Here is a 72,089-nt window from a genome sequence, read left to right as displayed (position 1 = left end):
AGCACCTCACCAAGTATGCTTTTGGGATCCTCTTCCCACAGATATAATAAGATGTTGGCGGGGAGCTAATGTGCAGATATAATACATATTTGGTTTGGGGAAAATGAGAAGGCATTTCCTTAGGTAACTAGTTTTTAACTTGATAAGCCCTAGAGAATGAACCTAAATAAGCAAGAAGATAGGTCTGCTACCACCTGAGTATTCCCTGAAAATCTGTGGAAAGAGAAAAACTCAAAACACTTCAGGAGCAACATACAGGCATAGAAGAATGTCCTTTCCCTTGATGTGAAACAATACTGGAACTAGGTGTAAGAGCTAGACAATCAAAATAACAATTGTTAGAAATGGTTTCATTTAGAACATGGGACACTAAGCACAATTTTTTAAAAAGTATCTTTAAAACTATTTAAAATAACAAGAAATAAATAAAAGAAAAAATAAAAGCCATCTGGCACACCAAAAGAAAGGAGTCAAAGATGGTGAGAAAACTAAATTACACACAAAGAATAAAGTGAGTCATGAAAATTAATAAAATAAATGTGTTTAATAGAAAAGTGAGATTTTTCTTCATCACAGGTGAAAAATTAATTACAAAAAGGAATATGAATACTATACAATTCTACAGTTCATGGGAAATTGAGGAAATCACATATAAAGAATACAAAATAGAGTAGGAAAGAGAATGTCAACAATGATCATGCATATTGCAAATAGGATATGTATTCTTGTAAAGGCTTTAAGAAATTAGGTTTGTATAAAGATCTAAGTGGAAAGCATTAAAATGGATAATGCCTCTCATCCTCCAAACTAATAAAACATTCCCTCTGAACATGCTGCTGCTTACCTGTGTTACAACTGGTCCCTCTGCATAACCAAGTGAATCCACTGAGATGGAGGATGTCTGGCTTAGGAAGAAGGGTGTGTCCCAGATCAAAGTGGGAAGGGCTAAGGATAGAGTGATGACAGTCTCCAGGGAAGGAGTTTAATGAGATGAATATAATACACCTACTAAGTCATGTTTATGACTTTATATTTTAAACTACAGTGGTATGGAATAAATACAACTGATTGGCAAGTATTCACTGAATGCCTACCTACCATGTTCAACCTGGTCAACTCGTTCAACTACAATGGTTGGGATTTCCAGAAACTTGTTTTCTAAGTGACTCTAGTGAGTCCTAAGGAGAGATTAAAAAAAGTTATCACCAAATGGTTCTAGAAGAGATTATTCTATCAATCGATTTGAATAAAATTATTATATACTTACTATTTAATAATGTTGTTCCCAATGGGCTCACCTATACAATACAAGCACAAGGATCAATGGCAAGAATCTGACTTAGTCCAGTCCCCTAGTTTCTAGAGAAGGCTTACTCTTATGGCAAAATTCAGAGAAGAATAGGTGTTGACAGAAAAGTAACTACAATACATATATATGCATGTGTGAATGTATATGTGTGTGTGTGTGTGTGTGTGTGTATGTGTGTGTATACATACATACATTTTTTTGTCTTATGAATCTTCATGTAAGTCTAGATGGAGATGGTCTAGTTGACTTCCAAGAAGATGAAACCAAGAGAACATTGTTTACGTAATAATAAGACTATGTGATGATCAACTGTGAGGAAGTTGGGTCTTTTAAAAAATGAGGTGATTCAAGGTAACTCGATAGACATGGGATGGAAAGTGCCATTCACATCTACAGAGAGAACTAAAAGACTGACTATAGATCAAAGCATAGTATTTTTCGTTGCTGTTATTTGTTTACTTGTTTTTTTCTCATTTTTTTTCTCTTTTGATTTGATTTTTCTTGTATAACATGACAAGCATGGAAATATGTTTAAAAGAATTACATGTTACCTATAGCAGATTGCTTGCTATCTGGGCAGGAGGAGAAGTAAGGGAGAGAGGGAAAAAAATTTGGAACACAAATGTTAAAAACTATCTTTACATGTATTTGGAAAAATAAAATGCTATTAAAAACTGAAAAAAAAATCAGTTTATAAAAAGGAAGCACAGGAAATGAGTAAACAAAAGAACCCTGAAGCAAAAAATATTGTAAGTCAAGTTAATCAAAGACCAAAACACCAGAAGTAAAGTAAATATAAAGAGAAATAAACTTGATATCTTGAAATGTATGATATATTTCAGGAACATACATTAGAATGAATCCTGCCAAGAAAAACATGATAAGAGATTAAAGAACCTGGAACAACTAAACTATTTCAAAAAGACTCAAGCTAAAATAACAAGATTTATTCAAAAGAACAAAAGGTCAAAAATATCAAAGGAGTTAATGAAAAAATATGAAGGAAGGAGCTTTAGGAATACCAGATATTAAACTGTATTATTTGTTGTTCAGTCAATTAGTTGTGTTTGACTTTTTGTGACCCCATTTAGGGTTTTCTTGGCAAAGATACAGAAGTGGTTTGCTGTTTTTTTCTTCAGCTCATTTTACAGATGAGGAGTCTGAGGCAAATAGGGCTAATGACTAGCCCAGGATCACATAATTAGGAAATGTCTTGAACTCAGGTCCTCCTGATGCCAGAGCCAGCACTTTATTCTCTGTGCTATGTAATTTTCCCTAAACAGCATTATGAGGCAGTAATTAGAAACTCTATCTAGTAAGATTGATTAAAAAGTAGAAAAGTGGATCACTGAAACAGAGTAGACATACAATACATAGTGATAAATGATTATAGTAACTTTGTGTTTGTCAAATGTAAACATTTAAGCTTTTGGGATAAGAATTCATTATTTGGTTAAAAAAATTTGTTGAGAAAAGTGGAAAGTAATCTGTCAGGAATTGGGTGTAGACTAACTTCTGATACAATTTATCAATTAATATGGATACATGGCCTAGATCTAAAAGGAGATATTATAAGCAAATTAGAAGTATATGGATCATATTATCTATCAGACTTATTAATAGGAGAAAAATTTATGAATAAGCAAGAGATAGAGAGTATTATAAATTGTAAAATGGACATGGATAATTTTGATTCCATCAAATTTAAAATGTTTTTTTTTTATAAATAAAAGGTTTTGTATAAATAAAATTGTCACAATTAGAAGGAAAGCAGAAAGTGCGTGGGGGGAGAATTTATAGTTTCTCAGATAAAGGTTTCATATCTTAAACATAAGAACTTTATAAAATTTATGTGAATATGACTTATTACCCAACTGATAAATAATCAAAGGTGAAAGGATAAGAACAGGCAGTTTTTAAAATGACATCAAAGCTATATGTAAGTATATGAAAAAAATGCTCTAAATCATTATTGATTAGAGAAATGCACATTAAAACAACTTTGAGATATCATTTTATACCTATCAGACTAATTAACATAATAGAAGGGGAAAATGACAAATGTAGGGGATGTGGAAAAATCAGGACACTAATTCACTATTAGTAGAACTATGAATTGATACAATCATTTTGGAGAGTAATCTGGAACTATGCTGAAAGAGTTATAAAATAGTTTATATCCTTTGACCCAGCAATATCATTACTAGATATGTTTCCCAAGATAATCGGTGGGGGGGTGGGGAGAGGAAAGAATATATATGTATATATGTATATACACACACACACACATACACATATATACATTTGTATGTATGTATATAAGGGTATATATGTGTGTATATCAAATTATGGTCTTCTCTATTGTGGGATGGGAAGGCAGAGAGGGAAATAGTTCAGAATTTAAAATTAACAAAAAATAAATTAAAATAAAGTTTAAAACTAAAACACCTACAAAAAAATTTCAATCTAATACTTAATGATACCAAAAAATATCAAGCAGAAATAATGAAAATCTTATCAATATGAAGAACATTACAGAAAATCTAAAAATGCCAATATATGAAATCATGGAAATTGGGCCAATTAAATTTGCAGATAAGACAGGTGAAATGGAAAAATAAACAGAAAATAACCTAGTTAGAAAGAGATTTGGAAATCACATAGCTACAAATGATTAATCTAGGGGTTGAGCCAAGAAGTCAGGGTCACAGAGATTCTAGAAAATTCAAAAAAGCAAAAAAAAGAATCTGATCATTATATTAAAGGAAATAATTAAGTGAGGAGTTAAAAAAGTACTTTTGAGTAACATTTGGCAAATAAAAACAGTCCATAGAATTCCCAAGGAAAAGTTTAATTTCAGTTCTCTCACAAACATTATTATTAAATTGCAAAACTACAATATCCATATTTATATATACATCTACACACACACACATATCACATCTATCTATATATGTATATATATATATATATGTGTGTGTGTGTGTGTGTGTGTGTGTGTATATATATGTATATATATACAGTATATAGTAGTATGGTGTATAGTGTATATATGTACAGTATAGTGTAGTAATGTATAGATATATTAATATATTAGGGTACATAACTTCCCTTTACTTATTGTACAGTTGAGCAAACTGCCTCTCTTGATATTCTATACACACAACATTACTGGTTTTGCACAGGCTATATACCCCAAGCTTTGAGAGATTTAGATGGATTCTTCTCTCTCTTCTGCTTCTCAGGATCCTTATATTACTTCAAAACCAAACTCAATGAGTTTCCCATAGAAGTCTCTTTCTAATATCTCCAACTGCTAGTGTCTTCTCCCAAACTATCTTGTATTACATCTATATGTATATATATGTATACATGCATAGGTATGTGTGTATATATATATATATTTTTTGCATGCGAACATAAATCTGTATGTATATGTCCACACAAATATATATATACATAGGTTTATATATTCACATATGCAAACATAGATCTCTCTCTCTTTCTCTCTCTCTCTCTCTAGATATACATACACATACCCCCCCCCCTCTCTCTCTCTCTCGCTCTCTCAGAGAGCGAGAGAGAGAGAGGGGTATGTGTATGTATGTGTGTGTGTTTTATACATGTATATTAGCAAGAGGATCAGTTGGCTCTTCTCTAGAACATGGGAAGAGAAGTCATGTATCATAGTAAGGCTAAGATTTTGTGAAAGACTTTAGGTGCCAAACAGGATTTTGTTTTTAATTTTACACATAATAGAAAGCCACTATAGTTTATTGAGCAGAGGAATGATATGGTCAAAGTTATGCTTTAGGAATATCACCCTAGCAACTGTATGAAGGATGGGTTGGGGGAAAAGCCTTGAGATAGGAAGAATAATCAAAAGTTAAATGCAGTAATCCAAGTAAAAAGTGAAATCCTTAATTTATGTAAACACGGGAGATGTTCTATAATAAAGGTGTATGGGCAGCAGGTTTGGGCAAGTTTACCAGATTAAAATGAAATTAGGAAACATTTATTAAAATAAATATACAAAAGAACGTGGATAATGATGTGGTTGATATAGCAAATGACGTAGTTTGTAGGTGATCAGATAAGCACCAAAATGTTGGGGTTTGGTCATTTGAAGAATTCATAATGGCCGTTCTCTTCAGCAAAAAATAGGTTTATTTAGAAGAAGAGATTATAGACAAAATGAAGAGATACAATAGAAATAGAGTTGGGAGAGCACATAGCAAGAAAAGGAGTTTTAATAATTTATAATGGAAAATACATGCTCCCTAGTGAAATTCACAATTAGCTAAAAGGAAGGAAATACCTCAAGAGGTTGGGGCATGCTTTTATCTGACAGGCTAAAATACTAAAAGGGATTTATCACCCTCAAGGAGTTAATTAGCTATAAGGAGGAGACAGACACCATAAGGCATAATAAGGGATGAGAGGAGAGAAACCATGTGGCTTGGGGGAGGAGTGAGGAGAAAAACACAAGGCAGAGTGTCATGGTAGACTGTCCCAAAGGTGTTTAGCAAAGACGGCATGGTCCATAGGCAGATTTATAGAGAAATTTAACCTCAGGGACATGACTGGGATTTCTTGGCTGGGCACAGCAAGATGGGGCTGCTCGTGACCTCTATAAAGGGTAGGCCTCAGAGGTTTGATCTTAATTTGAATTTCTGACTAGGGTCCTCACCAGAGGGTGGTACCATGGAGCTAAACTAATCTCTATCAGAGCCTTCTCCTTGCCTGCCCCAGGGAACAATTCCTTCAATGCTCCAGTTTCTCCCTGCCAATTATACCCAGCTACCAAGAACCTCATCTTTTCCTATAATTTGTTAAAGAAATCTTTTGAAAAAGTGAGTTTGGGGGTTCCTAAACAGAAAGATTCTAGCAGACCAACACTGAAATTTTAGAGGCCAAATCCTGGGACACTAGTTAAGAAACTAGGGATGTAATGCAGTGGCTTATGGGATGGAAATGTTACAGAGATGAACTGGAGCCAAAGTTTGGTGACATCCCAGGGATGCAAAGTTGGTTACCGGGGAACAATAGCATAAATTAGCACAGAGTCAGTTTGCACCTTATTGGGAGCCTACTCAGATACTGTGTAGTTTTTGCTTAGATTGATTTACCTCAAAAATCAGTTTCCCTTCAAACAAATGCAGCCTAAAGTCCTTTGGGGTATGAGGTAATGATCTCATCTTCTAAGCTATTTCTTGCTAGAAATAGTCATCCCAAAGGATCCCAATCTGGAGAGATGCTGAGCTTGAAAGGTAGGCCAAGAATTGATTGAAGATCTAGTGAATTGAATCAGCTTCCTGAAACTGATCAATACTGATGTTTAGTGATTATTATTTGAAGGTGAATTGACCAAAGCCTAGAAGGAAATAGAGCAGAGATTAGGGGCAGAAAATGACTGGTTGAGGAGGTCTCCAATTGGAGACATTTTTCTTATTAGGGTTTCCAGAAATGTTTAGAAAAAGGCTCATCTTACAGCCTGCAGTTTGGCCAAAAAGTTGAGAGAGAAGACTTAGAGATAGAGCCCTCCTCATTCTTGGGCAATATTCTCTACCATTCAGACTTCTGTAAATATCTTGCTTCTTTTGGAGTATTTCCAATAAATTAATATAAATCTTTTTATATAAAAAACATTTTCTTTTTCAGCATTAACAGCATCATGTGAAAAAGATTTTAAAGAGATGACCAAAAAGTAAACCAAGTTTAGCTCCAGGTGAATAGATGAAGGGGTACTAAAGCCAGCTAGAATTACTTCCTGAGATCCAATTATTAAATTTTTGGTATGAGCATTTACATCTCAGAAAACAGCAAACAAATCAGCGTTTGATTTGTTGTTTTGTTGATTGACTAGACTGAAGAAAGTGATGGAAAATATTAATAATAAGATTAAATTTAAAAATGTGTTCTGCGTGCTTTAAAAAAAATAGTGGTTTGTTACACTTTTACTAACACACTCCTGCAGACAAGATTTAGATATAAAAGGTCACAACAAAAAATTAGAGGACCAAGGAAGAAATTATCTGTCCAAATTAAGAGTAGAAAAAGAATTCATTTTTAAAGGAAAGAGAGAATTAGAGAAAATAAAATGGATATTTTTGATTACATAAAATTTAAAAGTTTTTGCATGAATGAAATCAAAGTAGTGAAAATTGAAGGGAAACCATAAACTAGAAGAAAACCTTTGTAGCAGGTTTTCCTGATAATGATTTTAATTCTAAGATATATAAAAAAGTAATTTGAATTTATAAGAATGAGGGCCATTTCCTAATTGAAAGAAGTTCAAAGGATATGAATAGGGAATGTTCAAGGAAGGAAATTCAAAGCTATCAATAATAACCTTATAAAATGTTTCATATCATCAATAAATAGAGAAATGAAAATTAAAGAAGCTCTGAATTTCTATTTCATGCTCACCAGTTTGGCAAAATTGATAAAAAGGGAAAATGACAAATATTACAGGTGTATAGACCCCTTTAAGACATTTTACTTCACTGTTAATGAAGCTGTGAATTACTCCATCCAGTCTGAAAAGCAATTTGGAACTCTGCTCCCTAAGTCAATAAACTATGCATACCCTTTGACTCAGAGACACCATTCGTAGCCCTATACTATCAAAGAGAAGATAATCTAGTTGCTTGGTTTTATAGTCAATGAAATTGAGCAGACAAAAATCAAGTGACTAGTCCAAGGAGGTGTTAAATTGCAAAGACAAAAATCAATGCCTTTTCTTTAAATCATTATGCTTTGATTTGTATCTTGATATATCTTAAGTGCTTGATGTATCTTAAGAGTGCTTGCTATATCTTAAAAGAGAGAGAGAGCATGTGAGAACTTTACCCATTTCTTTTTTGGGGGGTAGGGGGAATATGAGGCGAGGCAATAGGAGTTAAGTGACTAACACAGGGTCACATAGCTAATAACTGTTAAGTGTCTGAAGCCAAATTTGAACTCAGATCTTCCTGCCTCCAAGGCCAGTGCTTTAACTACTGTGCCACTTAGGTGCCCCTTCACTTCCTTTTGTTTCAGGGATAAAAGTATCTGTTGTATATGTCTGCCTAATAAGGTTGTATTTGTGCTTTTTGATTTAACCTTAAAGCTCACATCCAGTACTTCGTCTAATCCAGAATGTCCAAATCCTGCATCTGCATGTTTCAAAGAATTCTGTCATTAGCAAGAAGAATTATTGAAACAAATAAATTCAAGAGAAATAAAAGATACAAAGGCCTTCTCTGTTGGTGGCAGGAGCAACTATGCATCACTCTAAAGCAAAGCAGTCATTCAGCATCAATGAAGTAGCAGGGCAAACATCAGGGCCATGAAGTATCAGGGTTCTATTTCATGGTATGAGTTCTAGGAGAGAATACATATTGAACTTCCTCACCTTCCCATCAAGAGAGGAACATCCTGACAAGAATATAATTTGAAAGAAATATGAAGGGAGAAACAATAAAGTCTTTTAGAATTATATAACTTCAGTTCTGGAAGGATCCTTCAAGATCATCTAGCACTTTTATAAAACATCTATGATGGGCAAATCCAACATGGCAAAGAAAAGTCAGGCAGTTGCTTGAGCTCTCCTCAGTTCCCCTAGGAAAGAACATAAAACCAAGTTTCTGAACAGATTCTGGAGTGACAGAATTTACAAAGAGATGGAATGAAACCATTTTCCAGTTCTGCATAGCTTGGAAGAACTTCAAGAAAGGTCAATCTCACTTGAGTGAAAGGGGCATGTGACCCAACAGAACAGTGTTCAAGTAAGCCAGCTGAAGAGTCTTAGCCACAGCACAGATCAGTGACTGAGATGTCTTGATCCTGACTTTACAAGACTGAAGAAGCACAGATCAGTGGGGAAGCCTCCAGCCCCAGATCAGAAGGCAAGTGGCAGACAACAACAGTCAGGACCAGATATGATTACTACAGTGAGTGAGTTACAAACCCCAGAGAGGCCCCTGCACTCAAAGCCAAGAAGCTTGGGACAGCATCCCTAATGGCTCAGGAGCAGGCAAAGAGAGAGAGAGAGAGAGAAAGAGAGAGAGAGAGAGAGAGAGAGAGAGAGAGAGAGAGAGAGAATGAGAAACAAACAAACAAAAAAAAAAAAACATGGAAAGTTACCATGGTGACAGGGAAGCCCAAAATACCAATCCAGCAGAGGGGAGAATGCCTGAAGATTGGTATGTATGGCCCTAGCAATCAGTAGCCTCAGAAGGAAGTTACAAATGGCTCCTGAGCAGGGATGGGATTGGCCAGGGACCTCATGAGTTTGGCTGGTCTGATCATGGGAAGGGAGACAAGACCCCAAGACTGATAAAGCAAGCCAAAAGTAGATGTGACATCACAGGAAGAGGCAGTGGGGAAAGAAGCAGGAAGTAGACAGATTTACAGTCAGCATTAGGATGTATGTTACAGAAGGCAGCAAAGGAGGGAACCAGGAAATAAGGATTTGGCGTGTTTGATAGCCCCCAGGAAAGAATATGGGCCCCATTAGAATGTAAGAAATCTGGGGAATTGAAAGAGGCAGTTAACACTTACAGGGTTGAATCTTTATATGTTAAGTTGCTGCTGGCTCTCCTAACCTCCAGCAAGAGAACCTTTCCCTGATTTTGTGGCTCTCCCACTGGTGGCTGTTGAGAGGTTAATAGGTAAAGGAGAAGCAGTGGTCTTCTTATCCAGAAATTAGCTGAGAGAACACTAACACCCCTTGCCAGAAAGCCACGTCCTCCTTAAATAAGGATGCAAACCTTGAGGAGATGATAAAAAGATGTGAGATTGTTGACTGCAGTACCTTTCAAGCTTGAGCTTGCAGGCTCCTGTGTCCGGGTACTCTGTGGAACAAGAATCACTGCTTGATGATGTAGTGGCCGAAGATGTACAAAGGCCTGGGATTAGGCTTGCTGGCAGTCGGTAATCTCTGAGGGAGAGGTTACAAGTGAGGATTGCCAGGCCCCAAAAGGAAAGGTTCAACAGCCTCGTTGTAGGAACGCATAATGGGTCAGGGTATAAGTTTGCCCATGATCATGCCCAGTGACACAGCTATGTAAGTTAGAGAGCCAGATGGATGTGAATAAAGTCTTTAAGTGTCAGAGAACATTCAAAAGATCCTTTGAAAGGATGAGGAAGGATATTGGCAAGGTCCAACCTTACTACTTTGAAGAGAGCCGGGATATTTATGTCTTGCAGATCCTGATGGAGAAGGCTGCTGGATTTCAGAAGGATTTCAGAAATATCAACCATTTGGCTAACCTGAAATCACCTTAGACCTGATCTTGACATTTGGTACTGGATGCTGCTGCTGCCCACAAGTCACTCATCTCCCCTATTCAGTCTGGGCCCTATTGGGCCAGCTCTATGCCCCTTGTCAGCCTGAAGAAATTACAGAAGAGGAGACCTTTGTCCCTTTGCCGCAGATGAATCTCAAACATACTTCCCTTCTCATCCCCTTTATTGCATCTTTGTACTTTTTTTTACTCTAAGCCTATGTTTTAAATGTAGATATATTTTTATATTTTTAATGTCAAAACTGGTTTTATGAGCAGTCCCTGCTAAACAGCAAGGGGGAATCTGTTAGGGACTTTCTTTCTGAGAATTGCCATGTAAGCCAGGTCAGCTGGTAGGGTGGACCCAGGAGGTAAAAAGGGGCTTGGCCTCTGAGGCAGAAGGCTGTGCCTTACAGATGTTAGATCTTTTCTTAGGAAGCAGCACTAACTCCAGGTGTCTGCCTTCTGTGGATCCACCTATGCACTGCTGAGTGGGCTAGACACAAGGTATTCCCAGAGAAGAGTAAATATAAATGGCCAGTTTTGCCCTAGGCTGGAGAAGGATGTGGAGAGAAGCAAAGATGTAGAGAGATTCAGGGAAGCAGAGAAAGAGACACAGGGACATACATACACTTGCTCTTGCTTCCTGCTAACCTCTGCTGAGATTACCAATAAAGAAAGGCTTATTGGCACTTTAACATCGGCTTGTCTTCATGTGTTTCCAGGGAAGATTGGTATGTATGGCCCTGGCAAGTAGTAGCTTCAGAGTGGGAGGTTACAAATGCCTACATATGAAACCTCAAAAGGGGATATGAATTGGTCTCCAACCAGATAATGAGCCTTCTTGGAAGAGCACATAAAGGATCTTAAAATTCAAATAAGAAAAAAAGCCAAAAAAGAAAAATTGGAGAAAAAAATGAGAATTATTGTTGAAGTGAATGAAATAAATTGAGTGAAAACCTCTCATAAGAATGTGGCCTCAACCTATACCCTAATGATAACTTGAAACTGCATTGACAAGTTGGGCTATAGCCAAAAGTCAGAGGTATTCCCTTATCTTAGAAAACAGCATTAAGTTCCTAATATAGTAAAGAGTGTGTCATGGGCTAGTATTCTATGTCTCTGGGTAGAATTTTAACTAGTCTCTTAATAGACTTTTTAGTCTTGAAGTAGATTTCCATGTTTTAGAGTTAAGCTTGGATTCCCCAACCAATACAAGAAAAGGTCAAAAGCGGGTGGGGGCTTCAGCATTAAGGGCTATATAAGTCTGGATTTTGCAGATTGTGCTTTGCACTCCTATATCGACACTGCTGTTATTAGGAGCTGCCCTTTTCCCCAACATTATAATAAATCCTTTTTGCTTTTTACCTTGAGAGTCTAATTTTAATTTGGGTAAAGGTCACTGTCCCACATAGAAGTAACAGGGTGCAATCAAACTCTCCCCATACACCAAAATGATAAGGTATTGGGGGGTGATGCCCCATAAGTATATTGGAATTATGGGCTGGTGTCTTGAGTCATCTCAAAAAAATATGTAGGTATATACCTCCAAATCAAGGAGGAAAGCTTTTAAGCTCCTAAGAAAAGATTAAATTCAAGACAAGTTAGCAAGAAAGGAGGTTTAGCAATTAACAAGGGGAAAGACAAGTTCCCTAGTGGAGCTCATAATTAACTAGGAGGAAGATGCCATTAAAGAGAAGAGATCATGAGGTAAGATTACACTATTGACTTGCAGGCTTAATTCCTTAAGAAGTTTGATGAGGATCTTTTATAGCGGAAATATAACCTTGGAGGTTTGACATCATAACTTGATTTTTTGATTGGATATAGTAAAGATAGAGATTCTAGAGGCTACCTGGAATGAGAATGTAATCAAAAGTCCATTTGGACAAAAGACTGACTTAAAAGCAATAGTCCCACTTAGGTCTGAGATGATTCTAGCAGTGCTTTTTCCCATTTGCTTAAAGGAATACTATATAATTCTAACAGTGCTTTAAACTTTCTCTGCTAAACTTTGATATTGAGGACTTCATCAGTGTGAAAGAGAGAGTCAACAGCTTGGAAATGAAAGACAAAAATTGGCTGAAGAAAACACCATTAAAAATCGAATTAACCAAATGGAAAAGAAGGTACAAAAGTTAACTGAAGAAAATTGTGCATTAAAAACTAGAATTGGGCAAATGGAAGCTAATGACTCCATGAGACATCAAGAATCAGTCAAACAAACTAAAAAGAATGATAAATAGAAGAAAATATAAACCATCTCATCAGAAAAACAACTGATTTGGAAAAGAGATACAGGAGAGGCAAGTTAAGAATTATTGGAGTATCTGAACCACAATCAAAAAAGAGCCTGGACAGCATCTTTGAAGAAATCATCAAAGAAATAACAAATGGTAGAAGTGACATGGGGAAATTGGGACACTAGTACATTGTTGATAGAGTTGTGAACTGATCCAATCACTCCTGAGAGAAATTTGGAACTATGTCCCAAGGACTATCAAACTGTGCATACCCTTTGATCCAGACATGTCTCTGCTGGCTCTGTATTCCAAAGAGATCATAAAAAAAGGGAAAAGAACCCACATGTGCAAAAATGTTTGTAGCAGTCCTTTTTATGTTAGCAAGGAACTGGAAAATGAGTAGATATTCATCAATTGGAGAATGGCTAAACAAGTTATGTTATATAAATGTTATGGAATATTATTATTCTATAAGAAATGATGAGCAGGATGATTTCAGAAAATCCTGGAGAGACTTAAATAAATTAATGCTAAGTGAAATAAATAGAACCAAAAGCTCATTGGACACAGCAACAACAATCAACAAAGAAAACTGCCCTGATATATTAGAAACCAGAGGGCAAAATAGCCATTGAAAGAATACATCAATCATCTCCTGAAAAAGATCCCACATGGAAAACTCCAAGAAATAAGGTAGTTAAAACTCAGAACTCTAAGATCAAGGAGAAAATACTATAAGCTGCCAGAAAAAAAATTCAAGTACTGAGGAGGCATGGGGTCAGGATAGCCCATTATTGTTCTTCAATAACTTTTACAACTTTCTTTCTTCTCCTTTCCTACAGCTTACAATGCTGTCCCTGACATTTCACAGTCACAGTTACTTAAAACAATGATCTTTAAATTTTTTAAATCACACACATTTTAATATTTTTATATATTTGTGTATAAATATATCTGTTTGTATACATATAGGTATATATTTGCTTACTTGTATTATATGCATATATTATGTACATATGCTCATGCTAACAATTGTGAATATAAAATCTACAGAATAATGACAAGTAACATTTATACAGTGCCTTAAGGTTTCAAAGTACTTAATGTATATTATTTTATTTAATTTTTACAACTACAACATTAGGTAAGTGCTATCATTCCATTTTATGATGAAAAATCTGAGGCTGAGAAGATATGTTACTTGAGTCACAGAGCAAGCAATATCTGTGTCAGGATTTAAACTCAGATCTTTCTATCTCCAATTTTGATGCTCTAACAATTATATCACCTAACTCTGCTTGTGTATGTGGGTGTGGGTGTTTATGAGAAAGACAGAGACAGAGACAAAGAGAAAAACAGAGAGAGTGAGAGAGAGAAAGAGAGAGACAAGAAACTTGAGGCTGAAAGAACAAACAGGCTGCTATTGCAGTGGTCTTATATAGATTTTATGAGGGCAACTAAAGTATAGTAAACTTGAAAAGAATGGTTAAAGTTATATTTCAAATGATTTTAAATGTCAAATAGAGAAGTTTGTATTTATCCTACTGTCAAAACAGTGAAATAAATGCATTTTTTCCCTCAAGGATTTAATCAAGAGATGTAATAGGGAGTTACAGGAAATTACTGAGTAGGGGAGAGTCATGCTTAGATCTTTACTTTAGGAATATCATATTAGCAGCTATGTCAAAGACGAATTGAAGACAAAAGGAAACCTCTGGTGGCAGGGTGATTAGTTAGAAAGGCTACTGCAGTAGTCCAGAATGTTTAAATCCCAGTTTCTTAAACTGTGGTTCTCAATTCCATTTGGGGAATCATAACTGAATGTGGAGGTTGCAAAATAATGATATATTGTCAGCAAATGTTTGATTTGATTTGTATACCTATATACCCAGGGCAAGCAAAAATTTCTTAGGTGAAAAAGGATCCCTTGTTTCAAATTTAAGAAGACCTGGTTTAAACTATGATGATGGCTATGTGAATGAAGAGAAGAAAACAGATGTGAGAAATTTTGAGACTGAGACTGAATGAAGACGTCTTAATATTTTATTAAATATATGGGATGAGGAAAGGATTTAAGGAATACTCCAAAGATGTAAACCTGTATGACTATAAGGAATACAGCTTTCATAGAAACATGTGGTACATAAAATAGATTTGCAAAGTGTGATTTCAGATCCAAAGGAGAGAGGAGAATGTCACTGAAGGCTTTCTAGAGGAAGTGGCATTAGAGTTGAACTTTAAAGGAAACGTTTTCAGCAGTGGAAGAATGGGAAGAAAGACCTTTGAGACACAGCAAGAGCAAAATTGTGGAGACATGAGAGCACAAGGCCTTGTGGATGGTTTGGGGTGGGTGGTTTTCCTGTTTGATAAGAGCATGAAATGTGTGGGAAGAGAAATAGTATGCTAAAAGTCTATATCACAATTTAAGGGACTATAAAGTGCTGGGCACTGGACTAGGAAACAATTCCTGCTATCAAAAAGCTTTATGAATTCTCCTTTAGGGCAGGTGGGTGAGAAAGCTGTGATCAAGCACCCGGAGAGAGATTTCTTTTTCTTATGGTAGCCAAAAAAATGATCTCATTGAACATAATAGGAGCTGGTTTGATACTGGGGACCACAGCTAACTAGATTTTATTGCATTCTGTATCTAGTGTGATCTGACAAGTAGCTTCTCTCCCATGACTATAATTCTAACGGAGGACACAGAAATCAATAATCAATGGCTGGAACAATTGATCTAAAGTCAAGAAGACTCATCTTCCCGAGTTCAAATCTAGCCTCAGGAAATTACTAGCTCTGTGTCCCTGGACAAGTCACTCAACCTTGTTTGCCTCAATTTCCTTATCTGTAAAAATGAGGTGAAGAAAATAGCAACACTGTCAATATGTTTGCCAAGAAAACACCAAAATAGGATCATGAAGAGTCAGGCACAACCCAAACAACGAATTAGCAAGAAACAATGAAAGGAATGGGTTCAGAGAATCCCAAGTTAGTAAAGAAATTGCACCGAATGAAGTGATCAAAATAGGAAAACAATTTATAAGTAAAAGTGCATTTCTAAGTTTTGACAAATAATGAAGGCAAATAAAATAAAGTGATTAGCATTTTTAAACCATAAATTCTTAGGTATAAACATTGACAAAGACTTACAAAGTTTTTATTTCCTATTTCTTAAATACATGAGGAGATTTAGTGCTGACAAATAAGAATACTATTTTACAAATTTTTAAGTGAGTTTGGGAACATGAAGTAGGAACACAAGAGCTACTCAAGGATGTCCCTTTTCATGTCAAAGTTTATACAGAAGGCATTTGGTTGATTAATTGTTTTGAGGCAATGAGGTTATGATAATTACTCAGAGTCACACAATTAGTAAGTTTCTGAGTCTGGATTTTTAAAAATCCAAATCTATTTATTTTATATACTTCAGTACTTGTCAAAACAGTGAAATAAATGCATTTTTTCCTCAAGGATTTAATCAACTTTTAATCAATGAAGAAATATTAAATAAAAAATTTTGGTCAAATTTCAAATAAAGGAAATGCCATTTCCAGATAAGGAGACAAGATTTTTATATTGAAACAATGTGTGCTTAGAAAAAAAATCATATCTATAGTCTCTTTATGGTAGGGAAGAAAGTACAATTGATGTGATATAGGAACCAAATGATATGATTTAGGAGAGCAATTTCTCAGGCATCGAATGTTGAGGCACCAAATGTAGGGATTTAGTGATGTGAAGAACTCACAAAGGTCATTCTCTTTGGCAAAAGATGGATTTATTTAGAAGAGATTACAGACAAAATGAAAAGATACAATGAACTTCAGGATTGGGAGAGGATGTTAGAAAGGAAAGGGGTTTTTAATAATTAACAATAGGAAAAACAACTTCCCTAGTGGAATTCATAATTAATCAGGAGAAAGGGAGCACCTATGAGATTGAAATATGTTGTTAGCTGACAGCCTAAATCCTAAAAGAGATTTAACACTCTAAAAGGACTAGTTAGCGATGGTGGAGAGGAGAATAACAAGAGACATATCACACGTAGTATAAGGAAGGAGTTAGTGGAAAGAGTGCCATGGTGGGCTAGAACCCAAAAGGTTTCAGCAAAGTTGGTGTGAACCACAGATACATTTATAGGGGAAACTTAGGAATTTGACATATGTGAAGTCCGGGTTAGCACCCTGGATGCTTTAGAATCTGCCGGAGTCAGGATAAGCAAAAGTCCTTGGTCTTTATTCTTGGTCTTTAGGGGGAGAAGTGAAGTGAATGGACACAAGCTCTCAACAACCTCCCTTCTCCTTGTACACCATCAAAATGACTCTGGTTTGTCTTACTACACCCCCTAATCCCTCCTACAATTATCTGTATACACCAAAAGATCGAGCCAGCACAAAATAGTGAGAAGAATTATTTTCCAAGCATATGTTAATAGAGTATTGTCCAATAGGTAATTAGCCTTAAGTGCTTGATTGTCTGATTTCAGTGCACCTATTCAGAGTTTCAGCCCTTTACATCTCCCACTTTCTTTTGTTTCAGAACACAGGTGGTCACTCCATCCCTGACCTCTCATGGAGGTGAGAACCCCCAAAAGGAGGTGATCACGCCTTCCCTGACTTCTCAGGAAAGGAGGTGAAAACACCAAAAAGGAGGTGATCACGCCCCACCCTTGACTTCTCAGGAAGGGAGGTAAAAGCACTAAAAAGGAGATGATCACGCTCTCCCTGACTTCTCAGGAAGAGAGATGAAAAACACCACAGGGAAGTGAAGAGTCAAGCCAGATACTGGTAGCAGGTTTCTGGGCTGAAGGGTCTTAGTAGAAACAGGTATGCACAAACCCATCAGCATGGAGGTATTACACAAGCACATAGCAATAAAACACAGGCTATTAGTGATGGCTCTCTCCACAGCCAGTGCAGGCTCAATGTGGTACCACAAACATGAATTAACAAGCCCTGACTAAAGAGTAAGGCTTTGTTCTGGTTGTGCTGGGAGGTTCACCCACTCTATCATACTGTCTCCTTGATGAAGGACTGCTGTGGGTGCCTCTTGTGTAGCAAAAACTGTATTTCCAATGGTTTTTGAGTGACTCTTTCAATCACATTGGATAAAGCCAATTCAACTTCTCTCAAAGCCCCTTGACTTCTTTTGTAAGCTGTCATGGTGAGTTTAAAGCACTGTCTCGCCTTAAAATGTCAAGTAATGGTTGTAATTGATAGGTAGTCAAGCCTAACATTGGACGCATCCATTGGATATCTCCTATCAATTTTTGAAAGTTATTTAAGGTGTTTAACTTCTCTGTTCTTAAGAAAAGTTGTTGTACTGTAAGCACCTTAGTGTATACTTCATATCCTAAATATTGAAAAGGAGCATGTCTTTGAATTTTTTCTGGACTTATGTGCAATTTGTAGTACCTTAGTGTTTCCATGGTCTTTTGTAGACATGCTTCTAACATTTGTTCCTCAGATGCACATCCCAATATATCATCCATAAAATGTAATAATATTACTTTTGGAAATGCTTTTCTTACTGGAGTAAGAGCAGCAGCAGCATACATTTGACACACAGTAGGGCTGTTTTTCATTCCCTGTGGCAAAACTGTCCATTCATATCTTTTATAAGGCTCAGCTAAGTTAATGCTGGGCACTGAAAAGGCAAATCTTTTCATATCCTCCTTATCCAGAGGGATAGAATAGAAACAATCCTTAATGTCTATAACCCAAAGAGGCCATTCTCTAGGCAATTGAGTAGAAGATGGAAGTCCAGGCTGAAGAGTTCCCATAGTTTCCATATGTTCATTTACCTTTCTTAAATCAATCAACATCCTCCATTTTCCAGATTTCTTTCTTACAACAAATACTGGGAAATCCCAAGGACTTAGAGAAGGTTGTAAGTGTCCTTGGTTAAGTTGCTCCTGTACTATATCTAATAAGGCCTGAATTTTATTGCTAGCTAAGGGCCACTGTTCTATCCACACTGGTATATCAGTTTTCCATTGGATAGGAGCAGGTGAAAGTGTTGGCAAATCTTCAATAGCAGCCCTGCCTATAAAATCAAAGTACTCATTTGTAATCCTAATTGTTGTAAATTATCTCTTCCCTACACATTGATGGGGATTTTTTCAACTATAAAAAGAGTAAAAACTCCTGTTTCACCTTCAAAAGTCCATCTCAAAGTGGGTAGCACTAATTTCAGCTGCTATTGATCCTCCTACGCCAGACATGTAGGTATCTGCCTTAATCTTTAGCCAGTGACTGGGCCAGTTGGCACTTCTAATGACTGTACGATCTGCACCATGTCTACCAATCCTTCTAATGGCATGTCATTTATATAGATAGTGAGCATAGGTTGGTCAGCTGTCACAGCTGCTGTCTAATATATTCCTGGATTTTGTTGCTTGGAGTCAGAATCTGGGTGACTATCACCAGATTGCTTATTAGGAGTCTATCAGTAAACCTGATGCTACTACTTCTCCTGGTTGATAAATCACACATTGTCTACCTATATTAGTGACTGGGATATTATCTATACATTCCCCAGTTTCCCATCAATATATGAATGAACACTGTTTTGTAAGTACTCTCAGGAGGTGAGATGGTCAATACTACTGTGCCTGAAGGCAAGGGATCCATAGGCTGGAGAGGAACAGATTTCACCTCTCCAGGGGGTATCTCAGTTGTCCCAACTGCATACAACTCTATTCTCACCAACTGTAATCCCTTTCTCCCATCAGGTTGCTTCCTAGCTGATAGGTCATGTCTGGATATTGAACTTCTAAAGACAATCTGGGTACATCGACTGCCAACATGCACCAAGTATTTTTTACCTTGGGCCCTGGGGTTGGGCCCCTCATCCCGTTTCCATGAATCAGTCTACATTCTGATGCCCAATGGAAGCCTCCGTTGCATTTTGGACATGGGGGTTTGGGTCTTGTTCTCCCATCCTGTTTTTTCACTCTGTCTCTATGCCAACATTGAGCTTTCAGATGCCCTACTTTATCACATTGAAAGCATTGACGAGTCTTTCTGGAAGTCCCTTGCCAAAAAAGATCCTGTTTTCCCATGTTGGGATTTTGGGAAGTCTGTATCATAGCCTGGCTATACAAGGTATTTGTGCCCACTGAGGGACAGCGTCTTATGATCTCTTCTAAAGGAGCATCCTTGCGTAGTCATAGTATAATTCTTCTACAAGCCTCATTAGCATTTTCTTTAGCAAGTTGCCTTATCATAATGTCTGTTGCTGCATTTTCACCAATAGTTCATATGATAGCTGTCTGCAAATATCCCACAAAATCAGCAAAGGGTTCATTTGGCCCTTGTGCTATTTTTGTGAAGGCTTCTCCCTTGTCGTTTTTACTAGGGATAAAAGCCCATGCTTTGATAGCAGCAGCAGCAATTTGCTCATATGCTGCTATAGGGTAATTAATCTGTACTGAAATGTCTGCATAAGAACCTACACCTGTTAGCTGATCATAGGTGGATTGGAGTATTAATTCCATGTTGACTGTTTCATTGGATTTGAATCCTATAAAGCTCACTATATTCAGAGATCCACAACAAGTTTTGTCCAGGGTCTAAGCATGTCCTTGCTATAGATTTCCAGTCCCTAGGGGTTAAGACTTCATAAGCCAAATTCTGTAGTAACAATTAACATAAGATGATGTAGCCCCATAAAGAGTGCAAGCCTTTTTCAGGTCTTTGAGGATTTCTAGATCAAAAGGAGCGTATTGTCTACTTTCTTGACTTGAAGAGTTAAACTGTCAAATCACAGGATAAATTTCTATTCTCAAATCAGCTATATCCTGCCCTTCTTCTGTGGCTTTAAGTAGTGCCTTTTGTAATCTAGTCATAGGAGGGGGTGATTTCTGGGGGTGGGGAAATGCTGGTAGTATCACTGCCCCTCCTACTACTCCTGCTCCCTCCAGTTGATGGGGGCATGTCAAGGACCTGCTCTGGTTTAGGCAGGGTTGAAGCTGCCTTGTGAGAGTGAGAATCACCACACCCTTCAACATCACTTAAGTCCTCATGCCCTCTGGTGATATTGCCATTAATCTATCCTTTGTCTTCCTCTTTTTCCTCAGACTTCCTCATCTGGCTGTTCTTAAAACTTTTCTTTTTTTTTTTTTTTAATAACTTGTAGGATTCTTTAAGGCCAATTGTATTATGTTGTATATATAGAATGTTTCCTTGGAAATTGAATCAGGACCTTTATCATTGTAGTATTCACATAGTTGATCTACTAGTTTCCAATTATCTGCCCCTCTATCTTCTTCCTTTAAGAACCAAGGGGACGTGCGTTCTAATGTACCTAAGAGTCCAGTGATCTTTTCCCAAGTTACAAGTAAGCCTTGTCCCTTGATCAATTTGAATACTTTCTATAGTGCCCCCTTGGGGTGGGGGTGGGAGTGGAGCTGGGGATGGGGGACAATCTTTTCCTAGTATCTGCCCCATTTCAACTAGAAAAGGTTACTAGTTTAGTCCTTAACAAAGTAAGTTCCCTGTTTGTCTACTAAAATACTCACCCTATTTCCTGGTCACTAGAGACTTCTTCAGTGAAATTAGGGTCCTTGGTTCACATGCTGGGCACCAAATGTGAAGACCGAGTTACACCCTGGATACCTTAGAATCAGCTGGAGTCAGGATAAGCAAAATCCTTGGTCTTTATTCTTGGTTTTTAGGGGAAGAAGTGAAGTGGATGGACATAAGCTCACCACAATCTCCCTTCTCTTCGAATGCAGTCAAAGTGACTCTGGCTTGTCTTACTCTACCCCCTAATCCCTCCTACAATTATCTGTATACACTAAAAGATCAAGCCATCATAGAATAGTGAGAAGTGTCATTTTCCAAGCATATGTTAATACAGTATTGTCCAACAGGTAATTAGCCTTAAGTGCTTGATTGTCTGATTCCAGTGCACCTATTCAGAGTTTCAGTCCTCTACAGGCATAAATCAGATTTCTGATTGGGTATAGCAAGGCAGGCTGCCGAGGACTTCCACAGAGGGTAGGACTCTGGGGCTAAACTGATACTCATTAGTGCCCTTTCTTGCCTGCCTTAGGGAGCAATTCCATCAATACTTCAGTCCCTCTCTGACAACTCACCTCATTACTCAGAACCTCATCACAGCTAATGTAATTTCACCTAATGTAATCACTTAAATTCAAGTACCCTTGGGGGACACTCAGAGAGGTTAATGTACTTGGGGTCACATAGCTAGCAAGTATCACATTTAATTCTACTTCTTTTTGATTGAGAGTAGTTTTCTATCCATTCTGCTTCTCAAATAATATATTATTTTACTACATAGCCTTGTATTAATTTTTAAGTAGCACACAGTGATAAATATTAATAATTCTACAATTTGCCAAAGGCAAACTATCTCTTTTCCTCTTTTTGTCCAAAAGGGCTCACTGACTCTTTATCATGGATGCCTATGGATAGATATCATACAAGATATTGAATAATTCTTTTAACTAGCTCAGGTTTCTCCCTAACAGGCTTGCCTTTTTAATACCTTCATTCTTCCTTAAGTTATTTTATGAGAGTATGTCATGGCATGCTTCAGACTCCAAAGAATTCAAATTGAAGATTCCCAAAGGACAACAGAGAGAAGTATAATGTAAGCAGGCTTCAAACACATTATTAAAAAAATCATTTTTTTAAAAAAGGAATTTTGAAGAAGAAGCCTAAAGAATAGTAGAAAAATCAAAGACTCTCCCCACTAGTGCACATAGGTATAATCAATGATCAATTGGCACCCATGCAAAGTCAAAGGAATTATAGGAACATCTTTTCCCAAATCAGGTGTTAATTTGTTCCAGACACCTGGGTTCACCAACCCCTAGGTTAGGTGACCTTTCTCTAGAGGAAGCAAACCTAGTTCAGTTCATTAGGGAACATGAGTGGGTACATTTCTTAAAGCCTATGAAGGCTTACCAGGAGTGGTAAAGAAGGAGATTTGGGAGAGCGTAATTGTAAGAGATACATAACATTCCAGAGATTGTTATAGTTTAGTCAACCTGAAGAAATCAAATCAAACATCCACCATGGGTAATAGAGATTTTGCTATTTTATTTTATGTGAATAGCAGACGGGCTCAAGCAAATACAACACAGAGTCATAAATGAATGAGCAATTTTCTTTTGGGGAAGATTTTTTACTGTTCAGGGGAAATAGAGAAATAGGGGGCAGGATCTAGGGAGTAACATCAGGAGCGGTAAATATGAAATAGAGTTGGGAGAGTATATAAGTTAGCAAGGATAGTCTGTCTCAAAAATAGTCTGGGAAAACTAAGTTCCCATCAAGTTTATCTCAAAGGTTGTAGTGACCATCTTTAAACATGCTAACTTAGTCTCAGAGAAAATCTGATTAAGAGTTTCAATCTCACAGCATTGAGACAGCATGAGAGTTAAAAGTGTCATCATTTTACGCAAACAGGACAGTCTGGGAAGCTGAAACGAACGGAGCTGACTAAGGAGCAGGATTCCTGGGTATTAGCTAGTTTAGGCAGGCACTCCATTCTTTCTTTATATAAAAGGAGTGAGGTTGGGAAAGATGTAAACTGATCATTGGACGCTTGCTAGTAGCAGTTCTAATTCATTCTCCCTGGCCGGGCACTGAACACTTTGGATCTGGACACAACCTGCCACAACAAAGGGCTTATGGGAAACACCACCGGCAAAACTCAATGGGTCGCTAGGTAGCTCAGTGGATAGAAAACTGACCCGGAGTCAGAGTTCGAATCCGACCTCAGACAATTTGACACTTGGTAACTGTACGAACTTGGGTAAATCATTTAACCCTAACTGCCTAGCCAAGATACAAAAACAAAAGCAAAAACAACAAAAAAATCCTCAATAGGTCAAAGACCTTAGCGTGACGTAAGAGGGTGAGGGTTGGAGGTGAGAGGTGTGAACACTTCGGACACCGCCTTGTGGGATTGCACAAGCACCTACTAGGTGTTTACTTAAGGACGGGAGAGTTGTCTTTCTCAGCATTGCAGACCCGAGGCTTACAAAGCGCTCTCTCGGCCCTCCGCTGCCACTGCGAGCAGCTGGCCGAGAGAGGTCCCGAGACTCAAGGATTCTAGGATCCGGAGCCTCCGTGCTCCACGTGATCCTGGTCTCCGCTGGGAGGTCTGAACTGCAGAACCTTCAGGAGATCCACCCCCTGAATCAGCCTTCAAAGATAATCTTCCTCCCCGGACGCTGTCGCAGAAAGCTCTTTACCCAGATTCCGGGGCACCGGCGGAAGCAGCCCAAGACCGTGAATCGCGCACAATCCCCTTGTTGCCAGGCAGGAACAAGGCGGGGCGTATCCAGGTTACGGGGCCGCTAGATCGTCGGCCTTAGGAGGTGAAGGATGGAGGAGGCCGGAGCGGCGGCGGCCGGGGCTGCCGGGGCAGGAGCCGGAGCCGGAACCGGAACCGAAGCCGGAGCCGGGGCCGGAGCCGGACCCGGACCGGTGGCCACCGAGTCGGAGCTGAACCTTTCTCGCCTGGGCGTGACCCCCGAAGCCCTGGCGCAGGAGCTGGAGGTGCGGGCCGAGGAGCGGCGGGGCTCCCGCGAGACGCAGCGGCTGCTGCTGCCGCACAACCGGCTGGTGTCGCTGCCGCGGACGCTGGGCGCCAGCTTCCCGCAGCTGCAGCTGCTAGACGTGAGCGGCAACGGGCTGGTGGCTCTGGGGCCCGAGCTGCTGTCCCTGCGCTGCCTGCGCACGCTGCTGGCCAAGAACAACCGGCTCGGCGGCCCCGGCTCGCTGCCCAAGGGCCTGGCCCAGGCGCCGCTCTGCCGCACCCTGCAGGTGCTCAACCTCAGCGGCAACTGCTTCCAGGAGGTACCCGCCGCGCTGCTGGAGATGCGGGCGCTGCAGACGCTCAGCCTCGGCGGCAACCAGCTGCACACCATCCCGCCCGAGATCGAAAACTTGCAGAGGTGAGTGGGAGGCACGCGACCCTCCTACTGCTATGGAGAGACCCTCTAGTGCGCGGCCCCGGGGAGACCGCCCCCCTACAGCTTTGACGGAAATCTTCCTACTGCTCCTGGGGAGACCCCTTAATGCGCCCCCCGGGGAGACCGTCTCCTCACAACTTTGAGGGAAACTCCCCTACTGCGCGACACCCTCTAGTACATATTATCCGGGAGAACCCTCCCATCGAACAGCTTTAGAGAAACCCCTATTACTACAGGGAGAGGCACCCCGCCGTTCTCTCGTGCGTCTCCACAGGGAAATCTCCCCCTACTGCTGCTTCAAGGGGAAATTCTCCTGTTTATTCCAGGAAAAGACCCCTCGCCATTACTGCTTTTCCTCCTGGGGAAGATCTCCTCTCTAGTCCAGAGAGAGTGCCCTTTCCTCCTTTCCCCAGCCTGGGAATCCTTCTAGCTGTTCCCTAGGGGGACACTGTAGGATTTTCTTTGTAGATTTCTAGAACGGGTGGTTCTTTATAAATCAAGTACCCCATCTCTGTTATACCCATGAGCGCACTTCCTAGCCAAGGTGAAATGACCTAGCCAGGCCACAAATAAAGTGGCTTTATGCAGAATATGGTAGAAAGAGGTATGTATTAGAAATGAAAAGTAGGGCAAGACACTAAATCTTGCTGACCCTTGGTTTCTTCACCTGCAAAATGAGTGGCCTAGGTCAATGGCATGGAACTCTGCTAGAAACAAGGTTTTATTAAGTGTAGGTATAGGGCAGCTAGATGGCACAGTGGATAGAGTCTGGGGCCTGCAGTCAGGAAGATTCATCATTTAGCATTTAAAGCTCTGGACTTTTGCCCAGGGAAAAGGCATTTAACCCTGTTTGCCTCAGTTTCCTCATCTGCAAAATGAACTGGAGAAGGAAACAATCGTCAAACCACTCCAGGACCTTTGCCAAGAAGACCCTAAATGGGGGTTAGGAATAGTTGGATTTAAACAAATTTACATAAAGGTTGACTTAATTTTAAAATTTAATTCCATCTATTCTTTATTATAATTTTCATTTGTTAAATATTTCCTATTACATTTTAATCTAGTCTGGGCAGTATTCTGGGGGTGTCATGGACTGCATTTTTAATGTCTTTCATTTGGAGCAGTAAAGTGGAAAGAATATTGAATTTGGAATCCTTATAGGAAAGGTATTTTCCTGGCCTCCCCTAATGCTACTACTAAACTCCAAGATTATTTCCCATTTAGGCTGTTTATATAGACCTAGTTGTAAGTTGTCCCTCCCATTAGAAGTGAGCTCCTGGGCAGGCATAAGGAGTAAGCCTCTATTCTTTAAATAAATAAAAAAGTAGCCTTGACAGAGTAATTTTAACAATTGCTCTAGGCCTCCAATTCCTCATCTTCAAATCAATAGTACAACTGTTGAAGTAGATGTTATGGTAGAAAGACAGATGAGATTCAGAAGCAGTTCTGTTGGAAAGGTATGTTAACCTTCTATAAGCCTCAGTTTTCTCATCTATGAAATAAAGGGGAGTTGGATTAGATCAGGAATTCTTAACATGGGATTCTTGAATTTGTCTTTTTAATACTTTAATAACTGTATTTTGCCAAAATTATTTTCCTTTTTTGTTGTAATATTTTATTTTATGTATTTAATAGTATTCTGAAAGAAGGGAATTTATAGGCTTTACCAAAGGAAAAATATCAGACTCTGGACCGGATAGTAAGAAGGAAAAAGTGCTAGATTTGCAATTAGAAGACCTCAGACAAGTCATTCAGTCTTTCGGCTTCAGTTACCTCATCTGTAAAATGAGGGATTAGACTAGATCTTGACTCTAATTTTTAGGCCTAAGAAAAGGTATCTTACCTGACTCCAGACACCCTCCATTTACCGATTCATGACACTCTGTCAAATATTTCTGTTCAGTTATCTCTTAAGTATCACAGAGTGGCAGGACCAGAATTGGAAGAGCCTTTGGAAACCATTGAGGCCATTGAGTAGAGAAAACTGATTTCCAGAGAAGGCAAAGCAGTTTATCCAGAGTCACACAATAAGTGGTGAAGAGACAATCTTAAAGTTAGGTCCATTGATTTCAGGACTGGTGTTTCTCCTATTGTTTTCCTGCTGATCCCTGTGTCCTTTGTAACTGTAATCTTTAGGTTGCCACTGGCCTTTCTCTATTCATGGATACCTGTGATACCCAAAGTATACTTAGAGCATAGCTCCTTAATCATAATCAAACACAATCACAAAGTCATAGAACATTGAGTCCTGAAAAAAAAACCTTAGGTATTAACTAATTTAATCCTCTGGTTTTGTACATGGAGAAACTAAAGACAAGCTGGGACAAGATTCTTGGTCTCTTGAATGTTGACTGCATTTTCTATTATACCCCAGATTTACTTAAAAATGACTTCTTATAACCATAGTCTGAAGGGAAGAGGTTTCTAGAGGACAAAGCAATGGATAGAGCGCCAGACCTGGGATCAGGAAGAACTGAGTTTAAATTTGTCTTCAGACATTCACTAGCTATGTGACTCTGGGCAAGTCACTTCTCCCTATCTGCTTCAGTTTCCTTATATGTAAAATGAGCTGGAGAAGGAAATGGCAAGACCACTCCAGGATCTTTGCCAAGAAAACCCCAAATGGAGTGATGGGAGTGAGGTGGGACTGAATACATCTGTATACCAATCATTTCACAAGTATAAGATGGGGAAGGCCTGGTTAGACAGTACTTGTTCTGAAAAAGATCTAGTGGTTTTACTAGATAGCAAACTCAGTATGTGTAAAGAGTATGATGTAACCGCCCCAAAATGCTGTTGTGATCTTTGGCTGCTTCCAGAATAGGGATGTAATATAGTGCTCTGCCCTTCCCAGCGGCATTAGGAGTACTGAGTTCAGTTCTGAGAATCTCAGTTTAGGAACAGCCTTGATAGCAGGGTCCAGAAGAAGGAAGCCAGGATGGGGAAGTGCCTTTAGTCCTGAACATACGAGCATGACTGAAAGCCACCTGTGCATGTCTTTTGAAGAAAAGACTCAAAAGACACATCAGAGTTGACTTCAAGTATTGGAAGGGCTGTCATGTGGAAGAGGAATTCTTTATTCGACTTGGCTCCAAAGGCAGCACCAGGTGCGATGAGTACATGTTGCAAAGAGGCCAGTGCAAGTGTGACATCAGTCAGAACTTCTGGCCTCCAGTTAGGGCTGGCCCCAGTGGAAGGGTCTCCTCCAGAGAAGTGGGTGTCCCCTCCTGGGAGATCATCAAGCAGAGGCTAGACAGCCACTTCTCTGTACATTATAAAGGGGAAACAGAGATGACTCTGGATGGTGGCTCCTTTTTGTGTATGAGTTGAACTTAGCTGGCTGACTGCTTAGGTTCTTTTAAACTCAAATTTTGTGATTCTATGAAACCAGTCAGTTTCTGTGATAGTGTTATTGTGTAGATACTGTGATAAGGTGTCTTAACAAAACTGAAGGATTTCATAAAGGATATATATCTGAAAAATTCAATTTATAAGTCTAATTTGTTCATTTAAAATGTTGATACATTGGGTTTTTGTTGTAGTTGTTTTTAATTAGTGTCTTTAAACCCCCATCCTTGAAGAGCAAGGACTATTTTTGGATGTTTTCTTTGTATCCCCAGAATCTAGCATAGGGCCTAGGATCATCAATATAATAAACCTGTGAGTTCATTGGTATTATGTAGTGGTGTCAAACTGAAATAGAAACATTCTAATACAACTTAGATGTTATACACAACAAAAATTTAACATTATCTATGTTGAATTTTTGCTTATTTTGTTAAGTATTTCACAGTTGCATCTTAATATGATTTAGTTTGCTAAAGGGAACTCACAAGTAAGAAAATTTTCTTTGCCTATAAAATTCAACTTGCGAGTTTGAGCCAATTGTTTAGAGCATTTTCCAGTTAAGTGGCCAGGGTTACATTTCAAGCATGTGGCAGAAGGATCTTAATTCAGATCTTTTTGGCTCTTTGACCACCTTGCTTCAATGCCTCTCTTGCCTAGCTCATAATAGGTATTTAATCCTTATTGAATTGAATTCTAAAATTAAGAAAAATATTTTTCTTTTAGGGCAGTTTTAAAAAAAATCAGTATATAACCCATGTAAATCTCCTTTAGTTCAAAGGAAGGGACCTTTAGTATCACCAATTAACTATATTAGCTTTTCAGCAAATACTTTTGGCTTAATCTTTGTTGACTTGTTTGGACTTGGCAGTGATTGTATCATGTGTGCAGTTCCTGATTCCTGTATGCTACTGACCCTTACCCCAATTGCAAAATATTTGAAGATGAGAGAACTGAAGAAGCCTTTTTGAAGTATAGTGAATAATTACATAGAACTTTTCAATCACAGGAATAACTGGAACCAGCCTATAGAGTGAATTCTTTTACAATCAAGGTGAACTAAACCTTCAAAAAAAGTTAATTTGATCTTGAACAGAGTTGAGAAAGGCATAAATTCCAGGAATAAGGAGGTGATGGCAATGTATCCTGCCATCATTCTCTAGTTTATTGTGTTCAGTTCCTGGTGCCACAGTTTAAGAAAGACCTTGATAAATTAAAAGGTGACTAGGATGCTCATCTTTAGTTCATGTCCTATGAATATCTATTGAAGGTAATTTGAAAGCAATGGGCAGAACTCATAGAATAGTGGTCTTCATACACTTGCAAAGATACATCTGTTATATTTGACTCTAGAGGTCAGATTTGCGAGCAGTTGAGTAGAAGTTGTTAAAAAAAAAAAAAAAAAACTAAGCTTGATGACAGGAAAAAAATCCTATCCATCAGAAGTGCAGTCAGTAATCTGCCTGTTCTACCACTTGTGTCACAGGTGTGATAGGGGAATTTCTTTTATGTATGTATTATAGCTGATGACTGCTACCTTTTCCACTCAAATTCTGATTCTGTGACTTACTTTGATGTGGCTAGAAGGGCAGAAATATAGTTCCAACTCTCCTCCCCACTGATTTATAGGAGAGCTTTGACATGCTGGGCTGATTTACCTCTTTTTAAAAAAGTTAATAGCATTTAATTTTTCTAGACATGTAAAAGTCAATTTTCAACATTCTCTTTTTTTTTTTTTGAAAAAATTTCCAGATTTTTTCCAAATTGTTCCCTTCCCTTTCTTTCCCCTTTCCCTTTCTCCAAGAGGGCAAGCAATCTGATTTAGATTTTACATCTGCTCATTTCACCTCTTCTTGAGCAACCAGGTAGTCCCACACTAGTTATACACTTCTAGGGAGTACTATTGATGAATTTAGTGTGGACATTATATTGGATACTGCAGCTCAGATGCCTCAGCCAGTGACAGATTACAGACTTGTGGCAACATTCCTATCTCAAAATCTAATAATACTTACTGTCCTTATAATTATAATATTAAAAATATTTTGTGAGCTCCAAAGGAACTAGTTACAGATAAATTTATTTTAAATCATTTAATAAATGTTAGTATGAAATAATGCTCTGAATTTTGATAGCTGAATTTAACAGTATTTTAAAATAATGGAATGGACTCTTTTATAATATTTTAAACACTAGCCTTATGAAAGACCTAAGTAATGTATCTTTCCCCTAAGTTATTTTGTTTCCCTACAAAGTGGGACCTGAGTTCAAATTCAGAAGCTTCAGCCAGCTGTGTTACCCCAGGGAAATCATTTAATCTCTCTGTGGCTCAAGTTTTCTCAATTTTAAAATAAGATTAATAATGGCATCCACCTCCTAGGGTTGTTGTGAGGACCAAATAAAAGAATATATGTAAAGTGATTTGTAGTCCTTTAAAGCACTTTATAAATGCTAAGCTACCATTATTTCACTATAATGCAAAAACCCATTAACTGAAATGAGTAACCAGAGGTCTGTTTCTTTATGTGTGGTGCTAAGTAGAGCTGTCATTCTTGCTTATTTAACATACAAAGTAAAGGGAATAAGTGATTTTTATATGAAAACCTGTCTCAGATAACACTTAGACTGAATGTCTCCCCTTCTCATCTTAAGTTGTCTTTGCAAGCTCAGAATTCCTTTAAGATTATAATGAAAATCAATAGGAAAATGATTTCTCATTCTGCTAGTTGCATTCTGTTATGGAGATTAACGTCAAAGTTAATAGACTCAAAGTGAGGGTTTATCAGAAAAAGCTTTTGGTAAGGGGAGAGGGAAAATCTCACCAAGGTTTTATTTTGGCACTTAATCCTGGCCTAGATTTTAGTTATATATTAAATAATTAGTTAAAAGATTAGTAATTATTGGCATATTTATTTTCAGATTCTCTAATGTTTAACCCACTCCAGCCCTGGAGGGACCTTAACTCTCTCCCTTAAGTTACCATAGCCCTGAAGAGCATTAAATTTTTATGACAGGTCCTTAAAATTTGTTTGCCAAGATAACGCTCCCTAGTTTTTTTGTTCTGCTTTAGTATTAGAATTAAACCCCAAATGGTTAGCTACCCTGTGTGCCCTCCTGAAGCACTATGGTATAGAAGAGGTAGTCCTGGATTAGCCATTTGGGGATGAGAGCTTGCTAATTAGTTAGTTGATTGGAGCAAGTGTGTTATCTCCCAAGACCTCAGTTTCCGTAGCTCTAAAATTAGGGAATTTAGTAAAATGACCTTTCAGCCCTCTTGGTCTTATGTTTCCCCTAAAATGAGTACTTATTGTTCTGTTTCTTAAAGAACATTCACACCCTCCAGATTAAGCCTGTATTCATACCCTGGGAATAACTGTACTATCATTCTAAGTTAGTTTCTATCTAAAACACTTCAGATTTGTGGAAGATTTTATATTTTGCAAAGTACTTTGCCTACCACACTCAAGACTTTTGCTCTTCCGCTATACCAATCAGACTCCCAAAAAACTATTTTGATGACCTAGAAAAAATAACAACAAAGATCATATGGAAAAACAAAAGGTCAAGAATTTCAAGAGAATTAATGAAAAAAAAATCAAATGAAGGTGGCCTAGCTGTACCAGATCTAAAATTATATTATAAAGAAGTGTTTATTAAAACCATCTGGTATTGGCTAATAAATAGACTAGTTGATCAATGGAATAGGTTAGGTTCAAAGGACAAAACAGCCAATAACTTTAATAATCTAGTATTTGACAAACCCAAGACCCCAGTTTTGGGGATAAGAACACATTATTTGACAAAAATTGCTTGGAAAATTGGAAATTAGTATGGCAGAAACTAAGCATTGACCTACACTTAACACCGTACACCAAGATAAGGTTAAAATGGGTCCATGATCTAGGCATAAAGAATGAGGTTATAAATAAATTGGAAGAGCATAGGATAGTTTACCTCTCAGACCTGTGGAAGAGGAAGAAATTTATGATCAAAGAAGAATTAGAGATCACTATTGACTACAGAATAGAAAATTTTGATTATATCAAATTGAAAATTTTTGTACAAACAAAACTAATGCAGACAAGATTAGAAGGGAAACAATAAACTGGGAAAACATTTTTACAGTCAAAGGTTCTGATAAAGGCCTCATTTCCAAAATATTTAGAGAATTAACTCTAATTTATAAGAAACCAAGCTATTCTCCAATTGATAAATGGTCAAAGGATATGAACAGACAATTCTCAGGTGAAGAAATTAAAACTATTTATAGCCATATGAAAATATGCTCCAAATCATTATTAATCAGAGAAATGCAAATTAAGACAACTCTGAGATACCACTACACATCTGTCAGATTGGCTAGAATTCTAGAGAAAGATAATGTGGAATGTTGGAAGGGATGTGGGAAAACAGGAACACTGATACATTGTTGGTGGAATTATGAACACATCCAACCATTCTGGAGAGCAATTTGGAACTGTGCTCAAAAAGTTATCAAACTGTGCATACCCTTTGATCCAGCAGTGTTTCTACAGGGCTTATACATAACCCAAAGAGATAATAAAAAAGGGAAAGGGACCTGTATGTGCTAAAATATTTGTGGCAGCCCTGTTTGTAGTGGCTAGAAGCTGGAAAATGAATGGATGCCCATCAATTTGGAGAATGGTTGAGTAAAATGTGGTATATGACTGTTATGGAATATTATTGTTCTGTAAGAAATGACCAGCAGGATGAAACAGAGAGGACTGGCGAGACTTACATGAACTGATGCTAAATGAAATGAGCAGAACCAGGAGATCATTATATACCTCAACAACGATACTGTTTGAGGATGTATTCTGATAGAAGTGGATTTCTTCGATAAAGAGAGCTAACTCAGTTTCAATTGATCGAGGATGGACAGAAGCAGCTACACCCAAAGAAAGAACACTGGGAAATGAATATAAACTGCTTGCATTTCTGTTTTTCTTCCCGGGTTATTTCTACCTTCTGAATCCAATTCTCCCTGTGCAACAAGAGAACTGTTCGGTTCTGCACACATATATTGTATCTAGGATACACTGTAACCTATTTAACATGTAAAGGACTGCTTGCCATCTGGGGGAGGTGGCGGAGGGAGGGAGGGGAAAAATCAGAACAGAAGTGAGTGCAAGTGATAATGTTGTAAAAAAAAATTACCCTGGCATGAGTTCTATCAATAAAAAGTTATTTAAAAAAAAAAAAAAGACTTTTGCTTTTCGATTTACCGAGACTGCCCTGGTTAGATAACCATTTTTTCCCAGCATCTCCCCTCAAACGTTAGCTTCATTCCTCACTCAGTAATGCCGGTTCTGCTGGCCTAAGGGCCACCAGAGCTACCCTTATCACATCTGGATCTTTGATCCCAAACAGAGCCATGTCTCTTCCTAGATTTGTACTTGAATTTCCATATACAAATTTTGGAAAAACTCTTTCTCTTGTTCCTCCAGCCTCTTTTCTGTATGTATTTGTTTATCAAGATATTCCTCATTCGTTCACCAGCTCTACTTCAAAGAACACTCTTTCCAGAACAAAGCTCAAGATCCATCAGTAAAAGAGATCAGAGGCTGGTCAAAAAACCTAATTAGCACGAGGACAAAGTTTTCTCAGGCTTAACTGAATGTACTCAATAGTAGATTCATGGAGCAAAAATACCCATAGCAGATGCAAAATCTGGCCGAGAATATGAACCTTACTTATATAAACAAGTCAAGACATGTTTTCAGAGCTAGAGTGAAGGCCTATCTTAGTCCTCTCCAGATGCTAGCTGTTCCAGGATTAGGTACTATGAGATACAGTATTGAAAGTCCATAAGTTTCAGAATCCTGATCAAAGTGACAGGATGAAACCAGCATCAAGCCAGAGGTGCAGAAAGGTAATGTAAGTGAGACTTTATATTTAGAGTAAGTTAAAACTACTTTCTTTCTGAATTTTTTTATCCTAATATATATATTTTAATAGAGACAGACATTAATGCTAATGTTTTTGCCTTCCCTCTGAGATTATTTCCCAATCTATCTCATATATATATATATATATATATATATTTGCATACACACACATATATTTCCCAATTTGTCCTTATTTATACATAGTTGTTTGTATGTTCTCCCAGTTAGATTATGAACTCATTCTGGGCAAGGACTGTTTGCCTTTTTTGTATGCACAATGCTTAGCACATAGCAGGCTCTTTAATAAATACTTGTTCACTTGGGAGAGGGTGAAAAGAATAGAGGACATTGTGACAACTGATTATATCTTCTAGTTTTTTAGGGATAGAGTGATTTCAAACTCTAATTTGACATCCTTAGTCTCAAAGATACTTTGTCACAAAAGAGGACATTTGTGCTTTTATTTTTTTTTTAACCTTTACAGGGAGATGAAGCTTTTTTTTAAAGACAGGATAACCTTGAAATATTTAGGCTATGTGAAGCACTTTGTAATTGCTGCCTGAAATTTACCCCAGATGACCATTTTGTTTCTTTCTCCTTTCCCCCTTTTAAGATTTTCTTGGTAGAAATTCAGTACTGAGTAGGGATTACACAAATTTTAAAAGAAAGGAATATTGGTCATTTTATTGTAGATAAGCAAAAATTAGTTGTTTAGTGGAGAAGAAGGAATTAGCATTGGTAGATCCACAAGGGACTTAACGGAGGAACCTTCTCACTATCTCTGGAAAAACTCTTTGAGTTTTACAATTCCATTTTGTTACAAAATACATTTTGTCTAGTTTCACTGTCATGACAAATTTGGGTGTACTGAGATTGGCTCTAAAAGCTGGAAAGGGTGTCCCAGACTCCAACTTGAGTTATTTAAATACTTTAATTATGTCTCTTATTCAAAAATCTTTAATGGTTTCTCACTGCTTAAAGCTTCAAGTCTTAACATCTTTAGCTTAACATTCAAGCTTTTCTACCATCAGTCTAGTCTGCCTTTCTTCTCATCTTTTTCATTCAGTTCCTTATCACAGAGTCTCCATTAGAACTAAAATGTTCTGTTCTAAACAGCATAGTATAACTAAGTTTAGGAACAGAAAACTGGATTCAGATTCTAAGTGTGCCATTAGGATTAATGTAACATTGGATAAACTTCATCTTTGGGGGCCTCTGTAAGATTAGGGGATTAGACAAAAACAATCTCAAAGAACATCCCATTCCCCATCCTGAAGTAGCCTGTTTTCTTCCAGCTCCCATCTTTTAAAGTCTCATCTCCATTAATTCTTTTTTTAATCAAATGCTTTTTCTCTATCATTATATGTATAATCATATGGTTTTTGTTAGTTTGTTTATTGATATAGTTAATTATGCTAATAGTTTCCCTAATATTAAACCATTCCTGCATTCCTGGTATAAAGCCTACTTGATCATGGTGTATTATCCTAGGGATGACTTTCTGTAATCTCTTTGCTAATATTTTATTATAAAATTTTTGCTTTAATATTCATTAGAGAAATTGGTCTATAATTTTCTTTCTCTGTTTTTATCCTACCTGGTTTAAGTATCAGTACCATGTCTGTCATAAAAGAAATTTGGTAGGAGTCCTTCTTTCCCTATTTTTTCAAAAAGTTTATATAATATTGGAGTTATATAAATCCATCTGGCCCTGGAGATTTTTTCTTAGGGAGTTAATTAATAGCTTGTTCTATTTCTTTTTCTAAAATTTAAGTAACTTATTTCCTTTTCTATTAGTCTGGGCAATCTATACTTTTGTTAGGTATTCCTCCATTTCACTTAGGTTATCAAATTTATTGGCATAAAGTTGGGCAAAATAACTCCTAATTATTGCTCTTAATTCCCTCTTCATTGGTGGAAAGTTCTCCCTTTTCATTTTTGAGACTAACAATTTGATTTTTCCTGTTTCCTTTTTCTAGTCAAATTAACTAAAGGTTTATCTATTTTGTTGGGTTTTTTTTTCTTCGTAAAATCAACTCTTAGTTTTATTTATTCAATAGTTTTTTTTACTTTCAGTTTTATTAATCTCTCCTTTTATTTTTAGAATTTCAAGTTTGGTATTTGATTGGAGGTTTTTAATTTGTTCTTTTTCTAGCTTTTTTGGTTGCAAGCCCAATTCATTGATCTTCTCTTTCTCTATTTTATGCAAGTAAGCATCTAGAGATATAAAATTTCCCCTTATTATCACTTTGGTTGCATCTCACAAATTTTGGTATATTGTCTCATTATCGTCATTCTCTTAGATGAAATTATTAATTGTGTCTATGGTTTGCTGTTTCACCCATTCATTCTTTAAGATGAAATGATTTAGTTTCCAATTACCTTTTGGTCTATTTTCCCCTGGCCTTTTATTGAATGTAATTTTTATTGCATTGTGATGTGAAAAAAAGCATTTACTATTTCTGCCTTTCTGCATTTCACTTTGAGGTCTTTATGTTCTAATATAAGGTCAATTTTTGTATATATTCCATGAACTCTTTTCTGTCTCCATTCAGTTTTCTCCAAAGATCTATCATACCTAACTTTTCTAGTATTCTATTTACCTCCCAAATTTCTTATTTGTTTTGTGGTTCAATGTATCTAGTTCTGAGAGAGCAAGGTTGAGATTCCCACTGTTATAGTTTTGCTGTCTATTTCTTCTTGCAGCTCTCTTAGCTTTTCCTTTAGGAATTTAGATGCTATACCACTTGGTGTATATATGTTTAGTATTGATATTTCCATTTTCTGGGGTATCCTTTAGCAAGATACAGTGCCCTTCCTTATCTCTTTTAATTAGATCAATTTTTGCTTTTGCTTGTTCTGACATCAGGAATGGCTACCCCTATTTTTTTTTTACTTTACCTGAAGCATAATAGAGTCTGCTCCAGCCTTTTACTTTTACTCTGTATGTATCACTCTGCTTTAAATGTGTTTTTTGTAAGCAATATATTATAGGGTTATGGCTTTTAATTCAGATGGCTACCTGCTTCTGCTTTATGGGAGAGTTCATCCCATTCACATTTATAGTTAAAACTACTAATTCTGTATTTCCCACCATCATATTTACCCCAAATTATACTTTTTCCTTTTCCCCTTTCCCTCCTCCCCAGTATTTTACTTATTAGGACCACTTGCTTCACGCAGCCCTCCCCCTTTCTTATATCTTTTTCCTACTATTCCTGTTTTCCTTTCTATTAGCCTGCTTCTTCCCTTTTCCCCTTTCTCCTCTCACTTTCCTTTAAGGTGAGAGAAGTTTCTCTGTGAAACCAAATATATCTAATATTATCTCTTTGAGTCAAATCTGATGAGAGTAACATTCTCACAGTTGTTCATTCTCCTCCCTTCCTTCCCTCAATTATAATAAGTTTGATTTGCCTCTCTGAGATGTAATTTCCCTCATTTTACCTTTTTTCCCCTTTTTTCCTGTACAATCCCCTTTCCACCTCTAGTTTCCTTTTTATATTATAACATTAAAATCAAATAATACATGCATTATGTATACCCATAACAGAGATACAGTTCTCAAGAGTAATTTTCCTTTTACCTTTTTTATGCTTCTCTTGAGTTCTATATTTGGAGGTCAAATTTTTTGTTTAGCTCTGGTCTTTTCATCAGAAATAAATTGAATTCATTTCCTTTCCCCATTTTTCTTTTAGCTCCCTTTTAAGATACTTTTTAATTTCTTCTAGGAGAGCTTTGTATGATAAGGACCAATTTATATGGCCCTTTGGGGCTTCATCTGGAGTTGATCTGCTTTTAGTCTCCTCAGGGTTTGAAATCTGGTCTTCTCTTTCACCATAAATATTATCTATAGTCAGAGTTCTTTTTGCTTTTGTACTCATTAAAAAAAAAAAAGAAAAGGTTGAGATCTGCTTTTAGGGCAAAGGAGATTGTCCAAGCTGTTTTGGCGTCTTCCTCTATAAGTGGCTGCGCTGGGTCAGTGCTAACTCACTCCTAGTGCTGGGTGGGCGTGGCCAAGTCCCATGAGATTCTGGCCTTTTGGGTTTCACTGTTTACCTTTGTGTTTGTGTTAGATGTTTTCTAATTTCTTTGCTGATTACTGGCTTGCAGTCAAGACAGAGTGGCCAACACTGCTGTAGATCCTCCCCACAGAATCTGCCGGTGTACACCCCCGGGGTCTTCCCTGCTGTGCCAGTGTCTGTGCTCTCCCTCTGTACCCGATTGAAACAGACCTTTTCTGGCAATCTTTGAAATTGTCTTCTGCTGGTAATTTGTTGCACTCCCAATATTTGTGGGTTCTGCTGGTCCATAGCTAAATCAGAGGCTGGATTTCTTAATTAGTGTGAGGGTTGTAGAGAAGGTCAAAGAAAAATTTGTGTTGTCTCCACTATTTTGGCTCCCCCTCCTCTATTAATTCTTTAATGACCATCCCATTCTACAGTAAGGATGATATTAGTTCAAATTGATATGATGCTTGGAGGTTACATTTTATAAATGAGGAAAGCAAGGCTCATAATTTGACATGACTATATAAACAACTGGCTAGTGAGGAGCAGACAAGGAACGAGCCTCAGGAGTGAGGCTCTGCCTTCCTCTGAACTTCCCCATCCCTCATCCCCCAGGTATCTGTGCACAAATTTGTGTTAGCTTCTGCATGACTATATTGTTATATTGTCTCATGATTGAGTATTTCTTATATTTTTGTCTGAATTCCCTGACAGATCATATACTTCAGGGAAGAATGTTTTTTATCTTGTAGCATGTCTGATGTGACACTGTGATAAAAGTTTGAATGGAATATTAGATCAATTTTTTTTTCTTTTTTGCAGCTTAGAGTTTTTGTACCTTGGAGGGAATTTCATCAAAGAGATCCCACCTGAATTAGCAAACCTGCCTTCTTTAAATTATTTGGTATTGTGTGATAACAAGATTCAAAGTGTGCCTCCTCAACTAGCACAGTGAGTAGTTGCATGAAATTTTGTCTAACGTTTCAAAAAGTTACCTTTTTTTTTTTTGCTTTCTTACCAATAGGCAACCTGTATAAGTATGGACCAACAGTTCTTAAAATAAGTAGTACATTAAAAATTATGTCTTTAGGATTTGCAGTTTAGTTAGCACTTGCCAAGAAAGTATTTTTTCACAGTATTACAAATGGGTGGGAATCCCATTTCCACCATTTATTATATGGACCTGGACAAGTCAAGCTCTCTGAACATCATTCCCTATTTTATAACATGAGGGAATTAACTCTGAATTTTATGATCTTTTAAGTATGGCTTTTTCCTAAGCAATGTTATTATTTAACCTGTTAGAGCATAAAGAGAAATAGAAGATAAAATTTGACATAGCAGTGTTTTTATATGTTTGTCTAATCCTTTGCAACTTCCTTTACATTTTAACCTTCATTGTTGCATTTGAATGTTGGAAGACTACTTCCACTTTACAAATGAGAAAACTAAACTTGTCTCAAAGGTTAAAGGGTTTACCTAAAATTGACCAGCTATGAAGTAGCAGAATCAGGACTAAAACCTAGTTATTCTGATTCTTGGTTGAATTTTTTTCCTTTTTCCTTTAAGATTTTCCCTTTGGAACTAGGACTCACTTGAGAACATCTATGATTCCTTAGCTTTTGTGAACTGCTTTTAATTGATGGGGCAATTAACTTAAGCTAATTCTAGCCTGGCAAGAGTTTATAAAAACTCTTGATGTGAAATACTATGTGTTGTATTATTTTTTTTCTTTGTAGGTAGATAGAAAAGTAAATTCAGTTTGGTAAAGATCTCTTCTGTCACGATACTTACAATCTCAGTGTATTTTTGCTTTTTTTTTTTTTTTCTTTTTCCTGAATTGCACTTGGTAATTACAGATAGCTTTTCCTACACCTTTAATCCTCTGCCCAAGTTCCTATTGTACATTTAGTCAATGGATCAGTTAGAGCCTAACAGCTCCTAAAGCCATTTTATTGAAATCATATTCTAATAACCCCCAGGTAGAAATAGTTGTCAAGGCAGTTAAACAGTAGCACAGAGAGGTAAACATAAATTAAAACTGCTGCTGGTGATAAGGTCAGGAGGCCCTCACCAAAACCCAAAAAATAGCTTTTATGTTCTTGCCCAAAGGGCCTGGGCTAAGTTGGTCTTAGATCATTCATCTGAGATAAAAGTTAACCCACATTTTCTCAGATCCGCACCACAGTTTTCTTGCTACTGTTGTGGGAATTATGGTTCAATCACAGTCCCACCAGTACCCTATTCCTAACATTGGTCTTACCTTCCATATTCTTAAAAGTGGGACAGAGTTGACATGCACATATTTTTAAAATATGAAGTAATTATATTACTCATTCTTTACCTGTTGAATACTTCTTGCTATTTTTTTCTACCAATAATTTGATATTTTATTTATTCTAGGTTGAATTCGCTTCGTTCTCTTAGCCTCCATAACAATCTCTTGACATACCTGCCTCGGGAGATCCTTAGCCTAGTTCATTTGCAAGAGTTGAGTTTGAGAGGTAATCCCTTGGTGGTTCGTTTTGTCAGAGATTTGACCTATGACCCTCCCACTCTTCTGGAATTAGCTGGTCGGACCATTAAAACTCGAAATATTTCCTACACTCCTTGTGACCTTCCTGGAAACCTTGTTCGATACTTGGATTTAGCGAGCAACTGTCCAAACCCAAAGTGTGGAGGTAAATTATTAATATTTCGTACTAGTGACTCATTATATTTGCCCTTGTATTTAGTGCACAAAGCACACTTCACTTGAAAGTTTCTTTTATATCTACCAGAAGGATGATTTCTTATACTAGTCATTGTTTCCATGCTCATCTTTCCAGCAAGATTATGTCTACGTTCTGTGTTTTGAAGCTTTTCAGTAACACTCTATAACTTAAGAACTGCTTTATTTTACTTTGCTTAGAATATGTACTAGCCAGTCATCATTTGAGTGGCATTTGATACCATCTAAAAAGCCTATAGAAAGTAGAGAATGGAAGGTCTTCTTAACTCAGCATTTGTGAACTTGCCTTTATGTTAATATTTTGGTAGTTTCATTCATTATTATTGGTTTCCTTTGTAATCAAGAAGGGATCGCTAGACTTCAGCAGACTGTAAAAGAGATCCCTGATACATGAGATTAAGAACTGGATAGGAGATTAAATTGAATGTCTACTAATTGACCTCAAGACATTTAAGCCAATAATAAATTGATGAGGCTTAATTGACTCTATTTACTAAATATCCCCCCAGTAATTATATATATAAATAATTTATATTAATACTATCAGTATATTATATTAATTATATAATCATATATTATATTAATATATCATAATATAATTATATGATATTAACATATGATATATTTAATATAATATATAATTAAAAATAAAAAGTAAAGTCAAATTTTAATAGCTGAAAAACTAACCAAAGCATCCAATTAATTGTAAACTTTTATTTTAAAGATAAGAGTTTTATGACCATAAGCAAGGATTAAACAAAAAAAGCTTTTTTAACCAATTAAGCCTCATCACAAAGTCCCATTTTCTGTGGCTACTGCCATAAAAGTAACCAATGAAAAAATACAGAGACCACTCAAACAGTATAATTCACACACACACACACACACACACACACACACACACACACACACACGCTTGTACTTAAAAACACCTTAAAAGCTGGAAAAGGGGCTTGGGCCACTGAAGAAAATAACTGTCACTTGAACTTTACTAATATCTTTTTTTTTGAAACAGCAAACAAGACATTAACATGTTAATTGCATTAATACTAAATATATTCTGCCCCTTCCTGCCCCCACAAGACAACTTTTAACATTTCTTTTCTACATTAAGTGATTTCCTTTAAAAACCTCTTTAGTACATTTGTCTTCATTTATTCCAGAAACAAAAATACATTGAGGGTTATCTATGTATTTACCAATAACTAGTACTACTACTAGACATTTTTATTCTTGATATACTGACAACTAAACTAGGAGTTACAAAAAGGAAGGCAATAAATTTTCTAGAATGCCTTCATTTTAATATTGGACATATTCTTAGGTCATACAGAACCTAGAATAGTCAATCAAATGTAAGAGTTCCTTAATAAAAAGTATCGAAATGGATAGAACCTAAGAGAAGTGGCAGTAGTTTTATGATATTATCCACTCAGAAGATATGGAGGATTATAGAAGATTTTGTTTTGTTCCCCTACTCATTTTATCAGCTCATTTGTCACATTTGCAATTATATCTTCAATATGCTATTTCTGTCTATGTCTAAAGAATCTACTGTGCTGCAGAGAATATTTTGTTTTTTTTAAATTGTAGGTGTCATTCATTGGTACTTTGGGGAGTATGGGTACCCTCTTCAGTGGTGCAATTTATAACTCCTTCCATATCTATATCATCCTGTTTTTTTTTTTTCTTTACGTATTTCCAAAATGTTCTGTAAAGAATTGCACCAAAGGCTTTCCTCTGCCTTTTAATATTTGTAGGTACCAGTGTAGCACCTAGGTTGTCTTTTGATCATTCTCCAAGGCCAGTTCATCTCCTTTGAGAATCTATAGAAGAATTATAAGAAGGCAAATAAAAAGGAAAGGCATTGGATGGGGATGGAGAGAGGTAGAATAAAGGCAGATGGGGAGGGGAGGAAGGAAATTCTAGCTTTTCCAAGGCTAGATCCATCTCAAATGGGTTTTTTGTTAACCTTGCTTGCTTAAAATCCTAAATCTCTTTTTGAGATTTGCTATATTTTTAGTCTTATGGCTTCTCTCTGCTATAGCATAAGAAGCACTAAGGTAAAAGAGCTAAACTTATGTGTAATATTTTTTCTTTGAAATTTGGTAGCTACAAGAATAAGTCATAGATATATTAGATAACATCAACCTCACATGGTCTTGATAAGGATCAGATGAGATTACATGTAAAAGCACTTTGCAAGTCTTAAGATATTATATGTGCTAGCTCTATTACCTTCATCCAGAAGAGGAGGAACAACTAAAATTTATTTCTTTCACTACCCTAGTCCAGGATTCTATACATGATAGCCACTTATTAAAAGTTTAGTTTAACAAGTATAACTGAGTACTTAGGAGGAAATGCCTTTTTTTCTTCCAGTTTTTGACAGGAGAAAAAAATGTTTCTTGGGCTCCTGTTTCACAAACAGCAACCTGGATTATCAAGAGATATTTTTCAAAGCAAGCCCTAATTCACTTAATGATTGCTTTGTATTCTCCACTGCAGGTGTCTACTTTGATTGCTGCGTTAGACAAATCAAATTTGTGGACTTTTGTGGGAAGTACCGGCTCCCACTGATGCACTACCTGTGCTCTCCAGAGTGTTCTTCCCCATGCAGCTCAGCTTCTCAAAGCTCCACGTCCCAGAGTGAGTCCGACTCGGAAGATGAGGCGAGTGTGGCTGCCCACAGGATGCAGAAGGTTCTTCTTGGATGAGAAAGTTTAGAAAAGTGTGAATAAAATATGAAGACTGGATGAAAGTGGTCAGAAAAACCAATGCTATAACTTGGAAGTTGTTGAAAAAGCAATAAGATTTTGAGAATTTGAGATTCACAACCTCATTTTCATCTTGTGTGCTCATGGCTCAACTGGAGATGATCTGGACACACCTTGTGTTATGCCAATTTATTCAACAGGAATTAAGATCATTCTGTGTGCGGATTCTTTGAATATAAGAGTTGCACAGAACTGCCATTTCAGATCTGTTATAAAAGACATTGTGATCAGTAGCCTGTTTCTTTTTGTCTGTGAGAAATGGCATGTAGCCAGGTGGTTTATTCTGGAGTGTCACTGCCACAATAGACTGTGACTGGTATAATCTTAGAGGGGTGAGGGTGGGGGTTGGGCTGGAAATAGAAAAATCCATTTTATAATATATAATTATCAAACATCTTTGTGTCCTACCCCCTGTTCCACATTGATATAGATTCTCAAATGATTTTATAGGACCTCTTGCCCCTTGTGTCCTTTGGGACCTTCAGACTTTGGGAAAAGTTTGAAGACTATAAATTATATCTGGGCTTTAAGAGCCTATATTCCTGCTTCTTTATTAGATTGCTGCTGTTATGTTCATTTCATCTTATTCTACCTCTTTGCCATGACTGTGTAAATAGTGCCTTCAGCTTGACAAGGATACAGGGCAGCTTATCCCAGATTTGGTGCTAACACATCCTGTAGCCTTATTTATATACACTATGCAAGGAACCTTACAATATGCTTTTAACAGTGAAAAACAAAGTCCAAATCATAATATAAGCTCATAACTGCCTTCCATTTTTAAACAAGAAAGATTCTTATTAGATTACTTTGTTCTGTAAAGAGAGGGGGAGCATGCTAGTTTTCAACATGGAAAAACCAGGGTATATGAAAAGTTGCAGGAATATTTTTCCCTCCACTGTAAAATGAGAAGGCAAAATTGATTGAGGAAATTTGAGATCTTCATAACACTAAATGAAAACAATTATTTCCTGTATTTTTTTAAAGGAAAACTAGGATAAATGTTACGACCTTGGGGTTGTATATTTAGTACACTTATATTGTGGAGTAATAGCAATGCTGTACATTTACATGGATCTTAAGAAAATGCTTTCCTGTGATTACATTTAGTTCTCACAGGCCTGTAAAGAAGCAGGAATGAATATTATTCCCACTTGGGCATTAAGTGACTTGCATGGCAGAACTAGGGATTAATAAAACCTGACTCTTTTAACTCTCAGTCCAGTGTTTTTCCACTAACCAGACTGCCTCTCAGTTGACTTACTAGGCAATTTTATACCAAATAATGTAAATTATTTTTTGCACTTTTTATATTGGAAAGTTTACTGGAGAGCATTACAGATGTAATGTGCTTTGGCATAAAGTACTGGTTGAGATAACACAGCATGGAACAGAAAGAAGAATGAATTTATTTTGTGAACCAGAATGAACTGCTGTTGGGTGAATGCTCAAAATTGAGGATATATTTGAACAATCTAAAAGCATTTAATGGTTCTTGGTTGGTTGAGATAACCAAAGCATTCATTTTCCTGGACTTTGATATCTTTTGTCCCATTGAAATGAATAATAATGAAATTAATAAGATTATGAAGTTAATGGAGACCAAGTTGTTTTCCCTTAGTTCAGCCTTATCTTATGGTTGAAAATGACATGGATTCCTCTTTGAAGGTTAATGCCCCATATAGCATTTTTCATGGAAGCACATCTTTCCAACTAGGGAAGTGAGACTATTACTCATGTAAAATTTTTTCATATATGAAAGAGTACAACCAGAAAAACAATTGGGTTTAAACAAAAATGATGTAGTTCTGTCTGAATCTGGGAGTACTCTGTGTTTATATGACTTATCTGGCCAGTTTATAATCATCTGTGGTAATCACAATCAATAGATTGCTGAAAAATAATGTTTTGGGGTTAATTAATATTTTGATCATCTCTCACACCAGATTATAGTTTGACCTTATTTTTACTTTTTTTCCTCTGACAGATATACTAGTGATCTACTATGTTCAGAAGGCAAAGCAACCATCAGGGTAGGGAGAGCATACAAAGGAAGTGGAGGCCAGGGTCCAAATAATTGGTTCCTCACTTATATCTAGAATTCACTCCATGGTGAAATGAATTTCTATCTCTTTAATTTCTATAGTTGTATTGTTATATTTAAGCTATCATTTAAGTCTATTTTTTACCCCAAAACTACACATTTTTATGTTGAAATGTTTTCTCTAATTCACAAAGTTTAGTTGTAAAGTTAACATTTTTGTGTGCAGTTTATCAGGTTATTTCAAAATTTTAGAATGCATTTTTGAAAATGTTAGTTTGTATCTTCTTAGACATACTCTGGAAAGTCTAATACTCACAATTTTACTGAACCAATTCTGAACATGTTTCCTCCCTTTCCCTTATTTTAATCCCTATTACAGAGGTAGTCAAATATTTAGCATTAATCTTGACTTCGTATTTTTTGGATTCACACTGACATCCTTGACTAAATTCTAGTAGAGGAAGTAGGTGTAATAGCTTATACTTAATAAATATAAGCTATTATAGCACCATATGATATAGACACATTATTTATTCTTAGTAATTTTTTCTACAGAATTTCAAACTCAGAGTTGCTCATGTAGGGAACTTGAACATTTAGTTCTTTTACTCTGCCAAATATCGATTGTATGACATCCATAATTAAATAACAGCTTCTACTCACTAGGGGAAGGTCACACTGTGCACCCCAGCTCTCTTGTAGATTCATGGATAAGAGAAAAGGGTATTTGGAAGTGGAGAATAGAAAGGAGAAAAGGCCATAATGAGAGACCAAAGTCCAGAAAATTAAGGCTATTTCTAGACTGTGTTGTCCATTGTGCCACATAATTGGCATATCTTAACTTTTATCATCAATTTTTAGTTTAGTATACTTCTAAGGAATTTTTCCCATCTGATGTTAGAATGAAAGTCAGTGGGAAGTAGAATTTGCTTAACAGTTGGAATGCTGCTTTGAGAAAGGAGTAAAACCTCATTAATTTGGAATTTGTGGTCATTAGCGTTAGACTGAAATTTATTTACCCTTGTGCGATCTAAGAAAAGAGGAATACCTAAGCAAATTATGAGGCTGTGCAAGATTTGACTTACTTAAAAGAAATCTGTTTTTTAAAGCACTTTAGCATTAGCCGTTTTATAAAAATGCACTAATCACAATTTGACACCTGTTTTCTAAGTATTGAATGATGTCTCTTTGGACTGCATTATAGATGGTTAAATAATAAAACCACATTTAAAATGTTAAATTTATATTAACTTCTCCCTTCTCCCTGGTACGACCAAATTAATGACTTTTTATTATAATACATCTTCCAAAGTACCCATGAAAACCGTAAGTTCATTTTCATTCAGTTTCTCTAATAATCAGGCTTTAAAATACCTCTGGACCATCTCAGACTATTTTATTCTAGGCAAAAAGTACCATCATAATATCATAGCTAGCTATAAAGCCTTTTTCACCCCAATGAAAAACTTGGAACCCAAGACTAGAGCTACAGAATTATATGCAATCACAAGTGCCTTGAACTAAACTGATGAGCAAATAATCTGATAGGACAAGGTAGTAATAGTTCCCAACAAGTTAACCCTTATATTGTTAAATAGTAATTCTTTTCTTTTATTAGAAAAATTGCAACATCTTGTTAAATTAGTTTCTTTCATAAATAGTGTAATCAAAAAGGCTTATGGAATTGTTTATAATATACATGTGTATGTATATTCTTCTTTTCCTGTTTTTCCTTAGTCCGAATTTGCTAAGATTGAAGCATAAGGTACTTTAAACTGGTAATCAGTTTTATCAGTATGTGTTGAACCATTCACTGCTTTGGGTGTCATAAAGTTTATATAATCTTAATTAGATATGATCCCTTCTCTTAAGGACAGTATTCAGTCTAAAAGCTAATAAAATGATATTTTGAACCTCTATTTTCATTTAGAGAAAACCTGTGGGTAGAGGCTTGCCAGCTTCCTCACAAAGTGAATAGAACAAAAAGTAAAGTCTTCAAGAATGGGGAGGTGAGGAGGGCTTATTTATAAGTAACTACAATTTGTATTCAAATGCTATTAAACAGAGGGAAAAATTAGTTCCTCCCAATAATAGGATTTCTATCCTAAGAAACTAAGGTAAAATAATTTGCATCATGAAATTGAATGGGACCCAACCTGACCTGTTTGCAAAGCTAAAAACACATTAGAATTGAATGAATGTTCTTCCATCTGTGTACTTTTCCCTTCCAATTAATTCCATGCACCATTTTTCTTCTTTTAGAGAGAATTTTTATTATGTTGATTATATTAACCACTAAGTTTCAGGAGTATAAAAAATAATGATATCTTAAGATTTTTTTGAACGCAATTCTTTGTGGCATTTCTCTAAAATGCCTTATAAAGTTTTTAGGAACATACAATAAGATTTCATGAATACTCTACTTCAGACTCAAGAGGATTCTTTCAACATATGTTTTTGATTGCTGGTAGCCAAATCTAGAGATTAAAAAAACTGCAAATTTTGATAGGGAGAAGATCAGAGAAACAGGTCAAGGACTAATGATTCAATTTCGAAATGGTAATGACCTATTCCAGGGTATTTCCCAATCATTGATTCTTGCCCCAGCATCTTAAAATTTGGCAAAATTTTACCAGGCTATAAAACTTGTTAGCAAAGGTCCTTCTTAAAATCTCTAAATTTGTTTAACTGCTATCACTCCTATGCTTTGTTCTTCCCTTGCTGGTCTTCTTTTCGCTTATAGTTCCTACTTTTGGCTTTGGAGGAGGAGTCATCCAGTGAAATTTAGGTATTTTAAGTCCCCAGTATGGTATGGACTTAAACACTGAACTAAGTGGCCATATTGTTTAATGAATTCCAGAAAGAAGAAACTAGGAATGCTGGCTCTAAAAATGGCCTTTATCTCAAATTCATAAAAGTGATATTTGAAATTACTAAATCTAATTGTCTTAAATCTCTGAAAAATCCTTTCACAAGTTGAATATAATTGGCATTATGATGAAAAAATGCACATCTAAAGCACTTTCTCAACATATCTAGAGATTTTTGTTTTTATCATATGTAGCCTTCCTGAATACTTAGAAGTATAGTCGTCCACCAGAAGACATTTTATAGATTAACTAATACTTGAACTTTGTGGCTCCTAGTGGCCCTCCTGCAAAAAACAGTCTGCCTTGCTTTTGAAATTTTGAATAATGAGGTAATGAAGAGAATTCCTTTTGTTTTTATCAGTGGCAATAAGGAGCAAAGCTAGTAAATTGAAGTAATGATTCAACAATTGAGTTTTAAAATTCAAGTCAAAGAAGGTTTGAGGCATCAGATCTATGAAAGGATATGTTCTTTTTTATATTGTCAGAAATTTAATCATGTGTAATTGTATGTTTGTCGTCTTTGTTTCTTTTTATAGTACAAAATCACAAATTTCTTGTATTAACTAACCTATTTGAATTTGCTTTATCTAATAATATGCCTTGTTTTTTCAAAAATGTTTTGCTAGAAAGGTGGTTTTGTATTGCAGAAAAGTAATATCTCATTGAACTGTGACTTGACATATTAAAAGAAAAAAAATAAATGCCTTCTCATTTTTACAGTTAACTTAAAAATAGTTCCACTATTTTAAAATGTTTGTCTTCATACAACGTTAAGTGTTCAATGCATACAACTCAATGGTAACATTGTTCAATTTGAAAGCAGTGAGACTGCTCTATAATGGTTTTGATATTTGCTTCTGTCCTCCATCCCAAACCATTTCAAATCTTCAGTGAATAGACTGAATTTGTGTTAATTTTGAATGTACTTTCAGTCAAATCATTTTAGCCTTTGTAAGGAGTAACACAAAGGTTCAGCATTTGAGGATAGAGATAATAGAACCTTTATTCCTGGATAGCTCATGTCCAAACACAGGTTAAAAACAAGGCTCATTAGTTCCATGGATGGCTGAAACGAGATGAAGAAAAACCATCTCTCTTTATCTCAGGATATTGGAGATAGATAAAGAATTTGGTGAATGGGGTTCTTGTTTCCTTCATTCCTTTACCTGTGGTTGGAATATCCTTCTTTATTTGGATGGGAAGCTCTTATCTCTACAATTATTTTTCCCATGCCTACTATCTGTTCTCTGTCTCCCACTATCTCACCCTAGTAGCTGTCCTGTTAGGATTCTGTTCCCTCTTTTGTTCTAACAGACTTCTCTTGGACCCAATCAGTAATGGACCTCTTATAGTTTAGCCATTTCAGAAATATACATTTCTTCACCACCCTCAAAAAGTGTAGATCCAGGTTCCAGGCCTTCCCTAAGGACTTCTAGACTCAACAACAAATATTTGTCAGTATTATAGAATCTCAAGAGTTATAATGATCTCAGTGACCATTAAGTACAGCCTAACTTGGAAAACAGTTTGTTCCTAAGAAGTGATCATCTATCCTTGAATGCCTTCACATCACTTCTCAAAAAAAAAAAAAAAAAAAAGCCAAGTCTTATCACCATTATTCTGGACGTAATGCCACTTAATGGAATCCTAGAATGTAAGGGCTAAAATGGACCTTAGATATTCTATCCCAAAGCTGCTTAAATCCATGTGGGGTCGCAATAACTAAATGTGGGAGTTGCAAAATTATGATTTATTATCAGTAAAGTTTGATTTGTATGCCTATTTTGTATTCCTACATATTCGAGGTTATATAAAAATTTCTTGTGCAAAACGACATTGCAAGTGGAAAAAGTTTTAAGAAGTCCTGTACATTATACATAAAAAAATGTATGTATGTCTCTCCCCCTTGAAAATAAGCTTTCAGGTAAGGGAGTTTGATCAGTTTGTGCCTCCATGGTGTCTGTCATGGAGTGGTAATAGTGAGCACTTAATATTTTTTGAGTTTAATGATACCCCTAGGCTCTAGGAATGGACCTTAAGAGAAAATACACAGAGTATCCCCAGTGAGTAAAAAATATATCACAAGCCCATTGAACAATTTCTAGTAGTGTACAAAGGCATGTATAGGCATAGGGTAGTTTTCAGGCTTGGATGCAATTATGAGATAAAGCCATCTGTAAATATTTGACAGGTTCAAAGGTGAAAGAGGACTTGAAAACCAGGAAAACACTAAAGAAAGGAATTGTTTGTAATTTACTTCCTACTAGCAAAAATGACTTTCATAAGGCAAGATTCCATCCAAAAGCCCAAAGTGTATCATAAAAATTAGACAAAATAAACATGACATTGGAAATTTTTTTCTGGTAAAGAGAGGTCCCTCGTTTTCTTGCCTTTGGCTTTCTAGGATCCTAGAATGTTAGAAGAAGAAGGGACTTTGGAGATTGAGTCCGGCGCATTGTTTTGACAGATGAAAAAATAAGATCGAGAGAAAAAATAACTTGCCTAAGTTCACACAGCTAATTAATGCTACAACTGCGTCTTGATCTCAAGTCGCAACCAATTTATTTTTAATTGGCAAGGCATTTGGGGATTGACTTGCCTAGAATCACAGAGCTAGTGTTGTGTCTGAGGCTGGATTTGAACTCAAGTCTTCCTGGCCAGGACCAGTGCTCCATCATCCATTGTGCCATCCAGCTGTCCCTAAATTAACCTCAAAAAAGAAATGGCAAACCCTCATAATTTAGTTTTGTAATGTAATACTGTTTGTTTTAGGCAGGTAGGTGGAATCAGAAAAGTTCATTTTCATGAGTTCAAGTCTGGCTTCAGACATTTACTAACTCGGAGCCTGGGCAAACACTTAACCCTATTTGCCTTGGTTTCCCCATCTGTAAAATGAGCTGAAGAAGGAAATGGCAAACTACTTCAGTATCTTTGTCAAGAAAATGACAAATGGGATCATAATCAGAAGGACTGAAAAAAGGAGTGAATAATAAAACTGGTAGATATTAAACATAACTGAAAATGAAGGGAGGCAAGCTGGAATTAAAATTTTGCCATGAACATGTCCCACACAGATAACTGAGGGTTGACTATAGTTCTCAGTTAAGTAACAAGGGGTATGTTACATGTGAATAGCACTTTAAATACTTGCCTCTTGAGGGACGAAGTGAAAGTCCTATCTTATTTGACAGATGAAGGAACAGGTTCATAGGGATCAAAAAACTTGCCCAAGATCAACTTTCTAGAGAATGTTTGGAGGACTCCAAATCCTATCTTTTTTTCCTTTACAGCCATATCTCCTACTCTTAATAGCCAAATCATATTTAAAAGCATTTGTTTACTGATTTATCCTTTACAGGATTGTCACCTGTCTAGGTTGCTCTTTGTACTCCTTGGCCTAGAACATTTACATTGCAAAACATCCCAAATAGCAGCTGGGTTCTTAAGCAGTGGCAAAGATGGTGGTTCCCCTGGAAACCACAATAGGGGAAATAGTTTGATAATTAGTGCCCCAAATAAATTTCCTGGCTTATGCCTGTAATTCATATCTACATGCATTCCTTTTCCCTTCTGGCTATGTCTTACAGTCCTCTGCATGATCCTTTGCCATATCCACCTAGAAAAACAGCCTTCCAATGTGCCCTAGGCCTGGACTGGCAAAGAATAGAAAACATGCAGCAATGCTGGCATTTATATATTACCTACTGTTATGCCAGGTACTGTACCAAGTACTTTACAAATGTTTCATTTGACCCTTATACAACAACCCTGAGAAGTAGGTGCTAATTATCTCCATTTTTAAGATCAAAGATACTGAGGTGGTTATTTAACAGCATCTGAAGTAAGATTTGAACCCAGGTCTTCCTTACCCCTGTCTCAGTACTTAACTACTAGATACTACCTAGCTGCTTCAGTGCAGGATTTCCTAATTACTGTTTCCTAATCTATAAGATGGAAATAATACATTTTCTGCTTCACAGGACTGTTGCAAGGAAAGTGCTTTGTGTAAGCTGTTAAGTGATTTATAGATGTAAGCTTTTACCATTCCTAACAAAGACATCACTGGAAATACTTTTGAACGATAGATCCATGGAAAGTCTAGTTAGTGAAAAGAAGGGAGCTTGATTCTAGACATGCTTGGGGCAATCAGTGATGCAGGTTCTTCCTGACTACAGGCCCCATACCCTATCCCATGCTGTCTCCTTCATTTCTACACCTCCTTTCTATTCTGATTCCCTCATATTTCTCAATTCTAAAACCTCTTAAGTTTTTTCATGTGTCCTTTCTTCCTATACCCTCCATCAGCCCTGATATCCCCTAAGTATCTTCAAGGAAGTTCACGCTTGTATTTTCAAAGCCTCATTGTCAAAAGTATATTACACTACAATTACCCTCCTGTTCTTGCAACTGCAGCCTGATTTCCCACTCAATTAAGCAGCTTCATACTACCCGACTACCTCTTTCTTCCTTAAATCCCCTTGAGGGGATTTTCTCCCAGCCCTGGTTAGCTGTGGTACCATAGCAGGCTCAGAGCCATTGCTGCTCCCTGACAATCTGCAGTGGCAATAGTTGGGCTCTCAAGAAGAGGAAAAAACAACCCCCGTCCTTCAAAGGAGTTTTCTCACTGAAAACCTAGAGCAAAATGAGGGGAGGGGAAGAGAAGGGAAGGAGCAAGAAAAGAGAGAAGGGGATGAGAGGAGGCAATATGGAGAAAGGAGATTATGTTGAACTGATAAGATTTGAAGTTTGATTTTTAGAGCAGAATTATTAAACATTAAAAAAAAAACCTTTGCTTTTTATGCCTCTTTATTGTCCAAACATGGATTCTGCTTAGGCTAGCAAGATGCAACGACTAGGGAGGTGCTACTAAACTAGAAAGGCTTTGAGAATCCACCAGGGAAAATAAGAGCCAGTCTAAGCTAAATTGAGAACATTCACAAAGTTATATTCTGGTCAAAAGGGGAAGATAGATGGGTGTAGTAGATACAAGCCTGGAATCAGATCTGAGTTAAAATGTGATCTCAGACTCTTGCTAGCTATGTGATCCTGAACAAGTCACTTAATCCTCTTTGCCTCAATTTTCTCATATAATGAACTGGAGGGAGAAATGGTCAACTGCTCCAGTATCTTTGCCAAGAAAACCCCAAATGGGGTCATTGAGAGTCAGACATGATTGAGTACTACCACTAGAAAATTGGGAGGGAGGGAGAGCAACATAGTAATTAAGGAAGACTTGTCTAATGAGAAGAAAAAGGGGCTGTGATCTGCCTCAGTGATCTACAACAAAATCACTAATTTTTTTTTGAAGAGTTCACAAGTTTTTGTTTTGATTGCAATGAAACACCTTGTAAAGATTAAGAAATATATTGCTAGCTTAAGACATCTTAAAGAATGTATAAATGAAGATATCATACTTCACTTGAAAAGTCCACCCTAACATCATATATTACTGAACAATTTTCGAGTTTATGCAGTATTTTGTACCTTGATCCACTAAATACCTATCTAATGTCCAAGGATGAGTATAAAAGCTAACATTTACTTAGTAGCTTTAAGGATTTGAAGTGTTTTGCAAACATTTTTTAGTTTATCATTGTCACATCCTGATCTGGATATTCCATAGACATCTTAAAACTTACCTGTCCATAATGGAGTTTATTTTATTTCTCCCAGAATCTTCCATTTGGGAAAATTCTAGGAAGATGGCAGAGTAAGTCACAAAATTCCAAGCTCTTTAATATTTAACCCATGCTAGATTGCTTGTTGTCATAGGGAGGGGAGAGGTAAAGAAGGGAGGGAGAAAAATTTGGAGCACAAATTCTTACAAAAATGAATATTGAAAACTATCCTTTACATTTGGAAAAAGAAAATACTATTGAAAAAAAATTCCAAGCTCTTCAGATTTCTCCCACAAACAAAATGAAATTGTGTCTCAGAGTAAACATAGACTTGTGGCTGAATAGGGGTTCTCCCAGAACAATCAGAGGTTGGAAGAAAGACCCCAGGACTGACTTTTATTTTTTTATTAAAGCTTTTTTATTTTCAAAACATATGCACAGATAATTTTTCAACATTAACTCTTGCAAAACCTAGAGTTCCAAATTTTCCCCCTGTTCCTCTCACCCCATCCCTCATCCAATATATATGTTAAACATGTCAAAAATATATGTTAAATCCAATATATGCATACATATTTATACAATTATGTTGCACAAGAAAAATCAGATCAAAAAGGAAAAAAATGAGAAAGAAAACAAAATGCAGTCACCAACAAAAAGAGTGAAATGCTATGTTGTGGTCCACATTCAGTTCCCACAATCCTCTCTCTGGGTATAGATGGCTCTCTTCATCATAAGATCATTGTAACTGGCTTTAACAAGACTGAGTTTTAACCAGTGTGCAGTGTAAATACCTGCAAGTGAGCTCTGAAGAAACAATAAGCAAAGATCCGTGGGGTTAGCTGGGTTTACAGGTAGCCTCTGCCCAGACCACAGGAAATTTTACCTCAATATTATGCTGATTTTTGTTGGATGATATTTTTGGCAGTATTTTCCTAGGACCTGTACTCTTTAATATAGTTTCTGATAAATCTTGTACAATTTTATTTATAGCTCCAGCACTCTTGTTTCTTATGAAATTTTCTCTTTTATCTGGGAGTTTCAAAATTTAGAAAACTGTGTTTCTTTGTATGATCTCATTGAGGGGATATTTTCTGTTTTTACTTTATGTTCTATCACTTTAGCATAATTTTCTTGTATTATTTTGTCAAGGTTCTTTTTTTGTTCCCAGCTTTTCAGATCGTCCAATTATTTTTTTTTCCTTGATCTGTTCTCCAGTTCTGGTTTTTTTTTTTTTTTTTATTTCACATCCTATTTTATTGTTTCATATTTTATTTTGTTGTTTCTTGGTTTATTATAGCTTTTGGCTTCCTCTTGCCCAATTCTAATTTTTAAAGAATTATTTTCTTCTTTAAGACTCTAGATATTATATTACAAAGTCCCTAATTTTTATTAGTAAATGTCATGTTGTATGCAATCCTGACTCTGGTACTTGAATTGCCTTTTTCTTTGATGTAGGAGTTCTGGGTTTTGTCTATGATACTTGACTCTGGATTTCCTTTTTTAGTTGGTTGACTTTCTTTTCATAATCTTGTTTATATTAGATGGTTCTTTTAAAAAAAAAGTTTTCCCTCAGTATAGCAAAACTAGGCACTGACCCACACTTAATACCCTATGCCCAGATAAGGTTGAAATGGGTTCATGATTTAGACATATTGATACTATAAGCAAATTAGAAGACCTCTCAGACCTGTGGAGAAGGAAGGAATTTACGGCCAAAGAAGAACTAGAGTACATTATGGATTGCAAAATGGGTAATTTTGGTTATATTAAGTTAAAAAGTTTTTGTACAAGCAAAACCAATGCAGACAAGATTGAAGAGAAGCAGTAAACTAGAAAAAATAATTTACTTCCAAGGATTCTAATAAAGGCCTCATTTCTAAAATATATAGAAAATTGACTCAAATTTATAAGAATACAAGCCATTCTCCAATTGATAAATGGTCAAAGGATATGAACAGATATTTTCAGATGAAGAAATTAAAACCATTTCTAATCATATGAAAAAATGTTCTAAATCCCTATTGATTAGGGAAATGCAAATTAAGACAACTCTGAGGTATCACTACACATCTCTCAGAATGTTGGAGGGGATAGGGGAAAACTGGAGCACTAATACATTGTTGGTGGAGTTGTAAACTGATCCAACCATTCTGAAGAACAGTTTGGAACTATGCCCAAAGGGCTACATAATTCTGCATACCCTCTCTACTGGGCTTATATCTCTTTCATAAAAAAATGGAAAAGTACCCACATGTGCAAAAATGTTTGTAGTGTTGTGCCACAGTTTCCTTTTATTGTTCTGCCTCAGTTTCCCTAAATTGCCCTGCCTCGGTTTCCTTAAATTGTTCTGCCTCGATTTCCCTAAATTGTTCTGCCTCAGTTCCTTGAATTATTCTGAGTCAATTCTTCTGGTTTCAATCCCCCTTTCCTGTTCATTAGAACTGAGATAATTAGGGCTGTGGAGATCTGCCACTCTTGTATTTCAAAAGAGTCTTAAAACTCCAGATGTCCTAGTTCAGATACCTAATTGGCATCCTCTACCTCTATCTCTCTAGACTTCTATCTCTAGCCGACTACCTCCTTCACTCCAGTTTATCAGAATTTATGGTCCTATTCCCAACCTGTCAGAACTAAATTGAAATTTGGTATTCCGGTGCTCACCAGTGTTCGGACTCTACCCCTTGCCTTTGTCTCTCTGATCACTTGGAGTCACATAAAAATCATTTGGATCTCATACTCGATGCTGAATTCTTTGAGAGGAAAGTCCAATTCAGCCCTGGGCAGAATAATGGATTCTGATCTGCTCCCCAGAAAATCTCTCCCTCTCAGAAACTCAAATAAAATATTAAAAACTCTCTAATCTCTATCTTGTCTCAGTTTCTCCAGCATTACAGTAGCAGCCTTTTTTGTAGTGACACGAAAGTAGAAACTGAGCAGATGCCCATCATTTGGAGAATGGCTGAATAAGATATGGCATATGAATATTATGGAATATCATTCTATAAGAAATCATCAGCAGGGTAATTTCAGAAAGACCTGGAGAGATTTAACTGATGCAAAGTGAAGTGAGTAGACAAGAAAATACCATACACAGGAACAAGAAGATTATACAATGATCAATTCTGATGGACATGGCCCTTTTCAACAGTGAGTTGATTCAGGCCAGTTCCAATGATCTTGTGATGGAGAGAACCATCTGTATCCAGAGAGAGGACTGTGGGGATTGAGTGTGGATCACAACATAGTATTTTCATCTTTTTGTTGTTGTTGTTTGCTTGCATTTTGTTTTCTTTCTCATTTCCCTTTTTTATCTGATTTTTCTTGTACAGAATGATAATTATGGAAATATGTATAGAAGAACATGTTTAACATATATTGGACTACTTGCGATCTAAGGGATAGGGTGGAGGAAGGAGGGGAGAAAAAATAATGAAACACAAGATTTTGAAAGGGTGCATGTTAAAAACTATCCATGCATATGTTTTGAAAATAAAAAAGCTTTATAATTTTTTTCCCCTCAATCTCTCTTATTTTGTTTTTAAAGTCTTTTTTGAGCTCTTCTATAAATTCTTTCTTAGCAGATAGCCATTTTACTTCACTCTTTAGGGTAGGAAAGTTTTTTTATTTCAATGTCCTCCTCTGAAGATGAATCCTGATATTCCCTATTCCCATAGTAAGTTTCTGTGGTTGGGTTCTTTTTCTTTTACCTGTTTATTTATTTATTTTAATGAATTTTAAAGTGTAACCACCTCTAATCCTGGGGTGAGAGGAAGATGGTGCCTCTGGCTTCCCTTTAGTTCTTTCCTCTGAGCTGGAACCCCAAACCAAAAGCTCTACCCTCCTCCAAATGCCTGCAGCAAGCAGTAACCATGTTCTTTCTAGCTCAGGACTGTGTATTAGCAGCATGGCTAGGCCTGGCATTCCTCAAGAACTTTTAGTTCATTTAGTCAATTTTCAGTACCAGATATTGTATTAAGTGCTAAGGACACAAAGAAAGAAAGGGGGAGGGGAGAGAGAAAAGAAAGAAAGAGAAGAGAGAAAGAGAGAGAAAGAAAGAAAGAAAGAAAGAAAGAAAGAAAGAAAGAAAGAAAGAAAGAAAGAAAGAAAGAAAGAAAGAAAGAAAGAAAGGAAAGAAAGCAAGGAAAGAAAGCAAGGAAAGAGAGAAAGAAAGAAAGAAAAAAAGGAAAGAAGGAAGGAAGGAAGAAAAAGAAAAGAAGGAAGAAAAAGAGAAAGGAAGAAAGAAAGGAACAGAGGAAGTGAGGGAGGTAGGGAGGTAGGGAAGGAAGGAAGGAAGAAGAGAAAAAAAAAAGAGACAGAGAGAGAAAAACAGGGAGGGAGGGAGACAGGAAAGAGGGAAGGGAGGGAGGGAGGAGAGTAGGAAGGGAGAGAGGGAGGAGGAAAGGAGGAAAGGGAGAGAAAAAAAAGAAAGGTAATCCTGGCCAATCAAACAAGGGGAAGATAACTTGCAAAAGGAAACTAAAAAAAAAAGGGATGGAAAGAAATATCCTGATGTGGGATATGGTGGAAAAGTCAGAGAAATCCCAAAGTTGTACAATCAGGTGATAAATTAGGAGTTATGTGAGCTGAGATCTCTCCTTAAAAAGAGCTTTGGAGTTCATGATATACTTAGTGACCTAAAGCTTCTGAAGGCAACAAGGTGTTCTTTTACCATTTCCTTCTTTGTTTTCATTTTTAATTCCATTAACCATTTTTTGTTCTACCTTTCTCAATTGGATTATTGCTTTCAGAGACATCAAAAGCAAAAATTAAAATGTTTCTTTTTTCTTCTCTCCGTTGCTCTATTCTAAACAACCAATCAACAAGTATTTATTAAGTTCAGACTATGTGCCAGACGCTCCCTCTCTCCTTCCCTCCCTCCCTGTTTCTCTCTCTGTGTGTCTTTCAGTCTCTCTCTCTGTCTCTGTCTTCTTACCTGTCTGTATGTCTCTGTCTCTCTGCCTCTATCCCTAGCTTTCTCTGTCTTTATCTGTCTCTCTTCTCTATCTTTGCTTCTGTCTCTGTCTCTATTTCTGTCTCTATTTCTCTGTCTCTATCCCTGTCTATCCCTGTTTTCTCTGTGTGTGTGTCTGTGTGTCTTTCTCTCATTCCTGGAAACTTTCTTTGGAGGATTCTTTCATATTGTGACTAGTAGAATCATTTGATTTCTATTTTGCTCTGAGCAGTTTTATGATTCCTTGAAATATGTTATCTATACTCTGAGATACCACTACACACCTCTCAGATTGGCTAAGATGACAGGGAAAGACAAAGACGAATATTGGAGGAGATGTGGGAAAAGTGGGACACTAATACATTGTTGGTGGAACTGTGAATGGATCCAATCATTCTGGAGAGCAATTTGGAACTGTGCTCAAAAAGTTATCAAACTCTGCATACTCTTTGATCCAGAAGTATTTCTACTGGTCTTATATTCCAAAGAGATCATAAAGAAGGGAAAGGGACCTGTATGTGCAAAAATGTTTGTGGCAGCCCTGTTTGTAGTGGCCAGAAACTGGAAACTGAGTGGATGTCCATCAACTGGAGAATGGCGGAATAAATTGTGATATATAAATGTTATGAAATATTATTTTTCTGTAAGAAATGACCAGCAGGATGAATACAGAGAAGCTTGGAGAGACTTACATGAAGTGATGCTGAGTGAAATGAGCAGGACCAGGAGATCATTATACACGACAACATCAATATTATATGACAATCAATTCTGATGAGCATGACTCTTTCCTACAATGAGATAATTGATGCTAGTTCCAATGATCTTGTAATGAAGAGAGCCATCTACACACAGAGACTGGACTGGGGGAATTGAGTGTGGATCACAACATAACATTCTCATTCTTTTTCTTATTGTTCACTTGCATTTTGTTTTCTTACTCATTTACTTTCTTTTTTTTGATCTGATTTCTCTTGTGCAGCAAGAGAATTGTATAAATATGTTTATACATATTAGATTTAATATATATTTAACATGTTTAACATATATTGAATTGTTTGCCATCTAGAAAGGGTTGGGGGGGGAGGAAGAGAAAATCTGAAACACAAGGCTATGCAAGGGTCAATGTTGTCAAATTATCCATGCATATGTTTTGAAAATAAAAAGCTTTATTAAAAAAAAAAAGAAATATGTTGTCTATGGTATTTTCTTGATCATGGTTTTCAAGTAGTCCAATGATTTTTAAATCATCTTTTTCCTATGTTTTCCTTGTTAGTCGTTTCTGCTATGAGATAACTTGCATTTTCCCCCCTCTCTCTTAACTTTTTTTTTTTTACAATTTCCTGTTGTCTTGCAAAGTCATTGTTTTCTTTTTTGTCTGTTATAATTTTCCAGAATTTAAGTTTCTATAGGCAAGATTTTTATGCCTCATGCTAAGATATTTATTCCCTTTCTAATTCTTTCTTCTGTAGATATAATTTATTTTCCTTTTTTTTTATCTCTGATGCTTCCTTTTGTTTCTAAAAATATTTAAACTTTTGCTTCATAACTTTCAGTAATTCTATTTGGATTTGTGCTTAAGCTATTTTTTGAGGTTTTTCTTGTAGACATTGGATTTATTCTCTTTTTTTCTTGTAGACATTGGATTTATCTCTCTTTTCTGGGTTTGTGTCTTGAGTGTCACAATCACAGCTTTTTATAGAAGTTTTATTTTGTTCAATTGCTTATTTTTCTATACTTACTGTTATTATTATTATTATACTTTCTGGCTTTGGATTTTCTGGTAGGGCCACATTCTGCACACATGGAAGCAATGTCCAGGCTGGTTCTGCTGCTACTTTCTTGGGATATTGATTGTTGCGTTATTCTAGGATTTCAAGAACAGCTCAGAATGGGGACCTGCAAGTTTTCAGTGTTCCCAAAATGTTGTAATCAGGACAAAGTCTGATCATTGCCCTTCTGGTCTGAGTTATGCAAGTTCTTGACCCAAGTTTACATCTACACAGTATTCCTGTTGACTTGTGCTTCATTAGAAATTCCAGATTACTAATAGATTAAATCACTATCAGCCAGCTAGAAAGCTGTTAGGATTCTTACAAAGTGCTAAGTAAGTGGAATTGAGGAAACAATGATTAAATCTAGTTTAGCATTGATTTAATCCTACAACAAATAATGGTTTCCTAGTGAAATAATGATTAGTGTATACTCAGTGTGGAACATATAAGGAGGAGCTCTCAGGGTTAGAAAGGACAAGTGCACTGGAAGCTCTCTGAGGCTGAGATAGATTCATTCCATCTTCCACCTTTGTTGTGGCTGGAGGCTCAAGCACAAACCCTTGGAAGTCAGGGAGATTCAGAAGCCTGAGAAGACAGGCCTCTCAGAACCAAGGAGAGAGAGAGAGAGGCCTCCAGGAAAACTAGCTGAGTCCCAAGTGAAGGAGACAGGACTTTGAAGGAGACAATAAAGGATTTGGACTTTAATCCCTGGCTGCACTGGTGATTACTGAACTGAAAGGAAGGCTGCAGAAGACCCCCAAGAAACCTACTCCCAGAGAACATTACACTTTAGAAAAAAATATTACATTTTACATATTACATATGCAGTTTCTGGTGTGGATATGCTATTAACAATGCTTAATAAATAAATGTTAATAAGCAGATTAAATTTTAAAGTGCGTTATGTGTACATCTGGGGGGGGGGTGGGTTGTGTGTGTATGTGATTTGTTGTGGGTTTTTTGGAGAGTCATTTTTCAGCACACAAATAGTTCTGAGCAACAACAGTATTGGAGATTTCCTTTTAGTCTGGGATTCTTGTTCTTGTTATTCTGCTATAGGCTTCGGACTGGGCTAGAATCTGGGAATGAGATTTCATTTTAGTTGCTGGTTGCATTTGAATTTCTTCTTTGCTCAGTACTCAATCTAGGGCCTGCAAATTCATCATCATTGTCATCATCAATATGTGTTTATGACAATCTGTTGAAGCGTATGGACTTCTATTTAGAATAATTTTTTTAATGAATAAAAGAAAATAAAACAAAACAAGTTATTAAGAAATCAATTATATTGGATGAATTATAAATTATAAAGAAATCAGTTATATTGAAATATAGTTATCAACATATTAAAAGCAAGCTTACAGACCCCAAGTTAAAAACCCCTGCTTTAAGCAAATCAAGAATTTAATAGCCACTCTGCTGTTGGCTAAGAATGTTAGTACTCAGGACAGAGGCACAAGGAAAACCGCAAATTTTTGAGAATTTGTACCTAGATTGACCTAAAGCAAAGTCACATCTTCTACCATTATGAGTATTCAGAGAAGACAGAAAACAGGGGATTTAGGGCCAAGAAAGAACGAAGTTTCTTTTTCGGTTGAGGGAACCTGACCATTACTGTGTAGCACAGTTGTTGGGGTTTTTGTTTTGTTTTGGTTTGGTTTGGTTTTTTGTTACCTTGAAAATATGAACTACATTCTGGTGAGCTTCTGGGTATTTGGGGAGAAAGTGGTTTCTCTGGTTTTTTTCCCCCAATTTCCCTCTGGATGTATTACTTTGTCTCCATTTAAATGTGTATTTTCTTTAGGATTCCAACCTCAGGAAGGTGGCCAGCAAATCACATTGTAGAGAAAATGACATTTTACCTTCTGTCTTGATTATCTTTTGTTTTGTGGCTGCAATACAATTCCTATTCACTGGGCAGAATTTGTGATAAATCTTTTCTTAAGGAAGCCGCACTATATCTTCTATATTCATTTTCCTAAGACTCCAATATACTAACTTTTTTAAAAAGCAAGCTATATATGCATAATAGAGCCCTGGTTTCATATATGATCTGCTTTTTCTGCTCTGCTATGTTTATGGAAATACTGGTAGTATTTAGTATTTGTTAAGTTTAGAATATACATAAAGAAAAGGAAGGAAGGAAGGAAGTAAAAGGAAAAATGAAGAAAAAGAAAAAAGAAATAAAGGAGGAAGGAAAAAGGAAAAAATAAATGAATGAAGGAAAGAAGGAAAAGGATAAAAGAAAAGAAGGAAGGAAGGAAGGAAGGAAGGAAGGAAGGAAGGAAGGAAGGAAGGAAGGAAGGAAGGAAGGAAGGAAGGAAGAAAGGAAGGAAGGAAGGAAGGAAGGAAGGAAGGAAGGAAGGAAAAAAGGAAGGAAGGAAGGAAGGAAGGGAGCGAAGAAGGATGGCAGAAAAGGGGCTTGAGAATCTGGGATATAATCAAAAATAAGCTCCAGAAAATGTCCATCCATCACTATTAAGTTATTCATGCCCTCATGCCAGATTTATGTTCTGATTCCTAAGTTTCTCATTTATTTCCTCCTTCTGGCCTTATGATCTGAAGTATGCACTACAACAGTATCCATTTGGTTCCTTTCTTCCTTTCATCTTTATCCAAGTGGTCTTAATCATTTGGAACTACTGGACCAAATATCAAGAGAGGCCAGAGGTGAAGTTCTAGGTGGGAGAGTCACTTATATAAGCGTGACTGTTGAAACTGAACCATGTAAGTTCTCCAGAGGAGACAGAGTAGGGAAAGATGAGCTAAAGACAAGGGGAAAGGAGGAAACAGATTCATCAAAGGAAACAGTCAAGGGGCAGCTAGGTGGCGCAGTGGATAGAGCACCAGCCCTGAAGTCAGGAGGACCTGAGTTCAAATCTGGTCTCAGACACTGTCTAGCTGTGTGACCCTGGGCAAGTCACTTAACCCCAATTGACTAAAAAAAAAAAAAAAAAAAAAAAAAAAAAAAAGGAAATAGTCAAGAAGCAGTCAAAGAAAAGTAAGGCAGAATTTCTTTTTGTGGGGGCAAAGATTTGGAAACTGAAGAAATGTTCATTAACAGGGGAAAGCTGAACAAATTTTGGTCAATGAATATAATAGAATACAATTGGGTTATAAGAAATGATGAAGGGAATTGTTTCAAAGGAATCTGGGAAGACCTGAATGAAATGATATAAAATGAAGTGAGCAGAACAAGAACAATTTATATAATGACAACAATATGGTAAGAATAATGAACTTCAAAAGACTTAGTAAATATGATGAACATAATGACTATAGTTCCAAAGAACTCATAATGAAATATGCTTTCCACCTCCAGATAGAAATCTGATGGACTCAAAATGCAAATTGAAGTATATTTTCTTTTTCTTTATTTTTTTATTTTCTATTTTTTTTTTACTAAAGTAGGAATTTGTTTTGAATGACTAAATATATTTGTAATAAGTTTTCCTTTTCTCATCTTTTTAGTGGATAAGGGAAAAGAAGGAAGAATGAATATAATTCACAACTGATAATAAAATAAAATTGAAGTAAATTTATATATCAAAGCTGGAAAGACATCAGAACCATGATCAAGGAAGTAGTCAGTCATGGAATGACAGTGAAACCTGATGTGTTTCTTCTCAGCAGAGCTGTTTATAGAAGTCTTTTGCTTCTTTGAGAGATTCTTTCATAGTGTGATCAGTAGATTCTTGCTATTTCTACTTTTCTCTCTTATTCTAAGAGTTCTGGGCATAACTGATCAAAATGACAATGATAGCATTGTGATTTTTAATAACTTGTTCCCATCCAGCACTTTCCAGTTTGCAAAATGTCTTATAATCTACAAAACTCAAACAAAACAAAAATACTATTTTCTTGTTTCTATTTTGCCAATGAAATGGAAGCTCAAAGTGCTAAATTATTTGCCCAAAGTCACATAACTAGCAAGCAACCCGGCTGGGGCTGGAATTAGGATATCCTCTAGAAGAGAATTTGAGAAGAACAAAGTTCTGGAGAAGTAAATGTGGGGCAGCAGCTTCAACATGTATAAGCAATGAAGTTTATTCCTGAGTAGAAAGGGCTAGTAGTAAAGGTGATTAGGGAGCCTTGACTATATTAAGACTCTGAAATATATGTTGCCAGATTAAGGATGCAAAGTCATAAGCCTGGGCCCTATCTTATTAAATTGGGACATTATCATTCACAAAAATAATAATAACAACTACCATTTGCATAGGCTTTAAGGTTTGCAAAGCACTTTGAGTATATTATCTAATTTAATCTTCACAACAAGCCTGTTATTATTAGTTCTATTACTAAAAAAGAAAACTGAATTTGAGAAAGGTCAAGTGGCTTATCTAAGGTCACACAGTAAACAATCAATCACATGAAAAACATTTACTAAGTGCTGTGTTCCAGGTACAGTATAGGTACTGGAGACACAAATACAAAGGATGAAACAATTGTTTGCAAGGAAATGATACTTTAATTGGGGAGACATTAAAGACATATGTAAGTATACACACATACATATATAACACATATTCTAATGGATACAAGGACATGTAAACATACACATATGTATGCAAATATGTATGTGTGTATATATATGTGTGTGTGTGTGTGTGTGTGTGTGTGTGTATACAAAGAATACAAAGAATAATACAGTTATTCCTTGCAAGGACTTTACCTTCTAATGAGGCTGAAAGATGTAAGTATCTGGTTGTTTTTCATTCTTGAAGATGACTAAAATGACATCATTATGTTGGGGTCAAGGTACAGTGCGTCCAACTGTGCATGATCATACCAATATAAGCTTAGAAGGCTCTACCACAGGTCAGACACAAATAGATTATATGTACAGTTAGAATGGAGATGTCTCTAAATTTGCTAATAAAATCAATTTTTTTTCCAGATTTATTTTATTTAAAGAAACAGAATAGAAAAGAGAAAAACAGAAAAGGAATACAAAACAAAATGACACAAAACAAAAAAGAACATTGTCATGTGTCCAGCAGATCAGAGAGGATTCAAAATATATGACAACAAACACCACTTCAAGAAAGTATATATATTTATACACATATATGAAATTATATTCATGAGTGTCCATCTTTTCTGTATTTCCTTTTAAATTGTTCTTTTGTTCTCTGCTGCACACCTTTTTTACTTTATTCTTTTTTTCTCTTTTCATCCTCCCTCCATCACCCTCAAGCAGGTTACAGTTAAGAAAGAATATATTTATATACACATATGTAGATATATACATACACATGCATATATACACACATTTTTCCTATCACTGCTGACTCTTTGCTTTAATTTTGGTATTTGCCTTGCTATTTACTTAACCTCCCCCTACTCATGGATCCCTCCCTTGTTTTCTTCCCTCATCCTTTACTTCCCTATCTACTCATCCCTCCCCCTTATTCCTTTATAAATTTTGTAGGATGCTCTACCTTTTATAGAATATATGCATTGTTGCTTATTTAATCCATTCCCAATGTGGGAAGGTTTTCAGAACTATGAGCCCTCCTCCTTTCTTTAATGTCTCTGTACCTATTTTTCTTCTGCACTTCATTGGTATGACAAAATTACTTTTTTTACCTTAATTCTGCACCAATTTTTCTTTTGAGCTGTTGTATTGTTGGTGTCAATCTTGAACATATGCTACACATTTCCCATGTTAAAAAACAAAAACCATAAACATTTGTCCATATGGAGTTCCTTGAAATTGATCTTTGATACTGACACAAATATTACATTTTCTATTAAGTTTGGGTTTTGTTGATAGAAAGTCCTGACAACCTGCAAATTCATTGAATGTACATTTTTTCTCATTCAATATTATAGAAAATTTTGCTGGATATGATGTTTTGACTGCAGGCCTATTCTTTTGATTGTTGGTAGATATGATTTCAGTTCTCACAGTCTTTCATTATGGCTTCTGATAAGTCCTGTGCAATTCTACTTGTAGCTCTAGCATATTTGAATTGCTTTTTTCTTGTTTTCTTGCAAAATATTCCATTCGATCTGGGGGTTTTGAAATTTAGCAATAATGTTCCTATGTGTTTTCCACAAAGGATCTTGCTGAGGTGGTGACCAGTAGATTTTTTCTCTTTCTACTTTCCCCTCATATTTTATCACTCTGAGACAATTTTCTTGGATTATTTCTTGCATTATTATGTCAAGGTTCATTTTTTTCATATGGAAAAGATCTGAAGCTTTATTTGACTGAAAAGTTAATATGAGATAATGGTATAATATTGCAAACAGAGCTAATTTGATCTTTGGATATATATTTTTTTAAAATGTATTTAAGGTTTTTATTTTCAAAACATATGCAAAAATAGTTTTCAACATTCACCATTGCAAAACCTTGTGTTCCAAATTTTTTCCTTTCCTTCCCCCACCCCCTCCCTTAGATGGCAAGTAATCCAATATATATGTTAAACATGTGCAATTCTTCTATACATATTTCCATTTCAGAGGGGAACATTATCATGCTGCACAAGAAAAATCAGATCAGAAAGGAAAAAATGAGAAAGAAAAAAAATGCAAGCAACAACAAAAAGAGTGAAAATACTATGTTGTGATCCACACTCAGTTCTCACAGTCCTCTTTCTGGTTGCAAATGGCTCTCTTGATTACAAGACCATTGGAACTGGCCTGAATCATCTCATTGCCACGTCCATCAGAATTGATCATTGCATAATCTTATCATTGCCGTGTATAACGATATCCTGGTTCTGCTCACTTCACTTAGTGTCAGTACATATAAGGCTCTCCAGAGCTCTCTGAAATCATTCTCCCTGATTGTTTCTTATAAAACAATAATATTCCATAACATTCACATACCATAACTTATTCAGCCATTCTCCAACTGATGGGCATCTATTCAGTTTCCAGTTTCTTGCCACTACAAAAAGGCTGCCACAAACATTTTTGCACATATGGGTCCCTTTCCCTCATTTAAGATCTCTTTGAGATACAAGCCCAGTAGACCCACTGCTGGATTAGGGTATGCACATTTTGATAGCCTTTTGGGCACAATTCCAAATTGTTCTCCAGAATGGTTGAATCAGTTCACAACTTCATCAACAATGTATTAGTGTCCCAATTTTCCCACATCTCTTCCAACATTCGTCATTATTTTATCCTGTTATTTTATCTAATCTGAGATGTGTAGAGTGACTTTTTTAGTCACAACTTTCAGGCAGTTCAATTATTCTTATATTTCTCTCTTCTTGAATTGTTTCTCAAATCTGTTGTTTTTCTTATATTTCACATTCTGTTCTATTTTTTCATTCTTTATAATCTGTCTTGTTATTTCTTAGTCTCTCATAGTTTCACTGGCTTCCCCTTGCCCAATTATAATTTTCAAAAAGTTATTTTTATCTTTGAGACTCTGTATCTGCTTTTCTAGTTGGTTAACTTTTTTTCATAATCTTAATTTTTTGGATGGTTTTTATTCTTAGTTTTTCCTCAAAGTCTCTCATTTGATTTTTTAATTCTTTTTTGAGTTCTTCTATAAATTGTCTCTGGACAGGGAGCCATTTTACATTTTTTTTTTTTTTTTACTTCAGTGTTCCCCTCTGACGATGAATCTTCTCTGTTATTATGGTATGTTTCTATGGTGGGATTTTTTTTTTCTTTGCCGGTTCATTTAAAAAAAAAAAAAAGAGGTATTAATGTAAACACCTCTAATCCTGGGGTGGAGAGATAGTGTCTCTGGCTTCCCTTCAGCTCTCCTCTCTGACCTGGAACCCCAAACAAAAGCTCCCCTAAGTGCCCATAGCCAGCCTTGTCACAGCCCCCTGCCTCTGCACTCACTAGGTGCTAGTTCCTTCTCTCCCAGGGCCATGTCCTGCAGTACAGCTGGGCCCGGCATTCCTAATAGGTCGAGGTTTCCCTCACTCTTCCTGGACTCAGATCTTGACTGCACAGACAATCCGGGAGGTGAAAGTTTCTGTAGTTCCAGCCACACCTAGCTCTCCCCCAGGGCTCTTCACTCTGATCTTTCCTCAAATCTTCTCAGGTTATTTCAGGACTCCTGTTCTGTTCCAAGTCTTTATTTTTCAAGAGTCCATGTTTTCATACAGGCGTAAATTTGTTTTATTTGTGGGGGAAATCGGGAGACCTTGAAATTTGCCAACCTACTCTGCCATCTTCCCAGAATCCTCCCCAAAGTAGACAATTTTAAAGGGACCTTTTCTGAGTCCCTCTTCATGTCAAGAGGGGAAGAGTGCTGTCCTAATTTTTTTTAAGCTATTCAGATACTCAGGAGATTGCCAAATCCTATGCTGCTTCCAGGAAGCGGGGCTGTTACTACAGCTCCCACTGTATCCACACTTGCTGCTTCATTATTTGCCTGACACCACAGGACTTCAAGGTAGATAAAAATAGTAAAATAATATGAATGTTGTCTTTTGATTTTCTCATAAATTGGATTTAAGTGATGCAGAATTGTACAAAATTACCTTATTCTCTCTTCCAGAGTCATCATGGTCCAGTGGCAAAACAAGTCATGATGACTGATGATGGCATGGGATGTACTTGATGACCTTGGTATCTTTGATGTCTAACAGAGCTTTAAGCACTCCACAGTACCTTCCTTCACTGCCTTGATGGCTGTTGGAACAAATTGTTCACATCTGCCTGTTCCATGAGGGAAGTCTTCGCTTGTTTGGGGTAGACATTCCCTTCCCAACTTACTGATGTGTGTGAGGTTCCCCTCAAACTTTTAGTGGGGTGTCGCCTCTGTACATGCTGCAGTTTCTTGGAACCACAGGTGAGAGTTGGGGAAAAGTGGACACCAAAGGTGGATGAGCAGCCTTGACTCAACAAGCCCTCATGCCAAAAGTAGTAGTCTTCCCTTGCCACCAAATAACTCAGATATAAATATACGCAAATGTATATGCATACATACATGTGGATGTGTACTGTGTGCATATGTGTCTAGATACATGCATGGATGTATGTTTTTAGGATTGGTCAATGAGCACCTAGCCTGTAAAACATTCACAGTATACCTACCTAATCCTAGTTCTTGGGGAAATTTGGCATGAATGATGGAAAAATCCTTCCCTCCTCTCCAGAGATTGCTTGTGCATTTCTTGTCTGTTAACTTACTGCACCGTAACAATAAGCCTGCTAATTGTCTGCTGAGCCAGAACTAACGACTCTTACAAAAGGCTCAAAAAGACAGTTATCTCCTTTTCTTCCCTGGTAACAAGAAAGACAAGTTATCACCGTTGTGAAAACACATGGCATCTCTGCTTCTTTTGTCTCACAGGTTTATTTTTTGCTTGACCTTAGATGAATGGATGTCCAAAGATGTAACAGAACATGTTATGACCTTAAGAGCTTCAAAAGCTTAAAAAAAAAGCCATCTGTGATTCTATAACTAGAGTCAGAATCAGAGGCTGCCATCAACTCCTGACGGCTGAGGTTGATGAGGAGCCAGTCTTGAGAAGGACTTGGCTCAAACTAGCAAGGAGCAGCCCAGTTGATCAAGGGAACAATTCTTCTATTGACTATACCACACCCAAACATGAATTTGGTAAGCTCTCTTTGAAGGGACTGTGAGCTCCCTGAAGTCAAACTGTCTTTTTCTTCTTTTTATATCCCTAGCACTTAGCATAGTGCCTAGTAGACAGAGTAGGCAGGATAAAAAGACCTATAAAAAATTAGATCTTCTTTTAAATTATACAATAAAAACTGTAACTAAATTTCTTGTTGGATATTGCTTATATGTATATATATAGATAGATAGATACATGTCTATGTATATGTCAGAAGTGATACTTGAACCCTGTTACCATAAGTGGAAGGTTATTTACCTATATACATGCACATTATATTGCACAAAACAAAATGAGGAGATAATTTTTTTTTCAGTTGGAGGATATAACAGAAGAATTCATGAACAAGGAGGCATTTTAGCTTAGCCTTAAGGAATGAGAAGGATTTTGATAGGTGGAGATCAGATGAGAGTACATTCTGTTAGAATTAGGAGAGATGAAACTCAGTAAATATGCACACACATACCCACATGTGTATTTGTATGTATTGCATATTTATACATATATATTCATATGTGTATATGTAATTTGAACAGTAGAAGGAGTTTCCCACAAAAAGCTTCCTTTGTACCTTTTCCGTAATTTCAAACTTTGGAGAGTTGTCTGAAGCACAGTGGTTATGTGACTTGCCTAGAGTCATACAGTCACTGTGTCAGAGATAAAAAATGAACCCAAGTTTTCATGATTTCCAAACCAGATCTACATCCTGACCTCTTTGAATGTATAATACAGATAATGTACATATGTGTATGTCTATATGTATCATCCATATCTATATCATTATATCTGTATTTAGCAAACTATTCAAATATTATCTATGTCAGCTTCTTGGCAGTAAGAGTTCTCATGGACTTGGATTCATATTTGTTTTATATTACTACATATATTCCCACCTAGTCAGAGACTGTGAACTTCTAAAATTAACCTGAATTTGAACATTTAACTTTTACTATTACAGAAACCCCTGGCAACCAATAACAAAATAGAATTGTGTTCAAAACAAAAACAAAAGCATTTATTTGGAACTGAAAAGGAAATACAAAGCAATAGAAATATTTTGAGCATCTCTTCTCCAAATAAGTATTATCCCATTTCTTTCTTTCCCAAGAATCTCTGAAGAATCCTCAGTCTTCCCCCCAGGTTCCTGCCTACAATTTGGAGTAAAATAAGGCAAAATCTCTCTAGTTAAGGACACTTAACTGCATAGTTCATGAGCCAGGATTTAGTGAGGGGGAGAAGAACTCAGGAAATTGTGCATGATGATGAGCATGTAACAATGTTTTGAGGTGTTGGCTAAAATCTGACATATAATAGTTCAGATCTCATAAGGCAGAGACTTCTGGAGATGCAGCTAGGAGGGTTACTTAATTTGGAGTCACAGAAGGTGTAACACCTGAAATGAATTAACTTTCTATAGTGACTACAGGAGGAAACTGGGAAATAAATATTTGGCTGGACTAGGTTGGGAAGAAGAGGCTGGCATGTTTTTCCCATTTACCATTATGGCAATGATTACACCCTAAGCTTTGGTGTGCAAGCAAAGAGCTTCAGGATTTATTGGGCAGCATGACCAGTTTTCTACCTGCCACAAAGCAAGAAAATTTGCTTTGGCTGAATCTTATATAAAATCTGGGATGGATCATAGGATTACTGATCCATTTTGGTAGCAGGAGTGTCACCATCTTGTTGGTGGAGGTCGTGGTATTTTGTTCTTTCACA

The 72,089-nt window shown here is 36.6% G+C and overlaps 1 protein-coding gene across 1 annotated transcript; it reads left to right on the top strand.

Moving 5' to 3' along the window:
* Window positions 1-22,882: 22,882 nt before the first annotated feature.
* LRRC58 (leucine rich repeat containing 58) lies at window positions 22,883-49,186 on the top strand. Its single transcript, XM_051985360.1, has 4 exons — window positions 22,883-24,753; window positions 38,855-38,983; window positions 40,436-40,713; window positions 43,272-49,186. Exons 1-4 carry the CDS (start codon window positions 24,182-24,184, stop codon window positions 43,478-43,480), a joined length of 1,188 nt encoding a protein of 395 aa, XP_051841320.1. The 5' UTR covers window positions 22,883-24,181; the 3' UTR covers window positions 43,481-49,186.
* The last annotated feature ends 22,903 nt before the right edge of the window (window positions 49,187-72,089 follow it).

Source organism: Antechinus flavipes, chromosome 3 (assembly GCF_016432865.1).
Source record: "Antechinus flavipes isolate AdamAnt ecotype Samford, QLD, Australia chromosome 3, AdamAnt_v2, whole genome shotgun sequence".
Lineage (NCBI taxonomy): Eukaryota > Metazoa > Chordata > Mammalia > Dasyuromorphia > Dasyuridae > Antechinus > Antechinus flavipes.
Note: the sequence above shows the minus strand (reverse complement) of the source record. Positions and strands in the feature narration are given on the sequence as shown.

Coding starts and splice junctions, on each gene's coding strand:
- LRRC58 (XM_051985360.1), top strand. CDS start 24,182: ATGGAGGAGGCCGGAGCGGCGGCGGCCGGGGCTGCCGGGGCAGGAGCC. Junction 24,754..38,854: donor GAGATCGAAAACTTGCAGAG/GTGAGTGGGAGG, acceptor TCTTTTTTGCAG/CTTAGAGTTTTTGTACCTTG. Junction 40,714..43,271: donor TCCAAACCCAAAGTGTGGAG/GTAAATTATTAA, acceptor TCTCCACTGCAG/GTGTCTACTTTGATTGCTGC.